The sequence below is a fragment of the Vigna umbellata genome, chromosome 4 (genome assembly GCF_029865625.1).
Source record: "Vigna umbellata cultivar VRB3 chromosome 4, Vumbellata_1.0, whole genome shotgun sequence".
Classification (NCBI taxonomy): Eukaryota; Viridiplantae; Streptophyta; class Magnoliopsida; order Fabales; family Fabaceae; genus Vigna; species Vigna umbellata.
The window spans coordinates 3,522,261-3,594,349 of record NC_142168.1 but is presented as its reverse complement, the minus strand read 5'-3'; the positions used below and the strand labels follow the sequence as shown (position 1 = coordinate 3,594,349).

The 72,089-nt window shown below is 38.1% G+C and overlaps 2 protein-coding genes and 1 long non-coding RNA gene across 10 annotated transcripts; 1 reads left to right on the top strand and 2 right to left on the bottom strand.

The window, feature by feature from the left end:
* Window positions 1-21,299: 21,299 nt before the first annotated feature.
* Window positions 21,300-40,288, top strand: LOC148199025 (putative glucose-6-phosphate 1-epimerase). 7 transcript variants are annotated; one of them, XM_088114182.1, is made up of 8 exons: window positions 21,302-21,808; window positions 21,900-23,480; window positions 23,730-23,813; window positions 24,038-24,251; window positions 24,436-24,510; window positions 25,492-25,626; window positions 38,759-39,922; window positions 40,010-40,288. In XM_088114182.1, exons 4-6 carry the CDS (start codon window positions 24,141-24,143, stop codon window positions 25,567-25,569), a joined length of 264 nt encoding a protein of 87 aa, XP_087970308.1. In that variant the 5' UTR covers window positions 21,302-21,808; window positions 21,900-23,480; window positions 23,730-23,813; window positions 24,038-24,140; the 3' UTR covers window positions 25,570-25,626; window positions 38,759-39,922; window positions 40,010-40,288. The 7 variants fall into 7 exon arrangements, with proteins under 7 accessions (XP_087970303.1, XP_087970308.1, XP_087970310.1 ...); XM_088114177.1 differs by lacking the exon at window positions 23,730-23,813 and having other exon boundaries at window positions 21,300-21,808; window positions 23,814-24,251; XM_088114184.1 differs by lacking the exon at window positions 23,730-23,813 and having other exon boundaries at window positions 21,900-22,484.
* Window positions 40,289-44,641: 4,353 nt separating this feature from the next.
* LOC148199024 (exosome complex component RRP41 homolog) lies at window positions 44,642-46,582 on the bottom strand. Its single transcript, XM_088112013.1, has 7 exons — window positions 46,566-46,582; window positions 46,416-46,494; window positions 46,294-46,330; window positions 46,058-46,174; window positions 45,848-45,933; window positions 44,790-44,879; window positions 44,642-44,689 (listed from the first exon to the last, which is right to left on the bottom strand). Exons 1-7 carry the CDS (start codon window positions 46,580-46,582, stop codon window positions 44,642-44,644), a joined length of 474 nt encoding a protein of 157 aa, XP_087968139.1.
* Window positions 46,583-63,622: 17,040 nt separating this feature from the next.
* On the bottom strand, window positions 63,623-67,934 carry LOC148199023 (uncharacterized). Of its 2 annotated transcripts, XR_015786273.1 has the most exons (3): window positions 67,439-67,934; window positions 67,066-67,167; window positions 63,623-64,637 (listed from the first exon to the last, which is right to left on the bottom strand). It is a non-coding gene; the product is annotated as an uncharacterized LOC148199023 (long non-coding RNA). The 2 variants fall into 2 exon arrangements; XR_015786272.1 differs by lacking the exon at window positions 67,439-67,934 and having other exon boundaries at window positions 67,066-67,201.
* Between the last annotated feature and the right edge of the window lie 4,155 nt (window positions 67,935-72,089).

Genomic DNA, 72,089 nt, shown 5'->3' with positions numbered 1-72,089 from the left:
TACAAAGAAAAGACGTAGAGATGAGGAAGCAAAGAAGTGTATAGCTGTTAAAAAAGAGCCATTCCCTCCTAAAGCATCTGATCCAGGCAGCTTTTCTATCCCTTGTACTATAGGGAAGAAAAAGGTAAAGAAAGCTCTCCTTGATTTAGGTTCAAGTGTTAACTTGATGCCTTATTCTTTACTGGAGCAAATTGGCAAGGTTAAAATGAAACCTGCAAAGGTTAGAATAGTAATGGCCGATGGATCTTCAAAGGAGTCAAGTGGAATTGTAGAGGACATTATAGTTTGTGTTGGCAAACTTCAGTTCTTGGCAGACTTTGTGGTGATGAAGATGGAGACCGAGAAGATACCTATCATACTTGGAAGACCGTTTATGAAAACGGCCAGGGCTATTATAGATGTAAATGAAGGTATAGTGGTGCTCCAGGACAGAGAGGAGAGAGTGGTGGTAGATGTCTTCAAAGATGAGACGCAAGCAAAGGAGGAAGAAGCTAGTTATAAAGCTGCATTTCGAGATGCACCCATGACTAGCCGTAAAGAAGAAAATCTTGAGGTTTCAGGTACCCAAGGAAGAAGATATTGGAAGAGGAGAAGCAAGTCCTAGAGACTGGACGAAAAGAGGACCCCAACTTGGCACACATGTGAGACTAAAGAACAAGTTGTGGGTTGTGAAGGGCTTTAAAGAGAAGGAGATGATAGAGATAAAGTCTCCTTATTCTAGAAGAACCAAAACAGTCCAAAGGAAGCAGTTGAGAAGTTGGTGGAAAGACATCATTAACTATACAGAAGATGGAACTTGAACTTTACTGGGTCAAGCTAATGACGTTAAAAGAGCGCTTGCTGGGAGGCAACCCAGTGGATTTAAAAACTTTTGATTTGGTTTTGTAACTTTTAAATTGTGGATATTATTCTGTAATTATTTTTTTGTTGGATCCAGCATCTACTGAAGGATGCTAGGTGGTTAAGCATCTACTGAAGGATGCTAGGTTTGTAACACCTGCTGATGGGTGTTGGTAAGAAAATTTTGCATCTACTGATGGGTGCTGGTGGAATTTGGGTCAGGCTCGTGACGTTAAACAAGCGCTAGCTGGGAGGCAACCCAGTTGATTGATTGTTTTTGTTTGTTTATTTTAGTTAGGGTTTGCATAAGCATTTTTAACATTGAATTGCAGGGAACCTATGAGGGACATGTAGGGAAGGCACGTAGGTCAAGAAAAGAAGGAGAGGAGCACATCACGAAAGTGCCGCTGAGCGGTATTTTACCGCTGAGCGGTACTATCGCAGATGGGCTTAAGTTCCCCTTAGCGGGACCCGAGCCCATTAGGGTATTTTTATACCCCAAGCTGCGTTTTAGGGTTTATTCCCAGACTTCTCTCTGCACAAACACTTCCACACACCTTCTCCTAGGTTTTCCACATCTTTTCACTCTTCCCTCTTAAGAAAATCTCTCTTCTATTCACTTTTTCACTAGTGTGCTATCAAAGTTTGGGGTTGAAAGAGAGCATTTTAGTTTGGAAGCATTCTCATATCATCTAGCATCTTCACCCAAGTAAGTAAAATGCATTTTGTTCATTCTAGGGTTCTTGAAATTGACTGTGATTGTCAAAGCATGAATATTTAGGGGTTTTGATTTCTATGCATGATTTGATGATATATTTGATGTTTGAACCGATTAAACTGCTTGATTATGAACTGGAAAACTGAAAATTGCATTTGGGTGGAGTTAGGACAGTTTAAAAACAAGATTTGCAAAAATCTGCAGATCACCGCTGAGCGGCATTTACCGCTGAGCGGCACTCTGCCAGATTTGCTTTTTCTGGTTTGTTGCGTGTTTGAATGTGGCACTGGTGGCGCTGAGGGGAAATTCTGGCCCTCAGCGGTGGTTTAGCTTCAAAAGGAGTTTTGTTTTGTGTTTACTAATGATTAACATCATGTTCTGTGGTTTTGGATTTATGTTTAATGCAGGAATGGCATCCTCTTCAGGAAAGAGATTGAAAACCATGGCAACCAAGAGAAAGGAAAAGGAACCAGAGCAGCCCCATAATGGCAGGTTCCTCTCTAGGAAACATGAGAAGCACTTTAGGGTGGTTCAGGACAGGAGACTTCTAATGGAGAGAAAGGTTGGAATGATACCTAACTTTGCTCCTCAATTTGGAGAGCAAGTGTTAGGGAATGATTGGGGGAAGCTAGCCACTTATCCATCACCTGCCAACATAGCTGTGGTGAAAGAATTCTACACCAATGCAAAGAAGATTGGTGATTATCCAGCTGAGAATTATTTGGGCTATGTTAGAGGCCATGCTATTAGATATGATCCTGACTCCATCAATAACTTCCTGGATACTGTGTGGGCTGGTGAGCAATGCCAGTTTGCTCTTAGCATGGAGGAAGGTGCTGACTTTGAGGATGTTGAGAGAGTATTGTGCATACCTGGAGGACACTTCCAAAGGAATAGATCTGGCTCAGTGGTTAATATTAGGAGGACAGATTTGACTCCTCTTGCAAAGTATTGGATGGCATTTTCTCATGCCAACATTCAGCCATGTTCACATGTGTCAGATATTACTCTCAGCAGGGCACTCTTCATCTACTGTGTTATCAGAAACTTGAATGTTAATATTGGGCAGGTGATAGCTGATGAGATTAGTGTGTGTGCTAACACCTCAAACAACAAAGCACCACTGGGACATCCTTCTTTGATTACTCACCTTTGCAAGCTAGCTGGAGTGGACACTTCTGTTCCACCATTTGAGAGGCCAAGAAAAGCTATAGATGAGGCCTATTACAGACAGTACTGTGGAGGTGAGGAGGCAGCCCAGCCAGTGCCACCACGCCAGGCTCGTAGAGAGAGAAGGCCAGCACAGAGCAGGACTTCTGCTGATACTCATGAGGCAGAACCATTCCAGATGAGGGACATGTATATGTCTCTTATAGGTGCTCAGTTGCAGTCCATCCACAGAGGGCAGGTGGCCACGGCTGAGATGATAGTGGGGATGTATGATACCCCTCCAGCACACAGGTGGACTATGGATGAATTCCATAATGTGGTAGCTTGGCCAGAAGAACCATGGCATGGAGGAGCTGAAGCAGCTGAAGCTTCAGCCCGAGACATGGATGAAGATGAAGCTGAGGAGGAGGATGCATTTGATGAAGATGATGATGAAGAGGAAGAGGAAGATACAGAGAGCTCGGACTGATGAGGAGCTGAGATAGCATTTACTGATGAATGCTATCATATGATTATGCTTTTGTGGTTTAAGTTTTCTGAACTTATTTGTTTTTGTTTTTAGATTAGGGTTTGATGTACTCTATTGAACACCTGGTTTGTTATGATGGTTTGCTATTAACTGTGATTGTGTGATAAGTAATGCTTGATGATGCTTATTGATTGATTGATGTTGAGATGATGTGCACATTAAAATGCTTATACAGGTGATTCACAAGCTTTGTGAACAAATGCATAATATCATGATTGTGATTGTGAAATTAAGCAGGATGTGCATGTAAAATGTGAATGAGCTTATATGTGAGGTTTTGAGCTCCAGAGTGGTTATTGTTGAATGCTATTACTTTGAAAGCATGAATGACTTTGCCCAGGTTTTCTATGATTGAATCAATTGCTTGTTTTGCATCATATGATCAAAGGCCGTGTTTTGAAACCCTTTTTATTGGCCAAATTCATAAAGTTAGCCTTCTAAAAGAGAACACGTTGTGTTCTATCCTTTGAACCTTTAGCCTTAAATATACACTGAACACCCTTGATTGAAAATCTTTACCTTGAGTTAAGTAGAAGATCTTGTGTGGTATTGTTAAATGTTCAAGTTTGGGGTTATTGGGGAAACATGAAAAAGGAAAAAGCATTGAGCTAACAGCTAAAAAGTAAGAATATGCAAAGAAAAGAAAAGAAAAAGAAGCAAAGCTCAATGCAAATGCAAAAGCAAAGGCAAAAGAAAGTTGGGAATGAATAAGAAGATTGTGTTGTTATGATTCTCTTAACTCAAGGATTTTGTGATCCAGAAAAACCAATTTTCTTGTTAGCTCAGCCACATTATAAGCCATTGAAAAGTCCTTGTGATGATGCATGCTTGCGAATGTATTTGATTGTGGTTAAATGAAAGGCAAAGTTGATTCATGTGACATTGTGATAGTGGAATGAATGAGTGAAACACTTTACCTCTTATACACTTGTGTGTTGAGTGAAACACTTTACCTAGTGAGGAAATATTCCATAAGCACATGAACATCCATGCTTAATTGATTGATCATTCATGAAAAATAGCATTTGTTGGAATTTAAATGACTTTGTGAACACTAAAGCATGTGCACATCTTGATTGAACTCTTGGTCTTAAGTTTGAGTGAAGTTATTACTTATATTGAAAAGAGGATTTTGGATGAGTGAACCATCATATGAATTGGTTGAAGATGGAGTTACATTTTATTTGCTTGAGGACAAGCAAAGTTCTAAGTTTGGGGTTGTGATAACAGTTGAAAAACTGTTATTTTCATGCTTAAAGTTGATACTAAAAGCAACCTTTAGACTTAGAAACTAGCTTGAAATCATGCCTTTTGTTTATATTTTCAGAAATAAGAGAGCTGGACAGGTTTATGCTTGATTTAAGTGTTCGTGTGCAGGTTTTGAGGTGAATTTGGTGAAAGAAGTGAAGAATAAGAGAGAGGACATTAGAAAAGACAAGAAAGAGTGCAAAAAGGAGAAGTCGAAGGCACCGCTCAGCGGCAAACTACCGCTGAGCGGCACTCAAGAGGTGACGTTGGAACCGCTGAGGGGCAAAATGGCCGCTGAGGGGAAGAAAGAAGACGCGCAATCACCGCTGAGCGGTAAATACCGCTGAGCGGCACTTTTTGGGCTTGGACTTTTGTAATCTTTTGTAACTCTAGATTAGTATATAAGGGCTTGCACGTCCTATAGTTAGGCATCTTTGGCAGAAACGAGGCAAACACTCTCTCTTTCACCCCTTTGAAGGAGGATCTTGGATGCTCAGGCTACCTCTTCACCTTTATTGGGTTTATTCTTTCATACTTTCATTGTTATTCATCTAGGTTCACCATGAATATGGTGAACTAAACCTTGTATGTTTGTTGGGGAATCAAAGTAATCTCTTGAAGCTCTCATATATGGATTTGTTGAGTACATCTTTGAATTAAGACATATGCTTTCTTTCATCATTAGTTAGGGTTTTTCCTCTTTGCTCAATGCTTGCATTGTTTAACTCATTCTAATGCATGATTATTGGTTTTGTTGATACGGACACGTACGGGGAAATCTAGATCCGGGGAATTTCTCCCAATATTATACTGACAATATTATATTGGTTGCCTTTAAGCTCCTGCACTCATGAACTAATCATTAGGAATGCTAGGAATTGTATGAACTATTTGATTAGGGAGAAGCCATCTAGAATGGTACATTAGAGAGTGGCATTAACAATGATGATTTGAATGTTGAATTCCTAAAATATATGAGAGTGGATGAGATGAAATTGACCCCCAACAACATATTCATTCATATATTTCCTTGAAAGTGTTTATCTTTTGTCTTTGTCATTGATCAATTCATGCATACATATTTAATTTTCGTCTTTGCATATTAAACTTCAATTATTGTGTTCTTAAGTCTTAGCTAATCAACAAATCACATAACTAAACTAGGCCGTGAGTCCTTTGGGAGAACGATACTTGGTCTTACCAAGTTTATTACTTGAAACGATTCGGTCATACTTGCCGATTGTGAAACAAGTTTGTGACATCATATTTTGGTGCTTACAAATTTGTCCATCAAGAAGCCATCTAGAATGGTACTTTAGAGAGTGGCATTAACAATGATGATTTGAATGTTGAATTCCTAAAATGTATGAGAGTGGATGAGATGAAATTGACCCCCAACAACATATTCATATATTCCATTGAAAGTGTTTATCTTTTGTCTTTGCCATTGATCAAACTTCATGCATACATGTTTATTTTTCGTCTTGCATATTAAAATCCAATTATTTTGTTTGTAAGTCTTAGCTAATCAACAAATCACATAACTAAACTAGGCCGTGAGTCCTTTGGGAAGAACGATACTTGGTCTTACCAAGTTTATTACTTGAACGATTCGGTCATACTTGCCGATTGTGAAACAAGTTTGTGACATCATATTTTGGTGCTTACAAATTTGTCCATCAAGTTTTTGGCGCCGTTGCCGGGGACTCGTGGTTTAACTGGTTAATTTGTGTGATTATTGATTATCTTTGACTTTAATTTTGAATTTCTGTTTTTATTTTTCTGTTTTTATTTTATTCTATCTTTTTATCTTTTTAGATTATATTAGATTTTATTTTATTAGATTAGATTTGATTTTATTTGATTTTATTTTATCTTTTAGGTTAGGTTAGATTTTATTTTATTTTATTTTTTTTAGATTAGATTAGATTTTATTTTATTTTATCTTTTAGATTAGGTAAGATTTTATTTTTTTTAGATTAGGTTTTATTTGATTCTATCTTATTTGATTCTATCTTCTAAATCTTTTTATCTTCTGAATATATCTTTTCTTCTATATCTTTTTGTGCTAACAAATCTTTTCTAGGGTTTTGTTTTCTTGTGTATGCAGGAAGCAATTCGAACTAGAAGTAAGAAAACAACAGAACCACTTCTTGAAGGTCTAGACGAGAGTAGAAGGAGGAGAAGAATCAGAACGTCTAGAGAACTTTTCCCTTCTCCAGAAACTCTCCTACAATCATCACCACAAGGTTCTGTTTATAGCACAGGGAGTATGGAGAACAATAATAATGCTAGAAGAACTCTTGCAGATTACACTAATCTTGCTGGACCTCAGCACTTCAACAGCATAGCTAGACCTAGAGTCAATGCAGCCAACATGGAGGTCAAGCCAGCATTAATTCAATTGGTGAAGAGTAATCAATTTAATGGGTTATCTCACGAAAGCCCATATGAGCACCTTACTACCTTTAATGAGATCTGCAACACGGTCAAAATTAATGGGGTGCCAGACGAAGCTATCAAACTTAGCTTGTTTCCTTTCTCATTGGGAGGCAATGCTAAGCTTTGGTTGAACTCTTTTCCAGAAGAAAGTTTCACAGAGTGGGAAGCAGTGGTTACAAAATTTTTAAATAAATACTTCCCACAATCTAAGGTGACTAAGGGCAAGCAAGAGATTTCTTCATTCAAGCAGGGCATGGAAGAATCACTGGGGCATGCATGGGACAGGTATAAAAGCTTGTTACGTAAAACTCCCACGCATGGCTTTGAAGATCAAGAAGTAGTCTTAACTTTCCTTGGAGGGCTTGGTTCACAAACCAAGATGATGCTGGACGCCTCAGCTGGAGGCAATATCAAATGGAAAACTCCAGAGGAAGCAACTGAAATAATTGAAAACATGGCTACAAGTGATAATGAGCTGCACAGTGAAAGAGGAACTCCTATGCAACAAAAAGGGGTTCTTCAATTGCAAACACATGATGCCTTGCTAGCCCAGAATAAGATTCTAACTCAACAGCTGGAAACTCTGACTAAAACTTTGGCTCAATTACCTAAAGAGTTGAAATCTGCTGCACAGATACAAACCCAGTTGTGCGAATTATGTGGAGGTGATCACATCAATGGCCAGTGTGCTTTTCCAGTGGAAGCCGTGGAAGATGTTAATTTCATGGCTAATCAGTTTCCATACCGTCAAGGAAATTATAATCAAGGATGGAAACCACATCCAAGCATTGGCCAACGTCAAACTGGGCAGGCTAATCAATATAATAAGCAGCAGCAGCAACCAACCTTGTGGCAACAGTTAGCTATGCTTAATGAAAGATCAACAAGGTTGGAAGAAACTCTTCAGCAATTCATACAGAAAACTGAATCCTCTCAAAAGAGCACTGAAGCTGCTATAAAGAATTGGGAGATTCAAATGGGTCAGATTACCAAGCAATTGGAAGAAAGGCCAAACAGAAATTTTGGGGCTAATACTGAGGTTAACCCCAGAGAAGAGTGCAAAGTAGTCAAGAGTGTGAATGAAGAGATAATTGAGTTAGAAGAAGAAGAAACAGAAGAGAGAAGAGAAGTAGAAAGAAGAAACACTTTTCTTTTCCCAATAAATCAAGAGAAACCAATGGACTTCACAGATTTATTCAGAATGGTTGATAATGAAGCACCTTGGGAACAAATTCTACAGAAAATAGCAGTTTATACAAAATCTGATGAAGGAACCTCTACAAAAAGAAGACGTAGAGATGATGAGGAAGAAAAGTGTATAACTGTTAAGAAAGAGTCATTCCCACCAAAAGCAGCAGATCCAGGTAGTTTTTCTATCCCTTGCATTGTAGGGAAGAAAAAGGTAAAGAAAGCTCTCCTTGATTTAGGATCAAGTGTTAACTTGATGCCTTATTCTCTATTGGAGCAAATTGGCAAAGTTAAAATGAAACCTGTAAAGGTTAATTTAGTAATGGCCGATGGATCTTCAAAAGAGCCATGTGGGATTGCAGAAGACGTTGTAGTTTGTGTGGGCAAACTTCAGTTCTTGGCAGACTTTGTGGTGATGAAGATGGAAACCGAGAAGATACCTTTTATACTTGGAAGACCGTTTATGAAAACGGCCAGGGCTATCATAGATGTGAATGAAGGTATAGTGGTTCTCCAAGACAGAGAGGAGAGAGTGGTAGTGGATGTCTTCAAAGATGAAAAACAAGCAGAGGAGGAAGAGGCTAGTTACAAAGCTGCATTTCGAGATGCACCCATGACTAGAGGTAAGGATGAAAATCTTGAAGTTTTAGATAACCATTGTTTGTTTTTTCAGGTAAACAAGGTAGAAGAGATTGGAAAAGGAGAAGAAGTTCCTAGAGACTGGAAGAAAATAAGACTCCAACTTGGCACACCTGTAAGACTCAAGAACAAGTTGTGGGTTATAAAAGGCTTTAAAGAGAAGGAGATGATAGAGATAGAGTCTCCATATTCTAGAGGATCCAAAACAGTCCAAAGGAAGCAGTTGAAAGGTTGGTGGAAGGACTACATCAACTATAAAGAAGATGGAACATGAGCTTTAACAAGGTCAAGCTAATGACGTTAAAGGAGCGCTTGCTAGGAGGCAACCCAGTGGATTTACAAACTTTTGATTTGTTTTGGTTTTGTAACTTTTAATCTGTGAACATTATTCTGGACATTATTTTGTTGAATCTAGCATCTACTGAAGGATGCTAGGTGGTTAAGTATCTACTGAAGGATACTAGGTTTGTAACACCTACTGATGGGTGTTGGTGAGAAAATTGTGCACCTACTGATGGGTGCTGGTAAGTTTGAAACACCTACTGATGGGTGTTGGTGGATTTTGGGTCAGGCTTGTGACGTTAAACAAGCGCTACCTGGGAGGCAACCCAGTTGATTGATTGTTTCTGTTTGTTTTATTTTAGTTAGGATTTGCATAAGCATTTTTAACATTGAATTGCAGGGAACCCATGAGGGGCATGTAGGGAAGGCACGTAGGTTAAGAAAAGAAGGAGAGGAGCACTTCACGAAAGTGCCGCTGAGCGGCAATTATCGCTGAGTGGTACTATCGCAGTTGGGCTTAAGTTCCCCTTAGCGGAACCCGAGCCCATTAGGGTATTTTTAAACCCTAAGCTGCACAATTTTTCATTCTTTCAAGCTCTTCTCTGCACAAACACTTCCACACATCTTCTCTTAGGTTTTCCATATCTTTTCACTCTTCCCTCTTTAGAAAATCTCTCTTTCACTCACTTTTTCACTAGTGTGCCATCAAAGTTTGGGGTTGGAAGAGAGCAATCTAGTTTGGAAGCATTCTCATAGCATCTAGCATCTCCACCCAAGTAAGTAAAATGCATTTTGTTCATTCTAGGGTTCTTGAATTTGAATGTGATTGTCAAAGCATGAATATTTAGGGGTTTTGATTTCTATGCATGATTTGATTATATATTTGATGTTTGAACCGATTAAACTGCATGATTATGAACTGGAAAACTGAAAATTGCATTTGGGTGGAGTTAGGACAGTTTTAAAACGAGATTTTCAAAAATCTGCAGATCACCGCTGAGCGGCAGTTACCGCTGAGCGGCACTCTGCCAGATTTGATTTTTCTGGTTTGTTGCGTGTTGGTATGTGGCACTGGTGGCGCTGAGGGGAAATTCTGGCCCTCAGCGGTGGTTTAGCTTCGAAAGGAGTTGTGTTCTGTGTTATACTAATGATTAACATCATGTTCTGTGGTTTTGTATTTATGTCTGAATGCAGGAATGGCATCCTCTTCAGGAAAGAGATTGAAAACCATGGCAACCAAGAGGAAGGAAAAGGAACCAGAGCAACCTCACTCTAGCAGGTTCCTCTCTAGGAAACATGAGAAGCACTTTAGGGTGGTTCAGGACAGGAGACTTCTAATGGAGAGAAAGGTTGGAATGGTACCTAACTTTGCTCCGCAATTTGGAGAGCAAGTGTTAGGGAATGATTGGGGAAAGCTAGCCACTTATCCAGCACCTGCCAACATAGCTGTGGTGAAGGAATTCTACACTAATGCAAAGAAGATTGGTGACTATCCAGCTGAGAATTATTTGGGATATGTCAGAGGCCATGCTATTAGGTATGATCCTGATTCTATCAACAACTTCCTGGATACTGTGTGGGCTGGTGAGCAATGCCAGTTTGCTCTTAGCATGGAGGAAGGTGCTGATTTTGAGGATGTGGAAAGAGTGTTGTGTATACCTGGAGGACACTTCCAAAGGAATAGATCTGGCGCAGTGGTTAACATTAGGAGGACAGATTTGACTCCTCTTGCAAAGTATTGGATGGCGTTTTCTCATGCCAACATTCAGCCATGTTCACATGTGTCAGATATTACTCTCAGCAGGGCACTATTCATCTACTGTGCTATCAGGAACTTAAATGTTAATGTTGGGCAGGTGATAGCTGATGAAATTAGTGTGTGCGCTAATACCTCAAACAACAAAGCACCACTAGGACATCCTTCTTTGATCACTCACCTTTGCAAACTAGCTGGGGTGGACACTTCTGCTCCACCATTTGAGAGGCCAAGAAAAGCTATTGATGAGGCCTATTACAGACAGTACTGTGGAGGTGAGGATGTAGCTCAGCCAGTTCCACCACGCCGAGCTCGTAGAGAGAGAGGACCAGCACAGAGCCAGACATCTGCTGATACACATGAAGCAGAACCATTCCAGATGAGGGACATGTATATGTCTCTTATAGGTGCTCAATTGCAGTCCATCCACAGAGGGCAGGTGGCCACTGCTGAAATGATAGTGGGGATGTATGATACACCTCTAGCCCACAGGTGGACTATGGATGAATTCCATAATGTGGTAGCGTGGCCAGAAGAACCAGTACATGGAGGAGTTGGAGCAGCTGAAGCTTCAGCAAGAGATATGGAAGAAGATGAAGCTGAGGAGGAGGATGCATTTGATGATGATGATGATGAAGAGGAAGAGGAAGATACAGAGGACAGCTCAGACTGATGAGGAGCTGAGATAGCATTTACTGATGAATGCTATCATATGATTATGCTTTTGTGGTTTAAGTTTTCTGAACTTATTTGTTTTTGTTTTTAGATTAGGGTTTGATGTACTCTATTGAACATCTGGTTTATTATGATGGTTTGCTATTAACTGTGATTGTTTGATGAGTAATGCTTGATGATGCTTATTGACTGATTGATGTTGAGATGATGTGCACATTAAATGCTTATACAGGTGATTCACAAGCTTTGTGAACAAATGCATGATATCATGATTGTGATTGTGAAATTAAGCAGGATGTGTATGTCAAATGTGAATGAGCTTATATGTGAGGTTTTGAGCTCCAGAGTTGTTATTGTTGAATGCTATTACTTTGAAAGCATGAATGATTTTGCCCAGGTTTTCTATGATTGAATCAATTGCTTGTTTTGCATCATGTGATCAAGGCCGTGTTTTTAAAACCCTTTTTATTGGCCAAATTCATAAAGTTAGCCTACTAAAAGAGAACACTTTGTGTTCTATCCTTTGAACCCAAAGCCTTGAACATACACTGAACACCCTTGATTGAAAATCTTTACCTTGAGTTAAGTAGAAGATCTTATGTGGTATTGTTAAATGTTCAAGTTTGGGGTTGTTGGGGAAACATGAAAAAGGAAAAGCATTGAGCTAAGAGCTAAAAAGTAAGAATATGAAAAGAATAAGAAAAAGAAAAGAAAAGAAAAAGAAGTAAAGCTCAATGCAAATGCAAATGCAAAAGCAAAAAGGCAAGTTGGGAATGAATAAGATGATTGTGTTGTTATGATTCTCTTAACTCAAGGATTTTGTGATCCAGAAAAACCAATTTTCTTGTTAGCCCAGCCACGTTATAAGCCATTGAAAAGTCCTTGTGATGATGCATGCTTGTGAATGTTTTTGATTGTGGTAAAATGAAAGGCAAAGTTGATTCATGTGACATTGTGATAGTAGAGTGAATGAGTGAAACACTTTACCTCTTATACACTTGTGTGTTGAGTGAAACACTTTACCTAGTGAGGAAATATTCCATAAGTACATGAACATCCATGCTTAATTGATTGATCATTCATGAAAAATAGCATTTGTTGGAATCTAGATGACTTTGTGAAACACTAAAGCATGTGCACATCTTAATTGAACTCTTGGTCATAAGTTTGAGTGAAGTTGTTACTTATCTTGAAAAGAGAATTTTGAATGAGTGAACCATCATATGAATTGGTTGGAGATGGAGTTACATTTTGTTTGCTTGAGGACCAGCAAAGTTCTAAGTTTGGGGTTGTGATAACAGTTGAAAAACTGTTATTTTCATGCTTAAAATTGATACTAAAAGCAACCTTTAGACTTAGAAACTAGCTTGAAATCATGCCTTTTATCCATATTTTCAGAAATAAGAGAGCTGGACAGGTTTATGCTTGATTTAAGTGTTTTTGTGCAGGTTTTGAGGTGAATTTGGTGAAAGAAGTGAAGAAGGAGAGAGATGACATTAGAAAAGACAAGAAAGAGTGCAAAAGTAGAAGCCGAAGGCACCGCTCAGCGGCAATTTACCGCTGAGCGGCACTCAGGAGGTTGCGGGAGTCACGCTGAGGGGCAAACTGGCCGCTGAGGGGAAGAAACGTGAAGCGCAATCACCGCTGAGCGGTATTTACCGCTGAGCGGCACTTTTATGGACTTGGGCTTTTGTAATCTTTTGTAATTCTAAATTAGTATATAAGGACTTGCACGTCCTAGAATTAGTATCTTTGGCAGAAACGAGGCTAACACTCTCTCTTCCACCCCTTTGAAGGAGGATCTTGGATGCTCAGGCTACCTCTTCACCTTTATTGGGTTTATTCTTTCATACTTTCATTGTAATTCATCTAGGTTCACCATGAATATGGTGAACTAAACCTTGTATGTTTGTTGGGGAATCAATGTAATCTCTTGAAGCTCTCATATATGGAATTTATGCTTACATCTTTGAATTAAGATATATGCTTTCTTTCATCATTAGTTAGGGTTTTTCCTCTTTGCTTAATGCTTGCATTGTTTAACTCATTCTAATGCATGATTATTGGTTTTGTCGATACGGGCACGTACGGGGAAGTCTAGATCCGGGGAATTTCTCCCAATATTATATTGGTTGTCGTTAAGCTCCTGCGCTTATGAACTAATCATTAGGAATGCTAGGAATTGTATGAACTCGTGATTAGGGAGAAGCCATCTAGAATGGTACTTTAGAGAGTGGCATTAACAATGATGATTTGAATGTTGAATTCCTAAAATGTATGAGAGTGGATGAGATGAAATTGACCCCCAACAACATATTCATATATTCCATTGAAAGTGTTTATCTTTTGTCTTTGCCATTGATCAAACTTCATGCATACATGTTTATTTTTCGTCTTGCATATTAAAATCCAATTATTTTGTTTGTAAGTCTTAGCTAATCAACAAATCACATAACTAAACTAGGTCGTGAGTCCTTTGGGAAGAACGATACTTGGTCTTACCAAGTTTATTACTTGAACGATTCGGTCATACTTGCCGATTGTGAAACAAGTTTGTGACATCATATTTTGGTGCTTACAAATTTGTCCATCAGGCGGCCAGTTAGGCATACGCGGCACAGAGACATCGGAGACGAACCCCTCCCTGGGTGGTCGGCGTACTGGCGGCGGCTTGGGCCGCAGCTGGCGGCAGCCGTTTCTGGCTGAGACAGTGGCGCGCGTGCGTGACAGGGTGGAGATACCTCCGTTGGCTACTTTGGAAGAAGACTCTAGGTCTCTGTTTTGAGTTAAGATTGTGGAATGAAGGAGACCCCAAGGAATGTTGGCTGAAGAATGGAAAGGCCTTGGGCCTTTTCTTTTTTATTTCTTTCCGACCCAACTCTCTCTAATAAATCAAAACAAAATAATGATACTAAAACATTTTGCTCCTTCATGCACCCCCTATTTTCTCACCCGCGCACCCCCGCATCCATTCCCTGGACTCAGACCCATCCAAACCCTTAAACAAAAAAAAATAACTTTATCTGCACCCACGGTTTCATGTTTCACACCCCGTTTTTGTTTGGGCTTAAGCCCATTATATGCAAACAAAATAAAAAAAAAAAAGAAAAAGGAAAGGGGAATTGGATCTGACACACGTTTCAGGATGCCCTTCTGTTTTCATTTTTACACCCCTGACAGACAAAGGAGCTTCAAATCTACTCTCTGCACTCCGGGTTTTTATCTCTGCACCCCCTATTCTTGTTGGTTTGTTTCTCTCGCTTTGTTCTTAAATTTTTATTTCTTTATGTAGCCCTTTGTGTTATAACTCCACTCTTGTATATTGCATCTTATATTTTGTTGGGTTTGTTCATAAAAAATATAAACAAAAAATAAAATAAAACAAACAAAGCCGTGTGAGTGCTCGTGCGATCGTACGCATCAGCCTAGTGCTCATTACGCAAACAATAAGAGAAAAAAGCCGTGTGAGTGCTCGTGCGATCGTACGCATCAGCCTAGTGCTCATTACGCAAAAATTTAAATATTACATCAAAAAATACCAAAAAAATATAAAATCTTCAAAAACCAAAAACATCCATATTTTCAAACAACAAACAATCTTTCTGGCCAAAACTACGTGATCCTTGATTCTCCATCAAAAGTGGAGATACGTAGGAGCAAGGCTAGTCCTTGTCAGGTTCATTTCCCCAAAAATCCAAATTTATCCATAATCAATCAAACAAATCTTTCAAACAATTTGCAAACAAATTTTCAAGCAGTTTTCTACAAGAACTACATAACCCTGATTTCTCATTCTGAATGAGAATACGTAGGAGCAAGGTCAATCTTTGTCGAGCACAAAAAACTAAAAAATATTTTGTTTCTTTAGAATTTTTATTTTAGGGGATAGTTAAACATTTTGAAAACCACATCACATTCGCATATTTAGTTAAAGGTACTGCCCTAGGGCAGGCGTTGTAGGGTGATAATACCTTCCCTACACGTAACCGACTCCCGAATTTAGAATCTCATTTTCGCAGACTATGCCTTATCATTTCATGATTTTTCTGTAGTTTTCCAGAATAAACTATGGTGGCGACTCCCAAAAAATCTTTTTTTCAAACCCCTGCGTTTTCTTTTTCGGATCGTTGTCCCGTCGCGATTCCGGTTGCGACACTTGTCTATTCTAAAACTCGGGAAGAACATGAAGATCACCTTAGGGCAGTGCTTGAAGTGCTGAGGGAAAGAAGATTGTATGCCAAGCTATCCAAGTGTGAGTTTTGGATGGAAGAGGTTCCTTTTCTTGGGCATGTGATTTCAGCTGGAGGAATTGTTGTCGATCCCGCTAAGGTGCAAGCAGTACTTCAATGGGAGAGACCTAAGACTGTTACAGAAATCAGGAGCTTTGTGGGTCTAGCGGGCTACTATCGTCGTTTTATTGAGAGCTTTTCCCGGATTGTGGCGCCGTTAACAAAACTGACTAGGAAGGATCAACCTTTTGTTTGGACAGACTGTTGTGAGACTAGCTTCCAAGAGCTAAAGAACAGATTGACTAGTGCACCAGTTTTGGTTATCCCTGACACAAATAAACCTTTTGAGGTTTTTTGTGATGCCTCTCATCAGGGATTAGGGTGCGTACTGATGCAGGAGAAGAAGGTAGTGGCATATGCATCAAGACAACTTAAGGTTCATGAGAAGAATTATCCCACTCATGACTTGGAGTTGGCACCTGTGGTATTTGCTTTGAAGATTTGGAGACACTATCTGTATGGCGCGCAATTTCAGGTGTTCAGTGATCATAAGAGCCTGAAATACCTCTTTGATCAGAAGGAGCTTAATATGAGGCAAAGGCGATGGATGGAGTTTCTTAAAGATTTTGAATTTGATCTCCTTTATCACCCTGGGAAGGCTAATGTGGTGGCAGATGCATTGAGCAGGAAGTCAGTGCATATTTCAGCCTTAATGGTCAGAGAGTTAGAGTTGGTAGAAAGCTTCAGAGATTTGAGGTTGCAGGTAGAATTTGAAGCTGACAGCATCAGATGCAGTAATTTGGTGGTGTCCAATGACTTGTTGAAGCGTGTTAAAGAAGAGCAGTCGAAGGATGTTGAACTCCAAACGTCATCCAGTTTGATTGGGACTGAGCAGGGAAAGGATTTTGCCTTGGGGGCTGATGGTATCTTAAGGTTCAAAGGCAGAGTCTGTATCCCTAGCAATTCAGAAATGAAGAGGTTAATCCTTGAGGAAGGTCATAAAAGCCGTTTTAGCATGCATCCTGGCATGACTAAAATGTATCAAGACCTCAAGGAGTCTTTTTGGTGGTCCGGTATGAAAAGAGATGTAGCTCAGTTTGTTGTCTCTTGTTTAACTTGTCAGAAAGCTAAAATAGAGCATCAGAGACCAGGAGGTTTGTTGCAGCCATTGGAAATTCCAGAATGGAAATGGGATAGCATCGCTATGGACTTTGTTACCCATTTGCCACGCACTGTTCGAAGACATGATGCAATATGGGTAATAGTGGACCGATTGACCAAGAGTGCCCACTTCTTGGCAATCGATTTGAGGATGTCTATGGCGAAGTTGGCGCAACTGTATGTTAAGGAAATAGTGAGGTTACATGGGGTATCAGATAGAGACCCAAGGTTCACATCCAGGTTTTGGCAAACTCTTCAGAGTGAGATGGGAAGCAGACTTCAGATGAGCTCGGCTTATCATCCCCAAACGGATGGACAGTCTGAGCGGACAATCCAATCGCTTGAAGATTTGTTGCGGACTTGCATTTTGGATCACCTAGGGGTATGGGATGAGATATTGCCACTAGTTGAGTTCACTTACAACAACAGCTATCAGACTAGTATCGGCATGGCACCGTTTGAAGCGTTGTATGGGAGGCGCTGTAGAACACCTCTTTGTTGGTTTCAGGATGGAGAAGCAGTTTTGACGGGACCAGAAATAGTTCAGCAGACTACAGAGAAGGTGAAGCTTATATAAGAAAGGATGCGGGCGTCTCAGAATAGACAGAAGTCCTATGCTGATCGGAGGCGCAAGCCGTTAGAATTTGCAGTTGGGGATCATGTGTTCCTACGAGTGACTCCTACTACCGGTGTAGGAAGAGCCATTCGTGCTAGGAAACTATCTCCTAGATATCTTGGTCCTTACCAGATTCTACGACGTGTAGGACCCGTAGCTTATGAGATAACCATGCCACCTCGGTTGGCAAACTTGCATCCAGTGTTCCATGTATCTCAACTGAGAAAATACATGTCTGATCCTTCTCATGTGCTTGAAGTTGACGATGTGCAAGTCAGAGAAGATTTGTCAATTGAAGTGCAACCAATAAAGATTGAGGAGAGTCAAAACAAACAACTTAGAGGAAGAACTGTCAGACTTGTCAAAGTTATCTGGAACAGTGGAACGGGCGACTCTACCTGGGAGTTAGAGGACGAGATGAGAGAAACCTACCCACACTTGTTCTGATAAAGCCTAATTTTCGAGGACGAAAATTTTTGTTGTTGGGGAGAATGTAAAGACCGCACGTCCCACTTTCTTTTGAAAGTGGGAGGGGCGGCTACCTAACAGAGAAGTGGTGGGGAAGGGAGGCACGTTCCTGGAAGTGGAAGGGGGCGGCTGCACGATGGAAGTGGGCGGCTGGCTGCACGTTCGTGTAGTGGTGGGGGGCGCTTCAAGTGGCAACAGCAGCTGGTGGATGGTGGGGTCTTCCCACTTTGAAAGTGCTCCAGCCACCAAAGACACCATCATCTCCTTTGTTGGTGGGCATAGCACTGAGGAGTGGCTATGGGGAGCACCATTTCTTCCTTCTTAAAGGTAGAAATCGTGGATTGAAGGGGTTGGATGCTGCATCTGGAGAAGGGAGAGGCTTGCTGCAATTTCGGGAAAAGAAGAATTGGAGTTTTGCTGCAAAAATCTGAAGAGTGAGAGGAGAGCTCTGGAATTTCAAGGAGACCTTGGGAGAGAGATTCAAGATTCAAGGAGGTCTTCAAGAGGTAAGGGGAGCTAGATCCTTTTTTCTGGATTTTATGAACCATGTATGTGTGTACTGAAATCTATAATATAGTGTCGTTGATGAACAAATTTCGTACTTAGAGTGACTTTGTTGTGTATGAATCTGTATGAGTGATGGTAGAATATTGTTGTTGAAGCAAATCTGGGAAGAAGGGGATGAAAATGGGGTTTCTGGTTTCTCTCCGGAAATCTGGTGCGATTCTGCAGAATTCTGCAGATCGCGCGTTCGTCCAATTTGGTGAGCCAAATTGGACGTTCGTCCAAATGGCTCGACCAATTAGTGGTCGGCCAAAATAGCATGAGCGTTCGGTTTTGTGTTAACGAGCGTTCGTTCGTTTGCAGTGATATATTAGACGTTCGTCCCAACTGTATACAGGAATTAGTAATTTTAGGCGTTCGTCCCTAAATTGATATTTACGTGATCTTGAGCGTTCGGTATTTGGTAATAGAAATTGCAGTCGTTTGTCCTTAACGGATTCTTAAGTTTAATCTTGATCGTTCGACCTTAAGTTGATACTATTAAGTTTGGATCTCTAAACGTTCGGTTTCGGTGTATTAGTCAGCGTTCGGCCTTGGTTAATTGTGATTGTGAGCGTTCGGCCGTTAGTTGGTATTCTTAGGATTGGATTTTGACCGTTCAGTCATAGTTTAATTCTCATTGTGAGCGTTCGGTTTTGGTTTAATTCTGATTGTGAGCGTTCGGTCTTTCCTTGATTCTAATTGTGAGCGTTCGGTCTTGGCTTGATAGTTTTAAGTTTTGGAATTTTGAGCGTTCGGTCTTATTCTGTTGAACGTTCGGTTTTGATAAGGTATTCTCGCTTCTGAGCGTTCGATTTTAATTTGGATTCCTTAGTTTGGATCATAAGCGTTCGTTCATGGATATTTGTGATTGTGAGCGTTCGGCCATAATTGGATATTATAATTTGAAATCTTTAACGATCGGCCTTATAATATTAGTGAGTTTGAGCGATCGTTCTTAACATTGTATTTTCGGATAGCAATGTTGAGCGTTCGGCCTTGAGTAGTATTCTTAGGTTCCAAGCGTTGCGCGTTCGTCCAAGTGTTGAATTTAGTATTGGTGTTCGATGGTTTAGCGTTCGGCCTGATAGTGTAGGATTTGATAACGTTCGTCCAACAGCGTTCGGCCTGGTGATTGATAACGAACGTACGTCCAAATAGTGTTCGGCCTAGTGGTTGAAAGGTAGTGTTCGTTCAGTAACGTTCGTCCACTGTGCTCGGTGAACAGTGCTCGTCCAAATAGTATTATGCAAATGTTGGATTTTAAATTCATTTTCTCTTGAATTGAATTACGTGCAAGGTTTGGAAAATATATACTGTGAAGTGATTTATGTGAATGTATGAGGTGTGTTGGATTTACTGTGATAAAATGGATATCTGGTGATTCGGGAGTAACAATATGATTCAGGGACGTAATTCCATGATCCTCATGAGAGGATACATGGTGGTGGACGTAATTCCATGATCCTCAAGGAGAGGATATATGGTGGTGATTTGGGGTGTACAGAATGATTTCATGGTAGCTCATTCTTGAGGGTTTTCCTGACGCTCCAATGGTCTTTCATTCTCAAGTAGAGAGGATTGATCCATGTGGTGAGGAGTAGCAGGAGGTCCTAGTCTTGGAGGCTTCCAGTATGCTCCAGGGCGCGAAACGGACTAACCTCGTGAGGGTGGTAGGGTGGAACCCATTGGCAATGGCTTTGCAAAGCAGTAGAGGCCACCACGAGTGCATAACCCGCCATAGCTCGGTAATCATTCTGGTCCGGACGAGTCGGTCTATAAAGTAACAAGTCGGGGTTTAATGTAACAAGTCTTGTGATGTTAGTTTACCATGTATGAGTGACTTTTGCATATCATGTTGGATTGTATAACATGTTTTTTATATCTAGCTCACCCTTGCATTGTTTGTGTTGTGTGTTGTTTGGGTATGTTTCTTTGGCGATGATCATCCACTTGGATGGGAGCAGATGGCGAGGAGAATACTTTGGAAGCAACTCTTGATGAAGACGGCAGTGCTGCAGCCTAGATTAGCTAGTCTTATTTCATAATTCTTAATGTTTGGAATAACTCGTGTGTATTTTAAGTTTTAAATTCTCTGTGATTTTCATGGAGAAATTCTAAATACTCTTGTTGTCAATTCCGCACTATTCTAAGGATGACTGTAATCCTTAAATTACTCTTGACTGCTTTCTTATATTATGTATGATGACTCTTTATTATATATGCATGATGTATATTTTTGGGACGTTACAGTTAGTATTATAATATATTTTTTAATGAAGTCTGGTATTAGTTGAAAACAAACTCAACCACCAAAATACTTTCCTTTACCATAGAAATAATCCTAAAATTCTCTTGATCATTAACTTTCAGGTTAACTTTTTCTGTGATGTATTTGAAGACTAGTTATCGCAACTCATTAATGTCTTTGGACTATTGAGGTTAGGCCAGAAAAGAAAATGGCCTTGTCGTTGTTTATAATGTAATCCACCAAACATTTTACCTAGAACCAAATTCAGCATTATACTTTAAAATATGTTGGTTATTGATTGCATCAACAATGTTATGGTTATTGAAGTAATATAAAATCTTTGTTTTGTAATTATTCTTTCAATAAATTTGTAAAACAAAATATAACTTTCAATCCTTAAATCAGAATGTACGAAAATAATTTTTTTAATATTAAAAATATGTAAATATATTGGAATTTGATTTAAAACTATTTTAACTTCATTTTAATCATCACTTTTTTTATTTTAAAAGTTCACATTTTAGACCAAAAGGCTGAATACAGCCACAAATCCTTTTCCTATGATCTTCTATTTTCTTTTCTTTTACCAATATTAAAATGAATCTTTCCTTTTCCTAAGATCTTCTATTTTCTTTTCTTTTACCAATATTAAAATGAATCTTTTCATGTAGGCCGAAACTGTTCAGTGCAGCTAATATTTTTTTTTAATAGGTTCGGAAGTTCCTGTATTTATGCGTTCATTTTAATTGAATCTTTTAATTTTAGAAATGATCAATTGAATCCCTAATTTAACATAATTAAATAATAATACCTTTTCTTTTAAAATACAATGAAAAATTAACAGGAGACATGCTCACGTATCAGTTTATTTGCAGGTGGCAGAGTCTGACCTGAATACATCGACCTCTGTGAAGGATATAGGAAGGATGTATGAAGGGTGAGGATGACGGGTGAGTTACCGCCCTTTCTATATCACTCACTCTTGCTTCTGTATCTGATTTTCTCCGACAACCAAATCTATGGCTTCCGATTCTTCTTCGAATTTCAACAACGGTTCGTGCCGCTCCTCTCTCTGTCTCTTCTTTCGGTTTTCATTTTCCGAATTTTCTGATTTGTTAATTTATTCAAACCTCCTTTCTGATAGGTCCTTCTTCCCCCGACGACTCCCTTTCCAGCCCCATCAGCAACACCTTCTCTTCTCCGGGAAGTAGGCGCCGCCGCCGCCGCTCCTCCACTCCCTCCGCATTCGCCACTCCGTCGGAGCGCTGATCTCGATTCGCCTCCTCCGAAGCCACCCCAACCGCGCCGCGCTCCCGCTAAGGCGTCGGCGGAGGTGGGCGCGTTCCCGTCACACCTACGTCCACAACATATGACGCGGCGGCCTCGTCTGACGGCGGCGATGGCTACGACATGGACGACGCCAGGCCCACCTTTGTGTGGGGCACTAACATAAGGGTGGAAGACGTGAACGATGCTATTCACAGGTTTTTGAGGGACTTTAGGGAAGTGTCTTCGTCGCAGGGCGAGGATGGCAGGTTGAACTTGCACACCGAAGGGAAGTATGAGAAATTAGGGATGACGGGTTTAACCGCCTATGCCCTCTACATCAACCTCCTCAACCGCCACGCCTTCTCCTTCTCGTCCAGGAATGGATATATGAAGGATGTACTGAAAGAACAAACCTTGTCCCAGGAAGCTTCAGGATCAAACAATTTGGCAAATTTTGAAGGCGAGAAGTGACCATCCTATTTTTAAACCTATTTTTATTGTGGGAATTTCAATTTCTTTTTTTGTGTGCTCTGTCTCAGTATATTAAAAAGAAAGAAAATGGTCAGTGTTTCCGTGCTAAAAGAAAAAAGAAAGAGAAATTGAAAGATAAGCCCGGGATTGCGGTGACAAATCCATTTTGCACACCTCATTGGAAGAAATACCGAACATCTACGCATGCCCTTATAATAGTATGCTGAAGTGATGTGATACCTCTGTGTTGTGTGTTCTGTGTTTAAGACAAAAGTGTTTTTTTTTTGTTTTTTCTATTGGTTTACATCTTGAGATGGATTCATCCATCACCTTCGATTGTGTTGTGCTGTGTGTTGTGTATGTGACTCTTGATTCTGTCCACCACAGTCCAAAGAAAAAGTAGCTTTCAACCCTGTACTGGAATGGTGTATATTTTATTCTGGTTTTAAATCTTGTACACAAAATTAATGTAGTTTAATTGTCATTAAAAAATGTTTAAATTTTTTAACGGTTTGTACATGTGTACATTTACTTTTCGTATCTCCACGTCCAAGAACTAGATCTCTTCAGCAGCCAACAGACACAGAATTTACAAGACCGGTTTTTGCTCCTTATCTTAAGCTTCTGTAAAAGTTTTATCTCGCCTTCACACAACATTGCCACCTACCATTTGCTGTAGTTTTTTTGGTTTTTCAAATCTTGGGGTTGTTGAAAGTTCTGAACTTTCTTGATTCAATTGCAAGTATGGTCTTGAATGCATACTTCTAAGAAAAGGGTACCTTTCAACTTTTTGAACGCTTCTTCTTCGTCATGTATGTATCTATGTACTTGATGAGCATGTGCTGCCTCGTGTCATTGGATGTGTGAATTTTCTTAACTCATTTCACAGAGGTCATGCATTATTCTGGCTCCTACTACTGCTTCTCTCTGCATCCAAGACCTGGTGTCGGTTTAGACTTAGAATTCCTGATTCCGGATTGTTGAAGTAAGTAAACTTATTACCAGTGTTTGGTTAATGGGAGATTTATTATTCAGTATTCTCTTGAGATTTATTAGTGTTTGGTTTTTCTTCCTTAATTTGAATTTTCCTGAAGAAATTATGGTTATTGTATTCTGCTTATATTAAAGAAAATTTTAATTTTATTACAGCTGTAATATATGTATGTGTGTGTATGTATATGTATGTATGCGTGCGTGATTTATTTATTTACTGATAGTTATTATGTTTTTTCAGTGTTTAATTGTCTTTTTCTGCTGTGAATCTGACAAGTTTTAAGGACATGGACAAGTTTTAAGGACATGTTTGGATGTGTACCAGGTAGATTGGTATTCAATTGCTAAATGTTCAGTGTAATGTTTCTGCTCTTGGCTTTCTGGAGTTTTCGTGGAATTCTATCACACATTCCAGATTCTTGTTTAAATAGGTTTATTGTTCCGTAGATCTGAATCATACCAGTGAGAAGAAATTTTGAGTGAAATTGGGTGTTGGGATTTTGGATTTAACTGACGAGGAGGCTAATTCACGTGTTTGTTACGGTATAGGTGTGAGGTGGAGACCCCTTCAATCCTCTGGCATTTGCATGTTCCGAATTTGAGAAGCTTAATAGGATTTTGCTGAAGAAATTTAGGATCTGCAGTAATTTGAATGGGGCATTCTGCAGCCGTATGGGACTATAGAGCAGCAACTGAAATTACAAAGGACTGGAATGGAATTGATCAAGTTCTGCTTCGGACCCTAAGGGGTTCTTCGGCACGGGTGAGAAATTGTTCATTGCAAAACTGGTGTCGGTTTTAACATTTGGTAAAGTTATGATTTTAAAATTTACTATGACATCCAATGCGAATTCTTGATGTGGATAACTTGGTCTGTAAAGATATTTGTAGTTTGAGTAATTTAATTACTACGATTACTTAGATTAACTGTTTTTTCTCGAAATTAGGTAAGCTTACATGGGGCGCAGGTCACTTCATGGCGGAATGAGCACGGGGAAGAACTTCTATTCACAAGCAGCAAGGTATGTCTTTCAATTTTGATTGAAAATCAATTTGTACATTTTAAATTATATGAATTTTGTTAGTTGTCAGCGCTGATAAGGAAAACATGTCAATATTTCATAATCTTGCTTTCTGAAAATTTTCATTTTGGGATAATCTGCATTATATTGCAACTGGCATGTGAAGGGCATTGGCCGAAATAATCAATAAATTTAAGAAGAGTTTGGATTTTGATGAATCATAGTATTCTATGCTGTCCATCAATCACATCGATGCAAGAGAAAAACAGGGAAGAATGGTACATTGTAGTGCTTTTGTCCTTTGGAACCACTGGGGTTGAATACTGGTATAATGAAAAATGGGTCTGAGTTAATGCTGCTACTACATCCAGCAATGTAGCAGCATCTAGTTGTAGAAATAGTGCTGTTCAGTAGGAGTGTCAGGTTTTATGTTGTTATGATCTTAGGCTAGAAATAGTGCTTTATAGAGGCCTATGTTTTTTGTGAGAATGGCTTTCAAGTGTTACCAGGTCATTAGTCAGTTGGTTCCTTCTGTTCTGCTATGGATGCTCCTTCTTTAAGCATTAGATTTGTTGAGTTGGTGCCGAGTTTATTCTCTCCATGGATTTGATGATATGTTCCACGGCATGGATAATTTAGCTTTGGTGTTCCAATTTGCTTATATTGGATGGTTACGGCTATGATCTGCCTCTCATGACAGAGATAAAACGAGTGATTAGTGGACAATGTGATCATGCATCTTTTTTTGGCATTTTCCATTTTACAGTGATACGTGCATAATTCAATAACCTTCACATAAATTTTGTATACTATCACTGTTTTTATTTCATGGTTAGTTGGCTGAATTATGCTATAAATGGCTTTTAAAGTAATCTAGAAGTCAATATTTTTATTATAAATGATGTTTACAATTGAATGACATTGTCAAGAATTCTGATGTTGACTGTGATGTAATTGAATTCATGTCTGTATTCAATAAAGTGGGTCAAAAGTGGTGCGTCAAAAAGCAATAGCACTTCTCCTGCTTTGTACAAATGGGACCGATGGGCTGTGCATTAAAAGGTTGAAGTTGCTGAGATTCGAGACATTGCGGTTGGTTATTCAAACTATGAATCGGTATTTACTTTTTTCCAACTGAGCTTCATATGTTCATCTGCACTTATAATTATCTTAATTTTTTCATCATTTACCAGTGGTTTCTTTTAAGAGGTAAAATTTTTGTGTTCAATTATATTCTCGTTATATCACTCTCCAGTCATAATTCTCATAACTTCAAACTTATTTTTATAAATAGTTAGTATTATAATATATTTTTTAATGAAGTCTGGTATTAGTTGAAAACAAACTTGTAACATCCCAACATATAGTAATTACCATAATCAGAATTAATTACATTAATCATATAAAACAGTGCAGTCTTACAAATCTGAACTAGCGTCTAATTGCCGAACGGCATAAACATAAAGAAATAACGAACGCTTATACAAGCAAGAGTTCAGGGACGAACGGTCTTACAAAACTATAACCGAACGTTCAAAATAACATAAATAAAACTAACTACAAACACTCGCGAGCGCTCTAAGGCTCTGCTTTAACTTCTACCTCCACCAGGTTAGCGTCTTCCAAAATTTCTTCTTCTAGCACTTCTTCAAGTGACGCACCTCCATCTGCTCACATCCACACGGATGATCATTGCAATGACAGGACGAACGTACATATACAAGGCGACAACACAAGGAAACGAAAGGGTAAGCTTATATAGTTTAAATCATACATCAACATATACAATAAACATATCATTCCACGCAAGCACTCATGTAACATTATATGACTATATATATATATATATATATATATATATATATAATTATGACGACCGTCCGGACTGTATGATCTGTGTAGCTACAAGCGTCCTCGCACCCAAGTGGTGTAGTAGCCGGGATATACCTAATCAGCTGCCACTCGAGGTTAGTCCGTTCTTACGTCGCCCATGTTAACTTATGGACTAAGGACCTCCTGCCATTCCCACACATGAACTACTCCTCTCTACTTGAGAATGAGTGTCACGGAATATCAGGATGGACCAAGCCTGGCTTAGCTTATCCACAGTCATACTTTACCAAATTTAATATTCAAAATATATATAAGAGACGTTCCTCCATGGAACGCTCGTTCAAATCCCATACTCATAGAATCACTCAATATAGTGTTCGCATGGTAAGATCTTATAATTTATCATCATTCTCATGTTTAACTTTAAGAGCATAAAAGGACGAACGTTCAGTCCTTTGAAGAATTAGGACGAACGTCTAAAATAAGTACTGGATGGACGAACGTGACTCTCTGTTGGGTCAGTTAAATGAAACGACTCAATTTGAAGGAGTACTGATACTTAGAAAATTTCATAATAAAGATCTTGAACCAGATTTAATATAGGAAGGATGGTTAATACTACTTAGAAATTTTCTTTGAAGGAATTTGCACATGGAAGACCGATACTAGTATTAGAACGAACGTAAGAATGTGAATATTCAAATACTTGAACGAACGCTATTTACGTTCGGCAGGGAATAATATCGAACGTTCGGTTTAAGACCGAACTCTTTATTAAAGCGGACGCTCGGTATATGACCGAGCACAAATCATGACGAACGCTTGGCAAAATGCCGAGCGCTCTTTAGGACGAACGCTCAATATGGAACCGAGCACTATTAAGGACGAACGTTCGACATAAGGCCGAACGTTCTTATTTCAGCATTGTTTAAGTTAAGGCATACGACACTCTATGTTGAGCCGAACGCTCAACATAGTAACTCAATAAAAACGCTCGCTCTCACACCGAATTCTTCCCAAATGAAAGAATTCAATTCTAAGTCTTTTGCAGGGAAACCGAACGGTATAAGACCGTACAGTGACGAGCGTCATTTATCAAAGGGAAGATTTAAAGTTTCAGATTTTTCAACCTTAACAAAATTTTCCAGATTTCAAATTTATAAACTTTATAACTTTCATTCCAGATTTAATTCACCTTAAATATCATCATCATATAGATCTCAACATTTTAATCATTCCAACCATACAATAACCATACTCAAGTCATACGTAATCAAATCAACATGCCTTTCAATCAAAATCAATAACATATATAATACATACAAGCAGTGCTCGTTCATGACAGCTCAATCAAACCAGAATCATATCAGATATCAGTGAACATCCATAACAGCTCATACTTCATACAGTTCGTACATGCAACTCAGATCGTACAACATACAGTATAAATTAAACATATAAGCTTCCCTTACCCGGATTGGAAATCAAGCTTGTCCTAGATGTGAATGTGACTTCGTCCCACTACGTTGTTCTTAGGTTCTCGACACTTCCAGAACACAATCTAACCACGGAATACAGATCACTTAGAATGAATACATGCTTGCATGCAACTAAAAACCCTATTTTTCCAGAACCCTAACGACGAGCTACGGAAAGGGGACTTACCAGTTCCAGTTCTTGAAGCTGTTCGGTCCAAAAGGAAGCTCACAGCTGGGCGAACGTTCCTACGGTGCTGTAAGTTGATCGGAGAAGAAGGTAAGGAGTTATCGTAGAGAGAAGGTGAACTGGTTCTAGAGAGAAGTTGGAGAAAAATGAAAGGTTTGGTTCTGAGGAAGAAGAAGAGTGCGTGCAGGTGAGAGAGAGTTTTTCGAAACTCAGTTTTGTTAATTTCCACGCCCAAACGAACGAGCGTCTCCTCTGCTGACACCTGCACTCTCACTTCTGACTTCCGAAACTTCTACGCGACAAGTGGCGCTCTTGCATGCAGCGTTTAGTGCGTTTTTAATGCACTGAACGTGTGGCGCGTTGCATTTATGGAAGTAGTCAGGTGACTCAGTAGTGAAATAATGACAGATTTGACAGTAATCATGGTTTTAAATTTCCGAGACTTCACATTCCACCTATCTACAAAAATTTTCGACCTCGAAAATTAAAGACTCACCCGGAAATAGATTAGGGTATAAGTCCTTCATGGCACTCTCCACTTCCCACGTTGAATCACCAGTCTTAGCGTCCCACACCATCTTCACCAAACGAACTTCCTTGCCTTTATAGTACTTGGTGCGGCTATCTTCTATACGGACTGGATGCAGCTCCAACGTTCGGTCTGGACGAAGCTGGACGTCCTCCAATTCCAGTACATGTGATGGATTCGCTATATACTTCCGAAGTTGAGAAACGTGGAAAACTGGGTGAAGGTTTGATAGTTGAGGCGGCAATGCAAGCTCGTACGCTACTGGTCCGATCTTCCTCAGAATCTGGTATGGTCCAATGAATTTGGGAGACAGCTTCTTTGGACGAACGGCTCGGCCTACACCAGTGATTGGGTTGAGTCGAAGGAACACATGATCTCCAGCAGCGAACTCCAACGGTCTTCTCCTCTTATCAGCATAAGATTTCTGCCTGCTCAAAGACGTCTTCAACCTCTCCTGAATTTGCTTGACTTTCTCGGTCGTTTGCTGGATAAGCTCGGGTCCAGTTAGCACGTTCTCTCCTTCCTTGAACCAACAAAGTGGCGTTCGACATTTTCTCCCATAAAGTGCTTCAAACGGTGCCATTCCAATACTCGCTTGGAAACTGTTGTTATACGTGAACTCCACCAGTGGCAAGACTTCATCCCATGCGCCCAAGTGATCTAGGACGCACGTCCTCAGCAAGTCTTCTAACGTCTGGATAGTTCTTTCAGACTGGCCGTCCGTTTGAGGATGATACGCTGAACTCATTTGTAGTCTGCTCCCTAACTCACCTTGTAGAGATTGCCAAAACCGAGATGTGAATCTCGTGTCTCGGTCAGAAACTATGCTTGAAGGCACTCCATGCAGACGAACGATCTCCTTAATATACAACTTAGCCAGATTCGTCATCGACATCTTCAAGTTCACGGCCAGGAAGTGGGCGCTCTTCGTTAGTCTGTCCACAATCACCCAAATCGAGTCATGATTTCTGACCGTACGTGGTAGATGGGTCACGAAATCCATGGATATGCTATCCCACTTCCATTCGGGAATTTCCAATTGCTGCAGTAGGCCGCCAGGTCTTTGGTGTTCCGCCTTCGCTCGTTGACAGGTTAGACAAGATGCCACAAAACGAGCGACATCGCTCTTCATTCCAGGCCACCAAAATGATTTCCGGAGATCTTGATACATCTTAGTCATGCCAGGGTGCATGCTAAGACGGCTGTGATGACCTTCCTCCAGAATAATTCTTTTCAGCTCGCCATCATCTGGAACGCACGTCCTACCCAGATAACGCAACATGCCATCCGTTCCCGTATTGAACTCCTTAGCTTGATCCGAACCGAGCGCGCTCAAAATCTTCACCAGCTCTTCATCCTCACGTTGCTTCACTCTAATCCGATCAAACACATCGCTAGATATTCTAAGGTTACAGCACTTGATGCTGCTCGGTTCTAACTCAAACTGTAACCTTAGATCTCTGAAACTCTCTACTAAGCTCAACTCGCGCACCATCATGGACGACACATGCACCACCTTTCTGCTTAGAGCGTCCGCTACCACGTTAGCTTTCCCAGGGTGATACAGCAGCTCAAAATCATAATCTTTCAGAAATTCTAGCCAACGCCTCTGCCTCATGTTCAACTCCTTCTGATCAAATAAATATTTGAGGCTCTTGTGATCACTGAAGACTTGGAACGTGGATCCGTACAAGAAATGTCTCCAAATCTTCAGCGCAAAAACGACCGCTGCCAACTCCAGGTCGTGCGTTGGGTAATTCCTTTCGTGAATCCTCAACTGACGAGACGCATAAGCCACCGCTCGCTTCTCTTGCATCAAAACACAACCCAAACCTTGGTGAGAGGCGTCGCAATATACTTCGAAAGGTTTAGACGCGTCTGGAATAACTAACACTGGAGCGCTCGTCAATTTCAATTTCAACTCCTGGAAACTGGCCTCACAACAATCGGTCCAGGCGAACGGCTGGTCTTTACGAGTCAACTGAGTTAGCGGCGCCACTATCTTAGCAAAACCCTCAATGAAACGTCTGTAGTAGCCCGCCAATCCAACAAAACTACGCACCTCAGTGACCGAACGCGGACTCTCCCATTCCAGTACCGCTCGCACTTTCGCTGGATCTACCGAGATGCCTCCAGCCGACACCACATGACCCAAAAACTGAATCTCCTTCATCCAGAATTCACACTTAGACAACTTGGCATATAGCTCCTTCTCCCGTAACACTCCAAGTACAAGTCTAAGATGTTCTTCATGCTCGTCTTCGTTCTTGGAATAGATGAGAATATCATCTATGAAGACGACCACAAACTTATCCAAATAAGGCCTGAATATGCGGTTCATATATTCCATGAACACGGCTGGAGCGTTCGTTACTCCAAAAGGCATCACCACATATTCATAATGCCCATAGCGAGACCTGAAGGCTGTCTTCTGGATGTCGTCCTCCTTCACCCTGATTTGATGATATCCGGATCTCAAATCTATCTTTGAGAACACTGCAGCCCCATGCAACTGATCCAGCAGGTCATCTATCCTTGGCAATGGGTATTTGTTCTTGATGGTCAGCTTATTCAATTGCCGATAGTCTATACATAACCGAGAGCTGCCATCCTTCTTCCTTACTAACAGCACGGGCGCTCCCCAGGGTGATACGCTCGGCCTAATGAATTTCTTCTCTATCAACTCTTCAATTTGCTCCTTGAGTTCAGCTAACTCAGCAGGCGACATTCGATATGGCTGAACCGAGATAGGAGCCGCTGTCGTCACCAAATCAATGGTAAACTCCACTTCACGACGAGGGGGAAGTCCAGGTATCTCTTCCGGGAAAACGTCCGCAAACTCTTTCACAACCGATCGTCCATTGCTGTCACTAGTGGACGATCGTCCTAAATTCGCATTCCCAACTTCTCCATCTTCATGCGTCATAATGAGAAAACAGCTGGCGCCTTCCATAATGTCTTCTTTCAGTTGGCCGAGCGTCACTGAAAGAACTTCTTCTTCTTCACCAGGGAAGATTAATTCCTTCGCTCCACAATCAATAAGAATGCGATTGGTAGCCAACCAATCCATTCCTAAAATCACCTCCAAACCTTGAAGAGGTAAGCAGATGAGGCTAACCTTGAACTTACGCCCTTCCACTTCTATGGGACACTTGACGCACATAGTGGACGTCCTAACCTCACCCGCTGCTGGTGTAGACACCACCAGATCAAACTGCATCTCGCTCACTTCTAATCCCAGCTTTTCAACACACGCCTTCGAGATGAAGGAGTGCGTTGCCCCCGAATCATACAAAGCACAACACGGTCTACCAAACAGCATGCATTCACCAATTATAAGGTTACCTGAGCTCGCTGCCTCAGCGCTCGTTATAACATACACTCGCCCACTCGCTTGGGCTCGTCCTCCTCTTGGCTGATTCCTCCCAGCATTCGGCGGCCTCATCACTGCACGCCCACTCATATTGCACTCATGATCCAAGTGCCCATTCCTTCCGCAATGGTTGCAGTGCTTTCCTCCCACCAACTGAGGACAAGAAGACCTATAATGCGGTCCTCCGCACCGGAAACAAACCACACTTCCCTGTCCAGACTGTCCGACAGGGATTACTGCTTGAGATCCGCTCGTCTGAGAAGGCTGGTTTGGACGAGCGTATGGAGGTCTCCTCTGAACAGTTCCTCCTCTGGACACGATCGATCCCCTACTCACCTGTTGCTGCCTCTTCAACCGTTCCGCCTCTGCCATATTCTTCTCCAGAACCTTGGCTCGCTCAACCATAGCAGGAAACGACCGGATACATAAACTTGAGATCAATACTTTCAGGTCACTTCTCAGCCCATTCTCAAATTTCCTGCACTGCCACTCCTCATTGGTGGCCATCGTATTGAACCTCAGAAGATGTTTAAAGGTGTTGGTATACTCCGACACTGACTTTGCCCCTTGTGACAGTTGAAGAAACTCAACTTCCTTAGCGTAACGAACGCTATCTGGGAAGTACTCCTCATAAAATTTGCCTCTGAAAACCGCCCAGGTGATGGGATTCTGAGCGTCCGTTAAGATGGCTTTCATACTCGTCCACCAGTGGCTAGCTTCACCAGTCAACAAGTACTCTGTAAAAGCCAAGCGGCTTTCATCTGGACACCTCTTAGCATCGTAAATACGCTCCATGTCTCTCAGCCACTGGTCCGCCTCATCAGGAAGGCATTTCCCACTGAATTTAGCCGGATGATGTTGGAGGAAACTCTCCAAACTCCATTCAGCTGCAGGCGGGGCAGCGTTGGAAGAAGACGCTCCCGGGGTGTGTCTTGTAGCAGCTAAGATCTCCATCAATTGTCTTTGCGTCGTCTCAGAATTGGCACGAGAGGCCTCCAAACTCTGCATAGCGGCCTGGTTTTGCTGCATCAGAGTGGCGTTCTGTTCCATTAAAGTGGTGTTTTGTTGATGCAGTCGTTCCACCACTGTTTCCAACAACCTGGTGTTGTTGGACGTATCAGGCTCGCTCGGTTGAGGAGGAGGAGGAAGTCTAGGTGCCATTAGTTCTCTAGATCAGAGAAAAACGAGCGTTAGTAATGTTCAAGAGTTAAAACAATAACTCATTCACATAATAAGCACACAGCAAAAACGTAGTGCACTCATAGCCTACAGTGTTCCTTAAAAGGACAAAACTGCTCTGATACCACTAATGTAACATCCCAACATATAGTAATTACCATAATCAGAATTAATTACATTAATCATATAAAACAATGCAGTCTTACAAATCTGAACTAGCGTCTAATTGCCGAACGGCATAAACATAAAGAAATAACGAACGCTTATACAAGCAAGAGTTCAGGGACGAACGGTCTTACAAAACTATAACCGAACGTTCAAAATAACATAAATAAAACTAACTACAAACACTCGCGAGCGCTCTAAGGCTCTGCTTTAACTTCTACCTCCACCAGGTTAGCGTCTTCCAAAATTTCTTCTTCTAGCACTTCTTCAAGTGACGCACCTCCATCTGCTCACATCCACACGGATGATCATTGCAATGACAGGACGAACGTACATATACAAGGCGACAACACAAGGAAACGAAAGGGTAAGCTTATATAGTTTAAATCATACATCAACATATACAATAAACATATCATTCCACGCAAGCACTCATGTAACATTATATGACTATATATATATATATAATTATGACGACCGTCCGGACTGTATGATCTGTGTAGCTACAAGCGTCCTCGCACCCAAGTGGTGTAGTAGCCGGGATATACCTAATCAGCTGCCACTCGAGGTTAGTCCGTTCTTACGTCGCCCATGTTAACTTATGGACTAAGGACCTCCTGCCATTCCCACACATGAACTACTCCTCTCTACTTGAGAATGAGTGTCACGGAATATCAGGATGGACCAAGCCTGGCTTAGCTTATCCACAGTCATACTTTACCAAATTTAATATTCAAAATATATATAAGAGACGTTCCTCCATGGAACGCTCGTTCAAATCCCATACTCATAGAATCACTCAATATAGTGTTCGCATGGTAAGATCTTATAATTTATCATCATTCTCATGTTTAACTTTAAGAGCATAAAAGGACGAACGTTCAGTCCTTTGAAGAATTAGGACGAACGTCTAAAATAAGTACTGGATGGACGAACGTGACTCTCTGTTGGGTCAGTTAAATGAAACGACTCAATTTGAAGGAGTACTGATACTTAGAAAATTTCATAATAAAGATCTTGAACCAGATTTAATATAGGAAGGATGGTTAATACTACTTAGAAATTTTCTTTGAAGGAATTTGCACATGGAAGACCGATACTAGTATTAGAACGAACGTAAGAATGTGAATATTCAAATACTTGAACGAACGCTATTTACGTTCGGCAGGGAATAATATCGAACGTTCGGTTTAAGACCGAACTCTTTATTAAAGCGGACGCTCGGTATATGACCGAGCACAAATCATGACGAACGCTTGGCAAAATGCCGAGCGCTCTTTAGGACGAACGCTCAATATGGAACCGAGCACTATTAAGGACGAACGTTCGACATAAGGCCGAACGTTCTTATTTCAGCATTGTTTAAGTTAAGGCATACGACACTCTATGTTGAGCCGAACGCTCAACATAGTAACTCAATAAAAACGCTCGCTCTCACACCGAATTCTTCCCAAATGAAAGAATTCAATTCTAAGTCTTTTGCAGGGAAACCGAACGGTATAAGACCGTACAGTGACGAGCGTCATTTATCAAAGGGAAGATTTAAAGTTTCAGATTTTTCAACCTTAACAAAATTTTCCAGATTTCAAATTTATAAACTTTATAACTTTCATTCCAGATTTAATTCACCTTAAATATCATCATCATATAGATCTCAACATTTTAATCATTCCAACCATACAATAACCATACTCAAGTCATACGTAATCAAATCAACATGCCTTTCAATCAAAATCAATAACATATATAATACATACAAGCAGTGCTCGTTCATGACAGCTCAATCAAACCAGAATCATATCAGATATCAGTGAACATCCATAACAGCTCATACTTCATACAGTTCGTACATGCAACTCAGATCGTACAACATACAGTATAAATTAAACATATAAGCTTCCCTTACCCGGATTGGAAATCAAGCTTGTCCTAGATGTGAATGTGACTTCGTCCCACTACGTTGTTCTTAGGTTCTCGACACTTCCAGAACACAATCTAACCACGGAATACAGATCACTTAGAATGAATACATGCTTGCATGCAACTAAAAACCCTATTTTTCCAGAACCCTAACGACGAGCTACGGAAAGGGGACTTACCAGTTCCAGTTCTTGAAGCTGTTCGGTCCAAAAGGAAGCTCACAGCTGGGCGAACGTTCCTACGGTGCTGTAAGTTGATCGGAGAAGAAGGTAAGGAGTTATCGTAGAGAGAAGGTGAACTGGTTCTAGAGAGAAGTTGGAGAAAAATGAAAGGTTTGGTTCTGAGGAAGAAGAAGAGTGCGTGCAGGTGAGAGAGAGTTTTTCGAAACTCAGTTTTGTTAATTTCCACGCCCAAACGAACGAGCGTCTCCTCTGCTGACACCTGCACTCTCACTTCTGACTTCCGAAACTTCTACGCGACAAGTGGCGCTCTTGCATGCAGCGTTTAGTGCGTTTTTAATGCACTGAACGTGTGGCGCGTTGCATTTATGGAAGTAGTCAGGTGACTCAGCAGTGAAATAATGACAGATTTGACAGTAATCATGGTTTTAAATTTCCGAGACTTCACAAAACTCAACCACCAAAATACTTTCTGTAACGCCCCAAAGTATAAAACATCTCACACACCAAATATTTCATTAATAATATAAACATCGTACATTGTTACAATCATCCATTTATGAGTAAAATGGTTCACACTGAAAATACATTATATTTTTACACAAATAAAAACACTCTTAATTTTTTTTTTCTTCTTAAAATTATCTTCATTTTTCTGCTGCTTCCTCCTTCACTTGAATTGGTTCAAATGTCGTTCCCTCATCTGCTCCCGTATAACAAAAACATTATACGATCATCGCAAAAATAAGATTTTTCCGGCACAAACAAACAAGTAAGGGTGAGCTACCATGCACAATTCAAAGAAAAGCATGACACTATTAATATACATAATACATTCACCATAAATTCTTGTAAGATGCAATTATTATACTAGACTCTATTATCCGGATATAATGTTGATGGAAGTCTCGGGTGGTCATGCACTTGTGGTGACATCTACAACACAGTTATGGCCAAAAATATAATATATCACATCACCCACAAGGTTAGTCCATTAACGTCTATGAACATAGACTAGGACCTCCTACTACTCTCACCACATAATACATCCTTCTCTAATTGAGATTGGAAAATTATTAGAGTTTTAGGATCACCACCAACAACAGGACCCTCAACATCAACATATACACTAATACCATGCCAATTTAGAGTCTCCCCGAGACTCATACTATATTTCAAATGCATAATTTCATATCAATCATCACAATAAACATTCATAATAAAATTCATACAAGATAATTATAAACAATTAACAATAATAAAATATTACTGTAAATGGTCATATAAGAATACAATATTTGACAATCATAAAAATAATCCTAATATAAAAATTCATGGGGAAACAAGAAGTTGAATCTGGCAGAGCCGGTTAGACAACTTCTAATCCATCCAAAAATACAATATAATTAAATAACAAGAACAATAACATGTATGGGGAAATAAGAAGTTGAATCTGGCAGAGCCGGTTAGACAACTTCTAATCCTTCCAAAAATGCAATAAAATAAATAAGTAAAGCAATAAATAGTTTGGGGAAACAAGAAGTTGAATCTGGCAGAGCCGGTTAGACAACTTCTAATCCTTCCAAAATGCAATAAAATAAATAAGTAAAGAAATAAAACGTTTGGGGAAACAAGAAGTTGAATCTGGCAGAGCCGGTTAGACAACTTCTAATCCTTCCAAAATACGATAAAAATAAACAAGGAAAGCAATAAAATGTTTGGGGAAACAAGAAATTGAATCTGGCAGAGCCGGTTAGACAATTTCTAATCCTTCCAAAATACAAAAATAAACAACTAATAACATACAAATGGCATAACATAATCAATATCACGTTTTACAACTATCACACTTGGATATCAACACAAAAGCATACTCTCATTTAAATTCAAAATCATACAGAAACAAAATACTCCATATTCAAGATTTAAGATCAGACAAAAGCAAAATATAGCATATTCAAGACTCAAGATAATACAAAAGGAGATACTCAAGGTTAGCTCCCCTTACCTCTATTCCAGACTTAGTTTCCTCTTCTCAAACCGTTCTCCGGAAACTTCCAGAATTTCCCCTCTTCAACTAGAATTTCCTCCAACTCTCTTCTCTCACAATTTCTCTAGAATTTTGGTGCAAATCTTCAGCCTCCCCCCCTTGGCTATTTATAGCCAAAAATTTTTTTTACTATTCATTTTTACTATTCATTTTTACTATTCACTTTTACTATTCATTTTTACTATTCAAATATTATTTTTTATTCACCATTCTTATCTCTGAATGATTAATTCTACGTGGAGTGTTCTCTTCCACAATTTATTTTAATATTTTTTTTAACTATTCACTATTCACTATTTACTATTTACTATTTACTATTGACTATTCACTTTTCTTAAAAAAAATCCTAAATAAGTTATCAAAAATTTGAAACTCTCCCTCTAGAATTACTATAATTTTATATCCAAAAATTTACATTTTTCTATCCATTAAAATTATTATTACTAATAAAATGCTAAAATTTACTATTATAAATATTTTTTCATGGGTCTTACAAATTAAGCTACCAAAATTTCTTATTAATCTTTCCACATTTTATAAACTTATATATTTTCCATTCACAAAGAAATTTATTACTACTAGTAATAAAATTATTATTATTAAAGTAAATATTTTTCATGGGTCTTACATTCTCCCCAACAACAAAAATTTTCGTCCTCGAAAATTCGACATAAAAATAAGGTTATGATTATTTCACCTTATCTTCTAGTTTCCTTGTAAATTCATTTACTCTTCTTTCCCAAACTACTTTGACTAAGTTGATGATCTTTCCTCTAAGTCATTTTGTTCGATGGTTTTCTATACTTATGGGTTGCCCTTGTAATGAGACATCTTCTTTGTTTGTAGTCGCATCTATTTCTAAAATGTGAGAAAGATCTAACACACTCTTTCTTAGTTAAGTAGCATTAAAACTAAATGAATGTTGACTAATGTGCTTAAGAGAAATTTCCTCGTGCGAAGAGCTTCTCCCATGGTTGAACTTACTAACAAGAAGATATTACTCTAACGGTTTTCTCCTAAAATCAACATACGACTTCTCCCTACTGAGATCCCTAAGTCATAATTGACTTAATAATAGACCTAAAATCTCCTCCTTTTACAAAAACTTTTTAATTTAAAATCTCATCACCTAAATACACATTAACTCTCATACCAGATTTATGTAACCTAACCACTTATGCCAAATCATCACTTATAGCTCAAAACTTTCAATTTACCAACTTCCAACTTTGTACTCTAACCTATAATTTCAATATAAATTTAGTATATTGAAACTTTGTACTCTAACCTATAATTCCAACTTTGTACTCTAACCTAAAATTTTATTTTATTTTTTTTTTTTTTTTTGAATGAAGGATGACCGGTACTGTGACAACAGTTTCGGTGGCAATGACCGGAACTGTAGCTACAGTGGAAAATTTTGGCCATAAAAGGGCCAGTCCTCCGCGTCGAGCGACATTTCTGACTGCCCACACTCTCTCTCTGTCCCTCTCTTTCTCTCTCATTTCTCTCCTCTAAGCATCTGGAATTTGCGCGGAGCCTCTGCCTCAGTGTGTCTTCGGAGTGTCTGAGATCTGCGCCGAGCTTCTGTAAGCCCTGCTACTCCGGGTAAGTCCTCAGAACCTTGGATCTCCCTTTCCTTCTTTCTTTTTTTTTTTTTTCGTCATGTTGTTTCTTTCCTTACTCCCCTTCAAGTTTCTCGTTCCTTCTTTCCTTTCTTTCCTCCCTTTGCCGCTTTATTTGCTTTTCTGTATTCTTCTCCTATAAATTTTTTTTTTTCATTTTTCTAAACTTAAAACACTTAAAACACAACTGTCTTAAAACTTAAGGGGTATATAGGCTGGAAACCAGACGTTAATCTCCCTTCAATTGAAGGTATGGCAGAGACAATCGGGTAGAACAACGCCACGTACCCCACTTAAAACTAAATAAACACAGAAACTTAATTTACATGAACAACATGGACAAGGACAACTGGACATAGATCCGTTTAGGACCCTTTTGCAAGGACCGTGAAACAGATCTGAGACTAGACACTGAAACATCAAAGACTAACGGGATAAAATAAACCTAAAAGGAAACAAAAACAAATAAAGAAAACACTGAATTAAGAGTCTAATATATATATATATTTTTTTGTTATGCTTTTTGTTTTGTTTTTGTTCTTTTTATTTTTTTTTATTTTTTTATTTTTATTTTTTTATTATTCTTTATTTTTTTTTTAATACTTCGAGAGGAAGGAGGAGTAATAAAAATGGAAATAGAGAGATCCACCTGTCAGCGGTGGCGTCCTACTGATGATCAGATTAAGATGATGACCAACATATACAATTATGGGGTCACACACCCAAGCAGAGCCCAAATCTTTGAGATCGCGTCTCGACTAAGGACTTTCGGAGAAGCCAGCGAATATAACGTGCAATGCTGGTTCAACAACCATGGCAATCGGGTCAGGCACATGCAAGCGGAGATAGACCCCACTGGCACTATATTTTCTTTGCTGCCGCGATACATGTATGGTAAGAACTCTGATCATATCTCTATTTTTATTGAATCTTTCTCTTCCTCTTCTATTATTAACATACAAATTTTTTTTTTGTTGAAAGAATATGACTGGGTAGTTATGAGGGCACCGAGGCTGCTGGATTTGTTCCCCATTCCGATCATCATCGACGACGAAATAAATGAACGACAAATCCCTCCACTTATGCCTCCTGCATTCCGTACCAGAGCTCCCTCGACGGAGCTTACCTTAAGATCGCTCCCCCAATAACCACTTTCCATATTAAAGTTTTATATTTTTATGGACTGTACTCTTAACGGTCACTTGTGGCCGACACTTGAACATTATATTTTTATTTATGTACTGTGATCTTTATCTGCTTTGTTTTATATTCTAGTTAATGATTTTTTTTTATTTATATATATATTTTTTTTTCATAATGAAATTAATATTATCTTATGTTTTTCCTTGATTCATTTAATCTAAACATCTTCTTATTATCTTTATATGTGTCTTAGCCGATTTAATTTGCAATGGTAGTTATTACTTAATTCACTTAACTGGTATCTACACTTAAAATTTTAAGACCTATTCTAATATAATTTAGTACACTATCCAGAATTACTTAAGTTTTATAACTCGCAATCCTATACCCTAAAATTATAAATTACACAAGTAAATGACAAATAATAGTTGAGAATGCATCAAACATGTTTATAAATTTGAAGTTCACTCAAAACAACCACGAATTGCTATACCATAAAATAATAACAAGCAGTATATGTTCATCATATGAATTATGAAATCATGAGCAGCCGTATACTAGACATAATATATGTAAATTTCACATAAACTAATAATCAAAGATAATATCATGTGAAAACCAGTAGCAACAGATTGACTTCATTTACTTAATTAATTTATAATTCATTTTAATAAATAGTTAAACATATACGCATCATAATTCCCTAGTAATTAATTTTAATTTTCTCATTCGGTACACATACTAAAAACTAGATGAGTTCACTCCCCAAACCTTTGCCAAGCTAAGTATATTACATGTTTCACGGTTGGGTTGGGTGCGGGTTATTTCTCTGTTCACACAGAGAATTATTGTTATTACGTTTTATAATGAGTTCGTATGATAATTTCACTCCTCACACCACTGATATACAGAACATGGTTGATTCCTTGTGACACTAATGCTTTTCCAAAGCTCTTTTTATTCTAGTCTTTGAACTCAACTCTTCTTGTGCAACGTAAGATATCTCATCTCCTCATTTTGTTCTCGAAACTTCTTAAAACATTACTTCTAAACACTAACATCTTCACTCATCCTTTGAAACCTAAACTATGGTATTATATCTCCCTATTTTCGAAGGTTTTAACTAATTGTAATATCTTTCCTCAAACCTTCAGAATTTAAGAAAGGAAAATCATCTCTTGTAAGAGTCATGAGTGTGCACCCTCATCACTCCTATTAAGACGTTTTTCTGTTCTCAAAACCTTTAGTTAAATGCAATACTCTACTATCTAGACTTGGAGGAAATGGTGGATTATACTATTTAGACTCGGTTCTTCAAAGAGAAGACACGGAAGACCCACAACACAGAGGTCATCCTAAGGACGAACTGCTCTGATACCACTAATGTAACGCCCCAAAGTATAAAACATCTCACACACCAAATATTTCATTAATAATATAAACATCGTACATTGTTACAATCATCCATTTATGAGTAAAATGGTTCACACTGAAAATACATTATATTTTTACACAAATAAAAACACTCTTAATTTTTTTTTTCTTCTTAAAATTATCTTCATTTTTCTGCTGCTTCCTCCTTCACTTGAATTGGTTCAGATGTCGTTCCCTCATCTGCTCCCGTATAACAAAAACATTATACGATCATCGCAAAAATAAGATTTTTCCGGCACAAACAAACAAGTAAGGGTGAGCTACCATGCACAATTCAAAGAAAAGCATGACACTATTAATATACATAATACATTCACCATAAATTCTTGTAAGATGCAATTATTATACTAGACTCTATTATCCGGATATAATGTTGATGGAAGTCTCGGGTGGTCATGCACTTGTGGTGACATCTACAACACAGTTATGGCCAAAAATATAATATATCACATCACCCACAAGGTTAGTCCATTAACGTCTATGAACATAGACTAGGACCTCCTACTACTCTCACCACATAATACATCCTTCTCTAATTGAGATTGGAAAATTATTAGAGTTTTAGAATCACCACCAACAACAGGACCCTCAACATCAACATATACACTAATACCATGCCAATTTAGAGTCTCTCCCCGAGACTCATACTATATTTCAAATGCATAATTTCATATCAATCATCACAATAAACATTCATAATAAAATTCATACAAGATAATTATAAACAATTAACAATAATAAAATATTACTGTAAATGGTCATATAAGAATACAATATTTGACAATCATAAAAATAATCCTAATATAAAAATTCATGGGGAAACAAGAAGTTGAATCTGGCAGAGCCGGTTAGACAACTTCTAATCCATCCAAAAATACAATATAATTAAATAACAAGAACAATAACATGTATGGGGAAATAAGAAGTTGAATCTGGCAGAGCCGGTTAGACAACTTCTAATCCTTCCAAAAATGCAATAAAATAAATAAGTAAAGCAATAAATAGTTTGGGGAAACAAGAAGTTGAATCTGGCAGAGCCGGTTAGACAACTTCTAATCCTTCCAAAATGCAATAAAATAAATAAGTAAAGAAATAAAACGTTTGGGGAAACAAGAAGTTGAATCTGGCAGAGCCGGTTAGACAACTTCTAATCCTTCCAAAATACGATAAAAATAAACAAGGAAAGCAATAAAATGTTTGGGGAAACAAGAAATTGAATCTGGCAGAGCCGGTTAGACAATTTCTAATCCTTCCAAAATACAAAAATAAACAACTAATAACATACAAATGGCATAACATAATCAATATCACGTTTTACAACTATCACACTTGGATATCAACACAAAAGCATACTCTCATTTAAATTCAAAATCATACAGAAACAAAATACTCCATATTCAAGATTTAAGATCAGACAAAAGCAAAATATAACATATTCAAGACTCAAGATAATACAAAAGGAGATACTCAAGGTTAGCTCCCCTTACCTCTATTCCAGACTTAGTTTCCTCTTCTCAAACCGTTCTCCGGAAACTTCCAGAATTTCCCCTCTTCAACTAGAATTTCCTCCAACTCTCTTCTCTCACAATTTCTCTAGAATTTTGGTGCAAATCTTCAGCCTCCCCCCTTGGCTATTTATAGCCAAAAAAATTTTTTACTATTCATTTTTACTATTCATTTTTACTATTCACTTTTACTATTCATTTTTACTATTCAAATATTATTTTTTATTCACCATTCTTATCTCTGAATGATTAATTCTACATGGAGTGTTCTCTTCCACAATTTATTTTAATATTTTTTTTTAACTATTCACTATTCACTATTTACTATTTACTATTTACTATTCACTTTTCTTAAAAAAAATCCTAAATAAGTTATCAAAAATTTGAAACTCTCCCTCTAGAATTACTATAATTTTATATCCAAAAATTTACATTTTTCTATCCATTAAAATTATTATTACTAATAAAATGCTAAAATTTACTATTATAAATATTTTTTCATGGGTCTTACAAATTAAGCTACCAAAAATTCTTATTAATCTTTCCACATTTTATAAACTTATATATTTTCCATTCACAAAGAAATTTATTACTACTAGTAATAAAATTATTATTATTAAAGTAAATATTTTTCATGGGTCTTACACTTTCCTTTACCATAGAAATAATCCTAAAATTCTCTTGATCATTAACTTTCAGGTTAACTTTTTCTGTGAAATTTTTTTCCCAGAAAAATTAACATTTTTCCATACAATATTATTACTTCAAATACTTTTTTTTCTTCTAAATCTGTATTAGTGATGTTTCAAACTTACTGTATTCAACTCTACAAAAAAACTTCAGTATTCCGCTCTAGCATACGTATTTAAAAGAAATAAAAAAATGTTAACTTAATTAAACTGCTTTATATTTACCAGGATTTAGAAATTACTATAAATTATTTACTTTTTATATTTACATAATTAATCAGTTTAACTCGCTATATCAAGACTTTAACTGCAATACAAACATTTAACACCAAAGCTGTCTTTATCAAACTGTATCGTACCCAAAAAGGAAATTTAGGAAACTAACCACTGAAATTAGTTAGCAATTAAATTGTCAATACTGATGTCATTGCTTTTTCTGAGGATGCAATCACCATGTACACACACTCCACCAACCCACTGATTATTTTGATTCTAACTTCAATCATTAATTCTTCATTCGTTGAAGTGTCAGATCATTAGTTCCATTCTACACGTCTTATTTTGGGGGATTGGTGGAAATTCAGAAAGTGGTCCCAAAATAAATCACAATTTTGCTACCTTTTATTCATAGTGATAAGGTGACAGAAATGAGAAACGAATTCTACAACAATTTTCCGTTTTATTCAGCACCGTATGCTAAAAACAAAATTGTTCCACGTAAATACAAGAGAATTCTCCTCCATAACCAAAAAAAAGCACAAATGCTGAAAGAACGGACCTACAAATCTGGAAAACCGTGACCATAGGTAATAATAATCATAGCATCATTTCTGCTATAAAAACTATACACCTCGTCGATACTCCAGTTGCTTTGTGTTCTCCAGCAAAATCTGCCAGCCAACAAAGAAACAGGATTTAAGCAGTGAAATTAATGTAAAACTTGTTTGGACTCCTCTTAGTATAATCACAAAAGTGTCAGCAGGTTCTTACTTCTCGAATGTAGTTTGCTATTGCTTTGCAGCCTTCGATTGCCAGTTGCATAACATTTTCCAAAATGTCAATTGGTAGTTTAGAATCCATCTATAGACAGTAACAACAGAAATTAGTGCAAATAAAATTAAACTAGGAGCTTTTCCATTCTAAACTACGGAATATGGCAGGGAGTGAACGAATGAAATAAGCTGGATGAGAAAAGAAAAGCATTGCATGCTTTTCATAATAATGATAGTAGTAAATTTCTGATTAAAACTTTGAAGGTTCACAATCTCAACCAGCCTTTACATAGTGGCACGTGTTCGAAACAAATTTAACTCCATAATATCAATCTAAGAATGGGAGCAATAAACTGACTGATAAACTGTCATTGGAAAAAATCTATGCCAGCCCCACCAAATGAAGTTACCCTCCCTCTCTGTTTTGTGGACCATACATGAATTTCATCCTATAATAAGGTGGCGGAAAGAATATATCAACTATATTTCTTCAGTCAAAATTTAAAGTATCAACAAAAGATCTGCAACTAAAAAAGTAAAAGATGCTGAACTGGAATTCCAAATAAAGAGTTACCAAGTATGATACTAGTGAAAATTAAGTTACACTTGATCAAACATTAACTCAGACTAAAAAGAAGATTTGTCATGACATAACTCCATCAAAGGGTACAACAACAAATCACTCTATCAGGAACCTTCGTAAGAAGTATCTGTTGATTAAAAAACAACTGATATTTGAAAAAAGATTCATGTGTACAGCAAACTATTAAGTTGTTAAATCTGAGGCGAGCTTAGATAAGCTTCTTTTGGGGATTTCCGAACATGCACCTATTCCCTCGAGTAATCAAGCGTTAAAACTCTACTGTTCTCTCCAAAATCTCTAATAACAAGAACAGTTTTTGAAGGAAGAGGAATTACAGCTTCAACACCACCAGACTCTTTACTACGTGAGTACCAATGACTGAGAGAGCAATAAAAAGTTTTCCTTTCTGTTGAACTAATTTACCTGGTTGACTACACAATAGATACAGAGAAAATAACAAGACATGAATTAACCTGAAGCAGTGTTACTTTATCCAACTTTGGCAGAATTCCTAGGGTTACATCAGGACCTCCAGCACTGTCTTCTACATAGTTCAAATCTGTACACATTCAGAAACCTTTAATAATTAGGGCAGCCCGTGCATCAGAAGTAGACAGAAACAAAACAGACATACCACACTTGTATTTAGCCAGTTCAAATTTAGAGTAAAAACAGATATATACCAAGCAGACTTGTGCTGTTAAGGTATCCGGCACTACAGGATGTTACAATATCACGCATAGGGATCCCAGCATCGGCAAGGCCCAAAGTTGCATCATTTATACAAGCAGATCTAGTTCCTATAAAAGACATGTCAACATCACCCAAAATTAATGTACATATTAAATGAGTAAAGAGAGAAAATAAAATGGCAATGACAGAAGAGAATCACAAGATCCCATTATCAAGTCTTAGTTACCTCCATCTGCTTGGAGAACTTGGACATATATATCTATCTGCAAATTTAATAAGTAAAACATTAGGGAGGACTAGGGGAAAGCAAAGCACATGACAAAATAAGTTCTTAATGTGTAATAAAACCTGAGATCGAGGCAATAGATGTGTCAATATAGATGCTTCCATGGTTTGCCGAATAACCAGGGAAATTTCAGTTGATCTCCTGTAGAATGAGAACTTCAAATCACGTAGTAAAAAATAAGAAGTGATCCTATTATCCTTCTGTAAGAGAACCTTACAATGAGAACCATATTAAAACTATGAAGGAAAAGCAAAACAGGATAACATTTATATCTGCAAACATTGATGGTTAAGCCATTCAAAACTATTCAGTGAGTTTTGGCCAAAGATTACTCAAAAAAGTCAAAGCTTGCAAAAAAGATTAAAAATGAGAAAAGGCAGTAAAAGGGTGCATGGGGTTAAGCTTTTCATTGTTTTATGATACATAACCCATTGCTGAGCCTGTAGTCAGCTATATCAAAGGCATGGAGCAGCCAGCCCCAAAAACACTACAATACGTTAGTGGATAGCAAGATAGTTGTTACATAGAAAATTATGAATGCAAGATTAAAAAAAAAATTATACTGTATCACATGAACAAATGCAATATATATATATATATATATATATATATATATATATTACTAATTAATAATCAAAATTTATACTCTAAAAGTCTAAACATGCATTACCACCATTGCTATTAAATTCTTACCTCAGTAAAAAGATCAAAAAGTCCAATTTACAAATTACAAGGCACTCTTAAGATAGATTCTACTAATGCAACATTCATTATCATCCTAGTAGTCTATGCTCCAATACCATTTTGATAAGTATAAAACTACGAATATATAAAAAATAAGTGAAAGGTCAAAAAGAATAGGAAGTTAAACAAAAGCAAGTAAATGAGCAAAACCTGTCACCCTTTGATTTCCTCATGCGATCTCCAGTGCTAAAATTAGCCATGCTGTACTCACACCGAACCTATAGACATACATTGCACATAAGCAACAATTAAGTTTTTGTTACAATTCATATAAATACAGACAACATAACTTAGAAAAAAAAAAACTACCAGAGCATGGTTGGTTATTTGGCTTCTATTTTGCACCTGAAATGCAGAGAAGTTACTAAAGAAAAACAGCAAATCATCTAAAGCTCAACTACAACATCAAAGTTTTTTAAATGTCTAAACCAACTAACACTGAAAAAGGATAGTTAACAATCCTTAAATTACATAGACAAATTTTCATTAGCAAGGTAAATAATTAAACAGTACCTCTCTAGGGCCATAGACGGCTGATGGACAAATTTATGATCACCAAAATATGATGTCACAAACTTGTTTCACAATCGGCAAGTATGACCGAATCGTTCAAGTAATAAACTTGGTAAGACCAAGTATCGTTCTCCCAAAGGACTCACGGCCTAGTTTAGTTGTGTGGTTTGTTGATTAGCTAAGACTTAAGAACGAAATATTTGGAGTTTAATATGCAAGACAGAAAATAAACATGTATGCATGAGTTTTTGATCAATGGCAAAAGCAAAAGATAAACACTTTCAATGAAATATATGAATGAATATGTTGTTGGGGGTCAATTTCATCTTATCCACTCTCATATATTTTAGGAATTCAACATTCAAATCATCATTGTTAATGCCACTCTCTAAAGTACCTTTCTAGAAGGCTTCTCCCTAATCACGAGTTCATACAATTCCTAGCATTCCTAATGATCAGTTCATAAGTTCAGGAGCTTAACGACAACCAACATAATATTGGGAGAAATTCCCCGGATCTAGACTTCCCCGTACGTTCCCGTATCGACAAAACCAATAATCATGCATCGAATGAGTTAAACAATGCAAGCATTAAGCAAAGAAGAAAAACCCTAACTAATGATGAAAGAAAGCATAAATCTTAGATTAAGATGCAAGCATAAATTCCATATATGAGAGCTTCAAGAGATTACATTGATTCCCCAACAAACATACAAGGTTTAGTTCACCATATTCATGGTGAACCTAGATGAACAATGAAAGAATGAAAGAATAAACCCTAAAAAGGTGAAGAGGTAGCCTGAGCATCCAAGATCCTCCTTCAAAGGGGTGGAAGAGAGAGCGTTTGCCTCGTTTCTGCCAAAGATACAAACCCTAGGACGTCCTAAAGCTTATATAATATTCTAAAATTACAAAGAATCTAAGCCCAAGCCCATAAGTGTGCCGCTCAGCGGTAAAGTACCGCTCAGCGGTGAGTGCGCGTCTCTTTTCTTCCCCTCAGCGGCCATTTTGCCCCTCAGCGGACCTCCCGTGACCTCCTGAGTGCCGCTCAGCGGTAAAATGCCGCTGAGCGGTGCCTTCGGCTTCTCTTTTTGCACTCTTTGATTCCTTTTCTGATTCCATCTCTCTCATTCTTCACTTCTTTCACTAAATTAACCTTAAAACCTGCACAAAAACACTGAAATCAAGCATAAACCTGTTCAGCTCTCTTATTTCTGAAAATATGGATAAAAGTATGATTTCAAGCTAGTTTCTAAGTATAAAGGTTGCTTTTAGTGTCAATTTTAAGCATGAAAATAACAGTTTTTCAACTGTTATCACAACCCCAAACTTAGAACTTTGCTTGTCCTCAAGCAAACAAAATGTAACTCAATCTCCAACCAATTCATATGATGGTTCACTCATTCAAAAATCCTCTTTTTCAAGATAAGTAACAACTTCACTCAAACTTATGACCAAGAGTTCATTCAAGATGTGCACATGCTTTAGTGTTCACAAAGTCATTTAAATTCCAACAAATGCTATTTTTCATGAATGATCAATCAATTAAGCATGGATGTTCATGTGCTTATGGGATATTTCCTCACTAGGTAAAGTGTTTCACTCAACACACAAGTGTATAAGAGGTAAAGTGTTTCACTCATTCACTCCACTATCACAATGTTACATGAATCAACTTTGCCTTTCATTTCACCACAATCAAAAACATTCACAAGCATGCATCATCACAAGGACTTTTCAATGGCTTATAATGTGGCTGGGCTAACAAGAAAATTGGTTTTTCTGGATCACAAAATCCTTGAGTTAAGAGAGTCATAACAACACAATTATTCTTATTCTTCCCAACTTTCTTTTGCCTTTGCATTTGCATTGAGCTTTACTTCTTTTTCTTTTCTTTTCTTTTTTTTTTCTTTGCATATTCTTACTTTTTAGCTCTTAGCTCAATGCTTTTCCTTTTTCATGTTTCCCCAACAACCCCAAACTTGAACATTTAACAATACCACACAAGATCTTCTACTTAACTCAAGGTAAAGATTTTCAATCAAGGGTTTTCAGTGTATGTTCAAGGCTAAAGGTTCAAAGGATAGAACACAAAGTGTTCTCTTTTAGTGGGCTAACTTTATGAGTTTGGCCAATAAAAAGGGTTCCAACAAACGGCCTTGATCACATGATGCAAAACAAGCAATTGATTCAATCATAGAAAACCTGGGCAAAGTCATTCATGCTTTCAAAGTAATAGCATTCAACAATAACAACTCTGGAGTTCAAAACCTCACATATAAGCTCATTCACATTTGACATACACATCCTGCTTAATTTCACAATCACAATCATGATATCATGCATTTGTTCACAAAGCTTGTGAATCACCTGTATAAGCATTTTAATGTGCACATCATCTCAACATCAATCAATCAATAAGCATCATCAAGCATTACTCATCACACAATCACAGTTAATAGCAAACCATCACAAGAAACCAGGTGTTCAATTGAGTACATCAACCCTAATCTAAAAACAAAAACAACTTACAAGATACTGGGTTGCCTCCCAGCAAGCGCTTGTTTAACGTCCCGAGCCTGACCCAAACTTTCAAGGATCAACCAACAACATCATTGTGGAAAATTGTTGCACCTCTCCCCCTAGATAGGGCTTGAGACGTTGACCATTTACCACCCAACTTTTCTGTGGATCATCAGCAGATGGATTAAATATTTCAATTGCTCCATGCGGATGCACTTCTTTTATCACAAATGGTCCTGTCCATTTTGACTTCAGCTTCCCAGGAAATATCTTCAATCTTGAATTGAACAATAGTACCTGTTGTCCTGGATTAAAAACTCTATTCACCAACTTCCTGTCATGATAAAATTTAATCTTGTCTTTGTAAGCCTTGGATGAATCATATGCATGTAACCGCATTTCTTCAAGCTCCAAAATCTGCCTTCTGCGTGTGCATTGAGTTTCATAAGGATCAAAATTCAAGAATTTCAAAGCCCATAATGCTCTATGCTCCAATTCGACTGGCAAATGGCATGCTTTCCCATAGACTAATTGAAATGGTGATAATCCCATAGACGTCTTCATTGCTGTCCTATAAGCCCAAAGAGCATCATCCAATTTGAGAGACCAATCCTTTCTTGATGAAGTCACGGTTTTTTCCAGGATTCTCTTTATCTCCCTGTTAGATACCTCAGCTTGTCCATTGGTTTGTGGATGATAAGGTGCAGCTACCTTATGCTTTACTCCATAGTGTTTGAGTACTTTCTCTAGCTGATAATTGCAAAAATGAGATCCTCCATCACTAATCAACACTCTTGGAGTGCCAAATCGTGAGAATATCTACCTCTTCAGGAATTTAATTACCGTGCTAGCATCATTTTTAGGACAAGCCAATGCTTCCACCCATTTACTCACATAATCCACTGCTACCAGAATATATTCATTGTTGAAAGATGGAGGGAAGGGTCCAACAAAGTCAATACCCCAACAATCAAAAACCTCAACCTCTAAAATACCTTGTAAAGGCATCTCATGACGTTTAGTGATTGTCCCTGCTCTTTGACATTTATCACAATTCCTAGCATGATTATGGGCATCTTTAAATAAAGTTGGCCAATAAAACCCTGATTGAAGGACTTTTGCTGCTGTTCTTTCTCCATTAAAATGTCCTCCATAAGGTGAATCATGACAATGCCAGAGAATTCCTTCTGCTTCTTCATTTGTAACACATCTCCTTAGAAGATTATCTGCTCCAATTTTGAACAAATACGGATCGTCCCACACAAACTGCTTGGCATCATGTAAAAATTTCTTTCTCTGTTGCCAAGTTAAGTCTTCCGGCATGACTCTTGCAGCTTTGAAATTTGCCATATCAGCAAACCAGGGCCTCTGCTGAATATACATGAATGATTCATCTGAAAAAGATCCCCAGATTTCAGACTCCTTGCTAGTGACCTCATTGTTGACTAACCGTGACAAATGATCAGCAATTAAGTTCTCACTTCCTTTCTTATCACGGATTTCTACATCAAATTCTTGCAATAGTAGTACCCATCTAATCAGACGTGGCTTAGAATCTGGTTTTGTCAACAAATATTTGATAGTTGCGTGATCTGTATAGACAATCACCTTAGACCCAATAAGATAAGGTCTAAATTTCTCTAGAGCATATACAATGGCAAGAAACTCTTTCTCTGTGGTAGCATAATTCAATTGAGCATCATTCAGCACCTTGCTAGCATAATAAATTGGATGAAACTTTTGTTCTTTCCTTTGGCCAAGGACAACTCCTATTGCATAATCACTTGCATCACACATTAATTCAAAATTTTGATTCCAATCTGGTGCTACAATTACTGGAGCTGACACTAACTTCTGCTTCAATATATCAAAAGCTTTCAGGCAATCTTCATTCATCACAAAAGGAGCATCCTTCATCAAAAGATTACTCAATGGTTTAGCAATTTTTGAGAAATCTTTGATAAATCTTCTATAAAACCCAGCATGACCAAGAAAACTTCTAATCCCCTTTACATTTGTTGGTGGAGGTAGTTTCTCAATAACTTCTACTTTAGCTTTGTCTACCTCAATTCCTTTAGCAGAGATTTTATGCCCCAATACAATTCCTTCAGTTACCATGAAATGACATTTCTCCCAATTCAAAACCAGATTTGTCTGAACACATCTTTTGAGGACAGTGTTCAAATTAGCTAAACATCTTTGGAAAGAATTTCCAAAAACTGAGAAGTCATCCATGAATACTTCAATGCATTTTTCTAAAAGATCAGCAAAGATTGCTTGCATACACCTCTGAAACGTAGCTGGAGCATTACATAATCCAAAAGGCATCTTTCTATATGCAAAGATACCAAAAGGACAAGTAAAAGCTGTCTTCTCCTGGTCTTTTGGATCTACCACAATTTGATTGTATCCAGAATATCCATCTAGAAAACAATAAAAAGCCTGCCCTGATAACCTTTCTAACATCTGATCCATGAAAGGAAGAGGAAAATGATCTTTGCTAGTAGCTTTATTCAGCTTCCTGTAATCAATGCACATACGCCAGCCAGTAACTGTCTGAGTAGGAATAAGCTCATTCTTATCATTATAAATTACTGTCATCCCACCTTTCTTTGGAACCACCTGTACTGGACTCACCCATTCACTGTCAGAGATTGGATAGATGATACCAGCTTCTAGCAGTTTCAACACTTCTTTTCTGACCACCTCCTTCATCACAGGATTTAACCTTCTCTGTGGTTGAGCACTTGGTTTATAGTCTTCTTCCATAAAAATCTTGTGCATGCAATAAGTTGGGCTAATACCTTTGAGATCTGATATTGACCACCCAATTGCTTCTTTGTTGGCTTTCAGAATTTCTATCAACTGCTCTTCTTCTTGTAAAGATAAAGAGTTATTGATGATGACTGGCTTTGTTCCATCTTCTTCTAGAAAAACATATTTCAGATGTGAAGGCAATCTTTTTAATTCTGGTGTCTGTGCTTTGACTGCTTCTTCCTTATCAATTATTTCGAATTTTGGATCTTCCTCTGGACTCTTTTTCAATGTTTCCAAGTCCATCAGACATTCATCAATCAGTTTCTCTTCTTCTTCATCTAAATCTTCACATGCATCAATGAGAGTTTTTTCCAATGGGGAAATATTTCGCACCATTCTTTCTTGAACCATACAAACTTCGTCAAGTTCATCAAATTGAAAACATGCTTTGTCATCATTTGGATATGTCATGGCCTTGGATACATCAAATGTGACTTCTTCATCATCAACTCTCAATTTAAGCTTACCATTCTCTACATCAATCAAAACTCTAGCAGTCTTCATAAAAGGTCTCCCAAGAATAAGAGGAACATCACTAGTTCCTTCCATCTCCATCACAATGAAATCTACTGGGAATACAAATTTGTCGACCTTCACTAAAACATCTTCAACCACTCCATATGGATATTTAAGAGACCTATCTGCCAATTGAAGAGCCATTCTGGTTGGTTTAATTTCCAGCCCCCGAATTGTTCTGCACATGGATAGCGGCATTAGATTAATGCTAGCTCCCAAATCAATCAATGCTCTTCCAACTTTCACATCTCCTATGGTGCATGGAATAGTGAAGCTTCCTGGGTCTTTAAGTTTAGGAGGTAGTTTCTGTATGATTGCACTGCAATTACCCTGTATATTGATAGTTTCCTTCTCAATGTACTTGTGTTTCTTTGTGAGAAGTTCCTTCAAAAATTTTGCATATGCTGGCATCTGTTGCAATGCTTCAGAGAATGGTATGGTAATCTCCAACTTCTTAAACAGTTCCATGAATCTTTCCAACTGCTTTTCTTTCTCCTTCCTTGAATAACCCTTTGGATAAGGAAGTGGCTTTTCATACTCTTTTTCTTTCTGTCTCTCTTCTCTCTCATTTTTTTCTCTCCTCTCCTCTTCTTCTTTTCTCTTTTTCTCTCTCTCAACTCTTTCTTTCCACTCACATGTTTCTTTTTCACTCTCACTCTCATTTTCTTTCTCCTTTCTCTCTTTTTGTCTCTCCTCTAACACTCTACCACTTCTAGTCACAACAGTTTTACACTCTTTTCCAAGATTATCATGTTTAATCTCGTCAACTATTCTCTCAACATAAACCTCCATTTTTTTAAATGCATCATCCACATTATGACAATAAGACGCATTTGTCTTCAAGAATCTCTGGAAAGTCTCTTCAAGCTTTGTTGTTTTCTCAACTGGAGTACATTGCATCTGCCATTTTTGTTGCTCTTGAATCATTGAAACCTGTTGTATTTCCTGTGGTATTTGAGAAAGTTTCATGGTTACTTCTTCAAGCTGTTGAGAGATAGTTCTATTTTGAATAAGCAAAGCCTCATTTAATTGTAACAACTCCTTCTGACTAAGATCTCCTTTTTCAATATTGAGTTCGTTGTCACTAGTAGCCATATTTTCAATAATTTCAGTTGCTTCCTCTGGAGTTTTCCATTTAATATTGCCTCCTGCTGAGGCGTTCAGCATCATCTTGGTTTGTGAACCAAGCCCTCCAAGGAAAGTTAGGACTACTTCTTCTTCTTTGAAACCATGCATGGGAGTTTTACGTAACAAGCTTTTATACCTGTCCCATGCATGCCCCAGTGATTCTTCCATGCCCTGCTTAAATGAAGAAATCTCTTGCTTGCCCTTAGTCACCTTAGATTGTGGGAAGTATTTGTTTAAAAATTTTGTAACCACTGCTTCCCACTCTGTGAAACTTTCTTCTGGAAAAGAATTCAACCAAAGCTTAGCATTGCCTCCCAATGAGAAAGGAAACAAGCTAAGTTTGATAGCTTCGTCTGGCACCCCATTAATCTTGACTGTATTGCAAATCTCATTAAAGGTAGTAAGGTGCTCATATGGGCTTTCATGAGATAACCCATTAAATTGATTACTCTTCACCAGTTGAATCAGTGCTGGTTTGACCTCCATATTGGCTGCATTGACTCTAGGTCTAGCTATGCTGTTAAAGTGCTGAGGTCCAGCAATATTGGTGTAATCTGCAAGAGTTCTTCTAACATTATTGTTCTCCATATTTCCTGTGCTATGAACAGAACCTTGTGGTGATGATTGTAAGAGAGTTTCTGGAGAAGGGAAAAGTTCTCTAGACGTTCTGATTCTTCTCCTCCTTCTACTCTCGTCTAGACCTTCAAGAAGAGGCTCTGTTGTTTTCTTACTCCTAGTTCGAATTGCCTCCTGCATACACAAGAAAACAAAACCCTAGAAAATATTTGTTAGCACAAAAAGATATAAGAGAAGATATATATTCAGAAGATAAAAGATTTAGAAGATAGAATAAAATAAAATCAAATCAAATCAAATCTAATCAAATAAGATAAAATAAAATAAAAACAGAAAAATAAAAACAGAAATTCAAAATTAAAGTCAAAGATAATCAATAATCACACAAATTAACCAGTTAAACCACGAGTCCCCGGCAACGGCGCCAAAAACTTGATGGACAAATTTATGATCACCAAAATATGATGTCACAAACTTGTTTCACAATCGGCAAGTATGACCGAATCGTTCAAGTAATAAACTTGGTAAGACCAAGTATCGTTCTCCCAAAGGACTCACGGCCTAGTTTAGTTGTGTGGTTTGTTGATTAGCTAAGACTTAAGAACGAAATATTTGGAGTTTAATATGCAAGACAGAAAATAAACATGTATGCATGAGTTTTTGATCAATGGCAAAAGCAAAAGATAAACACTTTCAATGAAATATATGAATGAATATGTTGTTGGGGGTCAATTTCATCTTATCCACTCTCATATATTTTAGGAATTCAACATTCAAATCATCATTGTTAATGCCACTCTCTAAAGTACCTTTCTAGAAGGCTTCTCCCTAATCACGAGTTCATACAATTCCTAGCATTCCTAATGATCAGTTCATAAGTTCAGGAGCTTAACGACAACCAACATAATATTGGGAGAAATTCCCCGGATCTAGACTTCCCCGTACGTTCCCGTATCGACAAAACCAATAATCATGCATCGAATGAGTTAAACAATGCAAGCATTAAGCAAAGAAGAAAAACCCTAACTAATGATGAAAGAAAGCATAAATCTTAGATTAAGATGCAAGCATAAATTCCATATATGAGAGCTTCAAGAGATTACATTGATTCCCCAACAAACATACAAGGTTTAGTTCACCATATTCATGGTGAACCTAGATGAACAATGAAAGAATGAAAGAATAAACCCTAAAAAGGTGAAGAGGTAGCCTGAGCATCCAAGATCCTCCTTCAAAGGGGTGGAAGAGAGAGCGTTTGCCTCGTTTCTGCCAAAGATACAAACCCTAGGACGTCCTAAAGCTTATATAATATTCTAAAATTACAAAGAATCTAAGCCCAAGCCCATAAGTGTGCCGCTCAGCGGTAAAGTACCGCTCAGCGGTGAGTGCGCGTCTCTTTTCTTCCCCTCAGCGGCCATTTTGCCCCTCAGCGGACCTCCCGTGACCTCCTGAGTGCCGCTCAGCGGTAAAATGCCGCTGAGCGGTGCCTTCGGCTTCTCTTTTTGCACTCTTTGATTCCTTTTCTGATTCCATCTCTCTCATTCTTCACTTCTTTCACTAAATTAACCTTAAAACCTGCACAAAAACACTGAAATCAAGCATAAACCTGTCCAGCTCTCTTATTTCTGAAAATATGGATAAAAGTATGATTTCAAGCTAGTTTCTAAGTATAAAGGTTGCTTTTAGTGTCAATTTTAAGCATGAAAATAACAGTTTTTCAACTGTTATCAACGGCAGCAATAACTTTTGTATTACCCATCTCAAACATGGCAGAACTGTTTTCAAAATAAAAAAACTTTATGGTCAAATGCTTCAAATGATATCACAACTTAATTTTCTAAAAAGCTAAAATTCATTTACCCATCTGCTTTGGATACAGCACCAATTTCTGCACGAATTTGTCGCATCTACAATATACCATAAAGAGAGGAGAAAAAGTTAAAGGCAAAAGATCAGTAGAGAAAGAAATATAAAATCATAGATTTAGATCCTCTGCAGTGAAGGAATAACACTTTAGAGGATAAACTGCAGTAATAGTCATTGAGATTTTAATAACTTCATAGTTTCTTATACATGTACATATATTTTATCGCACTCTTAAATACTAAATTTTTAATAAATAGTAATAACTTCACCTTATCCTCTAAAGTGCATCTCCTCATTTTAAATAGTCGAATCCCAAAATCATGTCCAAATCACAGCTGTTAAATAGGACTGAATTCCATAGGCCAGACCTTAAAATGCTGCTTTCAATTAGCTCATTTTGTCATAGGACCAAGTTCATATATCTCACTAAAAAAGGTTGGTTAGACATCCTTAGGGTTAGAACCCTCCATTTTCTTACTTTTATCATTTGGCAAACTACAACATTTGTAGCTTTTAAGTGATAGGTTTTAATGTTTATCATAACTAAGGTTATTGACTGCTTCTAATCTGTTTATATGTTTTTTTGCAGTTCAAAATGTGCCCTTACACATTTCCATTACCCATGGCATGGCTCATCTATGTATAACCCATATGCAGAACTATCTGCAGATCTTATATATACTAATTAACATAAAGCTTCAGTAATTCATGACTATGTAAGAATTCATGTAGGATATTATTATTTATTAATACTCCGCATTTCATACGCTTCATGAGTATTCTTGAAAGATCTAAAGGAACCTTTTTTGGAATGAATATTAAGTGAAGAAAAAAGGAGGAAAAAAAAAGCCCAAGAAAAAAATAATAGCTGTACCTCCATGGGTCTGCGACCATCCAGTCGAAGTCCTTCTGGGCTGACGTATTCCATCCTCAGGTCAATCTATGGCAGAGACAAAAAGGAGACAAAGATGAGACATAAGCAGCTGGATTTTGTTTTATTTTGCTTTATATTCTTGGCTTCCAAAAAAAAATGATATTTTCTACTAAAGTTATTGAAACAAAATGGTGAGATTTTGCAGAATCTGTGTAAGGACTTGGATTTGAGTCAGCAAAAAGGGGATGACAGGTGGAAAAGATGAGAGGTTGAGTACTTTAAAATAAAATTACATTAGTTTTGAAACATTGATTTTTAACTCATTCCTCTTGTCTGAGAAACCATTCCTCTTCCTGCAAGCTCTCTCCTCCCCCTATATCTTCTCCCTTTCCCTTCTTCACACTGAACCATTAAATTCTCGATTAGGTGCTGCCCCAACGATCACAAAGTAGCGGGTCTTGCTCTTAGTCGATCAATTTCTCTAATCAGAACCGGTAAGAAAACCCCCTTTCTCATGTGCCCTAGGGTTGTAAGCATGTGATTGAACTTGTTGCATGCAACCCATTTCGTTTTCTTCCGTAATCTAGCTTCTATTGGGTTCTAAGATTCGTTTTCTATCATCAATTGATGATTTATAGGTGATTCTAACATTTTGAGAGTGCAAGCAAGTGGTCTAGGGTTCCTACTTGAGCTTGGTTGTCTACACTAGAGGTAAGGGGAGCTAGTTCTACTTTTGATTTTACTGTGTGGAGTGAATGCATGATAAAATTTGTAGTGGTTTGTGGTGGAAGCATGAACTTGGTTCTAGCTAAACTTGAAATGCATGTATGGAAGTGTGTGTTATGTGTATTTGGTGATTGATGTCTATAAACTGTTTGGAATGACTTAGAATGATGGAATTGTGTATGTTGGAACTGTTTTAGCGTGAAAATTCTGTGGTAGTGCTGTTAGAAAGGAAATAAAGTGTCTTTAGGGTCAATTTTAGGCCATTTTAGAGGAAGTGAGGTAGGGATTTTGAGTAAATGAAGGCTGCAGTGTTCCTGGACTGTTTGGGCAGCCTAGACAAGTCCATTGTGACTTGTTAGAAACATAAGAGTGGTCGGAAACATGTTCCAAGTAGTAGAATCAAATTTGGGTCCCTAAGTTGTTGAAGTTAGTGTTTTGGAGCTGAAAGTGAACTTTAATCACTTAAAAATGGTAGTAGGAATGCTTAGAATCAGTTGGACAAGTTTAATTAAGTCTAAAACGAGAATTAAGAGTCTAAGAAGTTGAGAAAAGTGGTTAGAAATGGTCAAAGGGAGGTTCTGTTACCATTATGCAGAATTCTGCATAATTCTGCAGAATTCTGCAGAATGCGCAAACTGACCGTTCGTCCATGTCGGATTTGAACGCTCGGTCATGCCATGTGCTGAGTGACGTTCGGTCAAATGTTGGTTTGATTAGCGTTCGTCCTTGTCTGGGGAGCGTTCGGTCTTAGGGGATGATATTAACAGCGTTCGGTCATTGGTTTAAATAACGATCGCTCAAGTTATGGTTTAGTAACGATCGCTCAGGTGTTGGTTAGTAGCGTTCGGTCAGAGGTTGAATTAGTAGCGAGCGTCCATAAGTAATAGCGAGCGTTCATGTTGGTGGCGTTCGGCCTTGGTTTAGTTGCGATTGTGAGTGTTCGGCCTTAAGTTTGTATTCTTAGGGTTGAATCTTAAGCGTCCGGTCTTGATATTGGTTAGTGATCGCTAGCGCTCGGTCTTCATGTTTGATCGTTGAGCGTTCGTCCAAACAAAGTCCGCCCAAGGGATTTTGACGTTCGTTCAAACAGTGTCCGACCAATGGGTTTTGGACGTTCGTTCAAACAGTGTCCTCCCAAGGGCTCTTGGCGCTCGTCCAAATAGTGTTCGTCCAGTGGTGATATTTTCTGTTATGTTTTCTCTCATTCCAATAAGTTATGTTATTTAAATATTTCGGTTACAATTTATGAATGCATCTTCATGTGATCCAGATTGGTTGAAAGTGTATGGTTATAAGTGGTTTATGATGTACATTGTTGATCCAAAAGGAATATCATAAGATTTAAAATGGTAGGATTGAATCGGAAATTTAGATCTCTCGGTGGGATCAGTTAGTGTATTGAATGAATGTAAGAGGCTTCCATATGGGGGTTATCCCTAACACTCCAACGGTCTTTCATTCTCACTTAGAGAGGATTGACGCGTGTGGTGGGAGTAGTGGGAGGTCCTAGGGTAGACGCTATCACTGGAGGTCTATTCCGCGGTAACGGACTAGCCTTGTGTATGGTCGGGTGGAACCCCTCGGCAATGGCTTTGCAAAGCAGTAGAGGCCATCACAAGTGCACAACCCGCCCCAGCTCTACATACATTCTATGTCCGGACGTGTCTAGAGTCTTAACATGATAGGATGCTTGTCTTGATGAGTTTTATGAAATGAATGCTTATGTTTATGATGACTAAGGTGTTTATATGTGTATGGATATTCTGGTAACTGCTAGATTGATTGAAAATGAATTGTATGTGTTGCATGTGTTTGCCTTTCCCCTTGCGATGATCATCCAATCCTTTGGATGTGAGCAGTAGGTGATGATGTACCTTTGGAGCAAGCTTTGGAAGTTGAGGAAGACCCAGCCCCTAGTGCTTAGGATTTCTACTAGCTAAACAACTCTTTATTTTGAAAGACTTCTAGCCTTCATTTTAGCATGATCTGTGTTTTGGAGAATTATGAACTTGTACTTAAGTTTTAAAGTTTCCCAGCCAGACTTGGATAACTGTACTCCTTAATTCTATCTATTGTGTACTCTTAACTGCTTTCTATTATTATAATCGCTGCATTCTACATATATACATTGTTATATATTTTGGGATGTCAGCATGTGACACCCGGGCACTGATGAGAGTGCGGGGAGTGACGCCGGTGCAGGTAGCATGGTGCAGGGGGCACAGACAAGGAGCGGCTCCTGGCAAGGCTTCCGGTGGAAGGGGTACATGGATGAATCGAACATACACCGAAATGAGAGGGATCTGGAGACTATATAGGTATGGGACTATACCATTGAAGGATAGCTTAAAGGAATTGATTTGACTACTCATATCACCAAATGCATTTGCTTTTCGGTTGCCCGACTCATAAGAACTCCATGGTTAAGCGTGCTTAGCCTAGAGTAATTCTAGAATGAATATCATATAGACAACAACAAACATTTACCCAATAAGTGGGGCACTAGGTAAATAATATTGCAGAAATAAATATTAGAAATCAGCAAACAACAAAATAACAACGCATTTGAAGAAAATAAATCTGGTCGTGTCCCTACCCTTTTAAACATTTAAGTTTGCTCTTAATCTTACTGCAAGCAAAGAAAAAGAGGAAAGTACACCACGGACAGAAAGATATTGTAAAGGGGTGGTTCTCGAAGCAAATTCAATCTGCATACTGTTATTATTTTTATTTTATTCTAGCACTCCCCGAATTTCAACAAATTTCTAAAGGAGAATGAGCAGGCTTTTAGTTTAATAGTTACAGAGGAAAGATTTGGGTCAATTATATATGAGAAGGACAGTGTTCCCTTCCCACTTAATAAACTAACAACACAGAGCAATGATTTTAGTGACTCGGTTATGCTATAGATCAATTTTATGGTTGAGTGGTATGCAAGTTCAAGATGCAGGATTTTTAAGAAGAGTTTTTGTGAGATCGATACAAAGGGCAAGGAAGGGTTATAAGTTTGATTGAGAGAACGATATAGTATAGGAGTAATTGGTTATCAAGATGTTCAATGTTTGAAGCTTATACAAAGCTGTCGTAAACTCCATTTTTCTTGGTTGTAAATGTTGAATTGATTAAATTAGAAAAGCATAGCAACTTTTACGAGTTTAACAGAAAATAGGGATTGGGTGGTGAGTGGTGACACTGCAAGGCACTACACATGACAACGCAAACATTGAAAGGGTTTGAACTTTGATGACCAGAGAGAGAGAAAAGGAAAAGTACCTGACTGACGGCGAGATTTGCCGGTGGCTGTTACGCTCTGTGTGGCGACGGCGAGAACGGAAGTTGGTCCGCGCACTGCAAACGAGCCTAGTCTAGGCAGGGTTCCGCTGTTCGGTGTTTAAATAGGTCACTAAATAGGTTTAATAGGTCCTATTTTTTTTTCTAGAAAAATCAAATTTAAACACCGAACAGCGAAAGAGAGAATGTGGCTGTGCGTGTCTGATGTGTGAGAAGAAAAGCAAATGATGTGGAATGAGGGAGCGGACGCGTGGCTGAAGAAGGAATTGAAAAACGCTGACGCATGCGAGGTGGCAGCGAAGGAGAGGTGGCGTGGAGGAATGAGTAGCACCGTGGAATTTTGGAGAAATGGAGAAATGAGAGTGTGCTTGGAAGGTGGCTAGAGGGAGTCTTTGGACTCTCTAGCCTATGACTTTCAAGAGAGAATTATTCTGATTTCAGAAATATAATTCTCATTCAGCTCAAAAGTGACAATACAATAGAGGAGCTGGGTATTTATCTTGAGTTAATTGTTTTCTTAAAGATAAGAATAACTCAAGATTTGAATTGTCATATTTTGAAAATGTTTTCATGACAATTGGTTTGAAAGAGAAGTCAAAAATTGAAAAGTAATCAATTATTGGAAAAGAAGTAAAGATTTGAAAACCTTCCCTTTTTTGTTCCACAGTCTTTGAAAGAATAGGATTTGTCATCAGTAACAATTTCTCCTTTTCTTTCTTCTCTCTTTCTTGCCTTTCTCTCTTTTCTTCTTCTTTTCTCTCTTCTTCTCTTCTTAATTCCTCTCTTCTTCTCTCTTTTCTTTTCTCTATTTCTTCTCTTCTTAATTTCTCTCTTTTTCTCTCTTCTCTTTTCTCTATTTCTTCTCTCTCTCTCTCTTCTCTTCTTCTTTCCTTTCTTCCTTTTCTTTTCTCTCAATCTCTCTTTCTCTTTTCTTATCCTTGATCTCCTTAAGTCTTGCCCCAAATTCTAATTCTCTACGAAGAAACCCATGATCATTTAAACTCTCAAGAAATAATTTTCCATCATTAATGCAATCCCTAATTAGTTCTAGGTTTCTTTTAATGCTTGAAGGCACAAACTTTCTTCTCATGCAAGCTTTTAAATCATGCCAATCACGTATGGAGGACTTTCTACCTTTCCTAACATGATATTGTCTTTCATCCCACCACTCACTTGCATTTTCTTATAACTTAGAGAGATATATACTAAGAACATAATATTCACTCTCTTCACAAAACCAAGGATTTATTTTATCAATTTCTTTTTCCCAAGCTAGGTATGTTAATGCACCTATATCTTTACCAAAGGATGGAAGATTCCTAGCTTGTTTAAACATTTCATCAACTTTATCTAACCTAGAAGACCTATATGAACCATAAGACATCTTTGTTTTTAAAAGTTTTCTTAATCTAAAGGGTTCAAAACTTTCACTTAGACAAGTCCCAGGTAAGAGAGGTGAGCTAAAGAGCTGCTTAAGTACCAAATCTTGCCTTGCCAGAAATGTCTTAGGCTACTAACTAATTACCCCTTAAACTAAAATCACCTTTAGAAACAAAGTACACAACTCAAACAATTAAGCACAAATAAAAGACTAGACTCTCGGACTCTAATGTGAAAAGGCTTAGAGTTTAGAGTTTAATCCCTTTTAGCCTAATCAACCCTAAACGTGAACACAAAATCAAAGAAACAAAAACACTAAAGAAACCAGCGGACTCTAATGACCCCTACGAGATACACAAATTAAGTCAATATTAAAGTCTACTCCTATGGTGAAGCTTGTAGCTTTGGCTAACAAGACACATTCACCTGTCTAGCTATGCTAAAAATAAAAGCAAATAAAGTTGCCAAGAGTTTGAAAGAGCACCAAGGACTCTTCCTAAACACTTGGACTTTATAAAAGGCCCTTTTACAAAACAAAAGCTAAAGCTAACAGTAGGCTAACACAAGCCTATTACAAACAAATTGAAGAAAATAATTACAAAAGAAAAACTATACTAGGCTGCTACGGTCCTGGTCCTGGTCCACTTCATTCATTTTGATGCCAAGTCCTTGTGCCAAAAAAATATGTACACTCCTGTTGCTGGTTCGGCCAGCTTTGGCCCCTTTTCTAGCTTCTGGTTTATCCTATAATCACAAATCACAATTGGAATCAATGTGCCTTATCTACACACAGATATCAAAAGGATTAAATTCACACAATATAAAAGATTCTTCCCTTTTCTCCTAGTCTCGTACACTTGATGCAGCTATATAAATTTCTGTTGCTCTCAAATGACAAACTGCAATCAAAGATTCACAATCAATTCGGCAGAGTAACCATCAATGCTATCAATTTCCAGCTAAGACAGAAACAATTAAGTAATCCAGAGGCAACAAAATTAAACAACTCCCCTAATTAAATGGTTGGTCTATCTTGCTGTAAACTCTACTGATATTCTGCTACTGCTTAAAATTCTTGACTCCAAATGTTTATCAACTCTGCACACAACAACATCAAACCAGATTCCAATTCAGCAAATCACATCATCCAACAAATTGCAAGCTATAACACAAACAGTTAAACAAATAGAAGTAATATAGCTAAGCAACTTCCCTGATTAATGCTATTTCTAGTTGTTGGTTTTAGTGGACTTTGTTGTAGGTTCTTCCTTGTGCTCAACTAATCAGCAGATTCATTCTTCACTTTTTCCCTGCACTGATTCGTTTCAGATCTGCTCACAGAAATTGCACCAACTCCAGCAAAAATACACAAGGACATAGATATTAAACCAGATGCAATGGGTGTAATTCAAAGCTGAACTAAACTAATTTAAACAACCATTCAATTCTAATTTAAATTCTGATCAATCCAATGGGTAAAAGAATTATGTGCTTAATTCAACCACAACGTCAGAATTGGAAAGTAAGTGCTTTAGTCACTTCTTCAAATGGAATGATGCTTTGGCAGTTAAAACAAGTTCATGCACAAGACTAATTACTCCAAGCAAATCAATTCATGCATAAATCAGTCCATGAACAACTAACTAGGTGGCATGCAAGGTATTCAATCAATCAATCTGAATAAAACTGAAATCTGCATGTGATTAATACTAGGAAAATATTTTCTATATGCATTTGGAAAAATTGATCTCAACAACGAAAGAATGATGGTGCTAATAAGTATTCAACAGATTTCAACAATTGTAAGCAAACCATGAAATCAGTAATCACATTCAGACATATAATATCTCAATGATTTCAGCAAGCAGTTTATAATCCAAAATGAATGCAATGTCAGTATAAGCAAACCACAACTGATCCAATCTAATTGATCCAATTTCTTTTCCTGCACAATGAACAATCACAAAACAGTTAGATTAACAATGAATTCTCTATTTCAAAGTGCCAAGGAATTAGGCCAAATCAGCCTTACAAAACTCACAACACTCAGGCTTCTTTTTAAAAGCTTAAAGCACTCAAAATGTAAAGGTTTGGAAGGGAGATTCTCCCTTGGCAGTACACAGCTGGAGAGTATTCCAGACCACCACCACCTAAAATGCTACCAAGCACACAAACCTTCTTTCAATTTCCAGAAATCCAGAGTGAAAAAGCTTCTCAAGTAATAAAGAAATGGCTAGGCAAAGATCAAAGTAATGGACAGACAGGTAGAACAGAACAGGACAACCACTAAAGCAAAAGAATTTATAGCACAACAGAGAAACTGACTCAAGATCAGATTATGAAAGCAAACAAAGCTCAAATTAGAACAGCTGAACAGATTTTACATGTAATGTAGACAAAACTAAGACATTCAACAATGACAAGCAAGAAACAAAGCTTTTGATCACAGTAAGCACTCAAACAGGATCCTAAGATCAGTTCTAGAGTAGATTTCAAAAGCAATAAAAGATCAAGAACAAATTGCAGAATTTTTGTAAACAAATGTTCAAACTGATTCACTTTATTTCAGACTTGTAGTGCAGCATTTAACATTGTTAATTTCAGCCTTATGCACTGTTTTACAATGAAATCAGTAGAATCAACTCCAATTACAAGTGTTACTGCTAGGTTCAAATTCAAATCACAGATTTAGTGGTTGTTTTGTACAAGATTACAAGTATTGCTGATGTGATGCAGATTTTTGTGGACTTAATCATCAACCACTTACAAATTTTAAGCCAGAACAACTTTGACACAAAGGTGCAGTAACACAAGTCAAATCAAATTTAATTCTGCAGAAAAGAAATTAAAGCACTCAGACACAATGACTCTAGGATGTACTGATGTTAGAACTTAGTAATGATCTAATACTAAGTAGAACAAACACACACTCAAAACATTAACACAGACTTCAAAGAAAAACCAGTTCGGTGTAGCTGGCCAAATGAAAGACTGATGCTGCTGTAAGCATCTTGCACCCAAGCTCAATGCAACATTTCATAGCTTAATTGGTGTGCATTTGCTATCCACAAGCAGATTCAACTTTCAGCTCACAGAATTTCAAAAGTGCAATACAAATTACATGTAATGGTCAGCATCAAAAACTCAAGACAGCTTCAGATAAATGAAATGAAATTAAACTGCTGTTGAAGTCTGCATCAAGCTCATTCAATTGAATGTCACTGCTTATGATGATGAACAGATCTTACTCAAAGCAAAAAAAACTCAATTGAATCACAGTTAAACTCAGATTTAATTGACAATTAAAACAAAATAACATGACATAGACAAAACAGAAATGGATTTAGAAATTAAAATACTCAAACAAAGACTTGCACCGAAATAAAATGAAATAATACTCATATAATGACTCAAAGGCACAGAACAAGAAAGCTTAAACAAATAAGTAACACTCAACTTGAAAACCTAAACGTAGAAATTGAGATCCAAGAACGAACAAACATATTTGAATCTCATACAGAAAAAACAACACATACTGAAACTGAATCAAGGCAAAACACTTTGAGAATTCCATGACGAACAAAAGTTAAACACAAGACAGTAAAGAAATTAACTAAGAACGCGAAAATGGAAGAATAAACTCAGAATCAAGACAGAATCAAAACACAAAACTAGAACAAAGACAGAGACACGAATCAAACTGAAACAAGAATCGAAACAACTCAATAATGGAAGAAAACTCAGAACAGAGATACTTACCTCTGAAGCGTGTTCGAACCTGGCTCTGATACCACTTGATGGACGAACGCCCGAGGAGAGGTCGATTGAAGCTGCGCGAATACAAACCGGACCTCCTCGAAGCTTCTCCGACGAAGAATACGCAGCGGAAAATGACCAAAACAGAGGGTTAAACTCGATATAAACCCTAGAAATGGAAGGAAACCCAATATGAACCGATTAATCGGTTCAAAATGAAGATTGAACGGTGGAAAAGGTTTGGAACGAATCAAAAGTAATTTTAATCGGCTAAAATCAGAGAAAATGATGAAGGATGAAGAAACCCTAGACAAATGTGCAGATGATTTGGTGACAGTGGAAGAAAGATGAAGAAACTTGGGAATCTGATACTTACGGAGGAGAAGAGATGGATTTGTGATGAAGAATGGCTGGCGACGAGGAAACTCTTGAGTGGAAGAACGAGATGTGGTTCTGCGAGATGGAGAAAAAGCTCTCACGAAAGAGAGAATGTGGTTGTGCGTGTCTGATGTGTGAGAAGAAAAGCAAATGATGTGGAATGAGGGAGCGGACGCGTGGCTGAAGAAGGAATTGAAAAACGCTGACGCATGCGAGGTGGCAGCGAAGGAGAGGTGGCGTGGAGGAATGAGTAGCACCGTGGAATTTTGGAGAAATGGAAAAATAGAGTGTGCTTGGAAGGTGGCTAGAGGAAGTCTTTGGACTCTCTAGCCTATACTTTCAAGAGAGAATTATTCTGATTTCAGAAATATAATTCTCATTCAGCTCAAAAGTGACAATATAATAGAGGAGCTGGGTATTTATAGTAACCCATGCTCCTTAAGAGCTAAACTATAAAAAGTAAAAAAATACAAAAAGAGGACTACGTCAAGTACGATTCCATCATATCACTTAAAAGCTACAAATGTTGTAGTTTGCCAAATGATAAAAGTAAGAAAATGGAGGGTTCTAACCCTAAGGATGTCTAACCAACCTTTTTTAGTGAGATATATGAACTTGGTCCTATGACAAAATGAGCTAATTGAAAGCAGCATTTTAAGGTCTGGCCTATGGAATTCAGTCCTATTTAACAGCTGTGATTTGGACATGATTTTGGGATTCGACTATTTAAAATGAGGAGATGCACTTTAGAGGATAAGGTGAAGTTATTACTATTTATTAAAAATTTAGTATTTAAGAGTGTGATAAAATATATGTACATGTATAAGAAACTATGAAGTTATTAAAATCTCAATGACTATTACTGCAGTTTATCCTCTAAAGTGTTATTCCTTCACTGCAGAGGATCTAAATCTATGATTTTATATTTCTTTCTCTACTGATCTTTTGCCTTTAACTTTTTCTCCTCTCTTTATGGTATATTGTAGATGCGACAAATTGGTGTAGAAATTGGTGCTGTATCCAAAGCAGATGGGTAAATGAATTTTAGCTTTTTAGAAAATTAAGTTGTGATATCATTTGAAGCATTTGACCATAAAGTTTTTTTATTTTGAAAACAGTTCTGCCATGTTTGAGATGGGTAATACAAAAGTTATTGCTGCCGTCTATGGCCCTAGAGAGGTACTGTTTAATTATTTACCTTGCTAATGAAAATTTGTCTATGTAATTTAAGGATTGTTAACTATCCTTTTTCAGTGTTAGTTGGTTTAGACATTTAAAAAACTTTGATGTTGTAGTTGAGCTTTAGATGATTTGGTGTTTTTCTTTAGTAACTTCTCTGCATTTCAGGTGCAAAATAGAAGCCAAATAACCAACCATGCTCTGGTATTTTTTTTTTTTCTAAGTTATGTTGTCTGTATTTATATGAATTGTAACAAAAACTTAATTGTTGCTTATGTGCAATGTATGTCTATAGGTTCGGTGTGAGTACAGCATGGCTAATTTTAGCACTGGAGATCGCATGAGGAAATCAAAGGGTGACAGGTTTTGCTCATTTACTTGCTTTTGTTTAACTTCCTATTCTTTTTGACCTTTCACTTATTTTTTATATATTCGTAGTTTTATACTTATCAAAATGGTATTGGAGCATAGACTACTAGGATGATAATGAATGTTGCATTAGTAGAATCTATCTTAAGAGTGCCTTGTAATTTGTAAATTGGACTTTTTGATCTTTTTACTGAGGTAAGAATTTAATAGCAATGGTGGTAATGCATGTTTAGACTTTTAGAGTATAAATTTTGATTATTAATTAGTAATATATATATATATATATATATATATATATATATATATATATATATTGCATTTGTTCATGTGATACAGTATAATTTTTTTTTTAATCTTGCATTCATAATTTTCTATGTAACAACTATCTTGCTATCCACTAACGTATTATAGTGTTTTTGGGGCTGGCTGCTCCATGCCTTTGATATAGCTGACTACAGGCTCAGCAATGGGTTATGTATCATAAAACAATGAAAAGCTTAACCCCATGCACCCTTTTACTGCCTTTTCTCATTTTTAATCTTTTTTGCAAGCTTTGACTTTTTGAGTAATCTTTGGCCAAAACTCACTGAATAGTTTTGAATGGCTTAACCATCAATGTTTGCAGATATAAATGTTATCCTGTTTTGCTTTTCCTTCATAGTTTTAATATGGTTCTCATTGTAAGGTTCTCTTACAGAAGGATAATAGGATCACTTCTTATTTTTTACTACGTGATTTGAAGTTCTCATTCTACAGGAGATCAACTGAAATTTCCCTGGTTATTCGGCAAACCATGGAAGCATCTATATTGACACATCTATTGCCTCGATCTCAAGTTTTATCCCCATCTCTTTGAGAGCACGTCTTAATTTTCGAGGACGAAAATTTTTGTAGTTGGGGGGAATGTCAGGCCTCAGAAAAAAAAAAAAAAAAAAACGTGGCAGTCTGAGAGCGCGCCACCTCAGCGACACACGTGGAGACAGCAGCGTCTATCGGATGCCAGGGTGTGAACGTGCGTCCGATGGTAGTGGAAAACACGTGGCAACCTCAGAGTGGACGACCGTCCAGCATGGCCGACAGGAGCGTGGTGGAGTGCCCTGGCAGCATGGGAATGTGTCTGCCAAAGTGGGAACGTGCGCTGGCTGCCAGACTGGACGTGCGCTGGAAAGGGGGTGGGAACAAATCTGAGATCTGAATTTATTCCCCACTCCCACTGCACGCCCCCTCTTTCCTTCATTTCTGAGAAATTCTTTCTCTCCTCCTTCTCTCTAAACTCTCTGCACCCTCTCTCTAAGACACACCACCGTTTCATCCCCTCCAATTCTGTATTCCAGCACCGTAGAAGGACGCTCGGCGTCAAGGACTTCCAGAGAAGAACGTTCGGTTAGTGAAGCTGTGTGGATAACAAGCGTTGGCGGTAGGAGAAATTGTAGTGGAGAATTGTAATTTGCGCATCTGTGGACGTTCGTTCATTTTCCAAGTAAGGGAAGCTTATTTGATTTATTTCATGTGGTGTGCCTTGTATGAACGTTCGTTAATTTACTGCATGAAATTAATGCATGATGTATGATACGTATGAAATGTTTGAACGATCGTTATTTGCTGGATGAGTATAATGCATGATGTTAATGTGCTTGAGATGCATGAACGTTCGCTAATTTGGTGAAATGAAATATATGAATTTACATGATATGAGTCGTATTAACTGTGAAAGTTAATGATGATATGAACTGGAATGAGAATGGATTGTAAGAGAATTTCCCATAAATATGTACGTTCCTACTGCACGGTCATTGACCGTTCGGTTTTCCAGTAAGTAACAGTGAAATGTTGATTCTCTCATTTAAATAGTAATCTAGTGGAGGACGAGCGTCCTCGTGTCAAAATACTCCGATTGAGCGTTCGTCCTTTAGGGTGCTCGGTTTTTATGATGAGCGCTCGTCCTAATTGGTGTTCGGTCTGATACCGAACGCTCGCTCAAAATGGCGCTCGGTTTTGAACTGAGCGTTCGTCCAAAAGTGCTCCGAATTGAGCGTTCGTCCAAAATGGTGCTCGGTCTCACACTGAGCGTTCGTCCAGCGCTCGGTTTTGAATTGAGCGTTCGTCCTAATGGTCTCGGTTTTGAATTGAGCGTTCGTCCTAATGGTCTCGGTTTTGATTGAGCGTTCGTCCTAAAGGGTGTTCGGTTTATATTGAACGCTCGTCCTAATGGTGCAAGGTTTGAAAGGAGCGTTCGTCCTAAAAATGGGGCTCGGTCTTACACTGAGTGCTCGCTCAAAATGGTGTTCGGTTTTATTGAAAAAGCGTACGTCCAATTTCAGATTATCCACCGTTTGGTTATTTATTTAAAATTCACGAGCGTCAGTTCATTTAAATATTCTCAAGGTAAATAACGTTCGTCCAAATAGCCATTCGCGTTCGTCCAAACGAACAGTGTATTTTTCAGCCATTCGTGTTCGTCCAATAAACAGTATAATATGTATTCCAGTACGTCATTGAAATTCAGCCGTTCGTACTCTGATTCGAACGAGCGTCTTTTGGGTATCGCTCACAGCGTTCGTCCTCGGTTTTATTGGGGATAGAACGTTCCGTTTTTTTTTTGGTTTCATTATGAATGATGAAAATGATTATGGAATGATGAATAGTGAATGATGTACAGTATATGAAATGAAATGAAAGTATGAATATTGAACGAGCGTTCCGGGGAGGAATGACTCATGGATGATTATAAGAATTTTGTAAAGTATGACTGTGGATAGTTAATGCTGGCTGTTCGATCCTGATATTCCGTGACTACTCGTCCTCACATAGAGGGGTATGTCATGCGTGGGAATGGCAGGAGTTCCCCGTCACATAACAGTAATTTGGGCGGAACCGTTACATAACAGTAATTTGGACGGAACGGACTAACCTCGGGTGGCAGCTGATGAGAATGCCAGTTACCACACCACCCGGGTGCGTGAACGCCTGTAACTACGCAGAATTCATACAGTCCGGACAGTCAGTCGTGTATTGAGTTTTATGTTGAGCGTGCGTTGAAATAAGGACGTATGTTGAATTGTTTACTTGAATTGATGTGTTGATGCATGAATTAAATTACA

What these genes read in the sequence shown, in the direction of transcription:
- LOC148199025 (XM_088114177.1), top strand. Translation starts at nt 24,446, where the DNA reads ATGGGGCGCAGGTCACTTCATGGCGGAATGAGCACGGGGAAGAACTTC. An exon ending in TTCTATTCACAAGCAGCAAG is followed by an intron (nt 24,511 to 25,491) that starts GTATGTCTTTCA and finishes TATTCAATAAAG; the next exon opens with TGGGTCAAAAGTGGTGCGTC. An exon ending in GTTATTCAAACTATGAATCG is followed by an intron (nt 25,627 to 38,758) that starts GTATTTACTTTT and finishes TTTTGAATGAAG; the next exon opens with GATGACCGGTACTGTGACAA.
- LOC148199024 (XM_088112013.1), bottom strand. An exon ending in AGTTCTCCAAGCAGATGGAG is followed by an intron (nt 46,175 to 46,293) that starts GTAACTAAGACT and finishes TGTCTTTTATAG; the next exon opens with GAACTAGATCTGCTTGTATA. An exon ending in TAGCAAACTACATTCGAGAA is followed by an intron (nt 44,690 to 44,789) that starts GTAAGAACCTGC and finishes GTTGGCTGGCAG; the next exon opens with ATTTTGCTGGAGAACACAAA.